Source organism: Macrotis lagotis, unplaced genomic scaffold, assembly GCF_037893015.1.
Source record: "Macrotis lagotis isolate mMagLag1 unplaced genomic scaffold, bilby.v1.9.chrom.fasta BILBYCTG002, whole genome shotgun sequence".
Lineage (NCBI taxonomy): Eukaryota > Metazoa > Chordata > Mammalia > Peramelemorphia > Peramelidae > Macrotis > Macrotis lagotis.
Genome location: NW_027421909.1, coordinates 361,899 through 433,987, shown reverse-complemented (window position 1 = coordinate 433,987; position 72,089 = coordinate 361,899). Strand labels below are relative to the sequence as shown.

The 72,089-nt window shown below is 35.3% G+C and overlaps 1 protein-coding gene and 1 pseudogene across 2 annotated transcripts; both read left to right on the top strand.

Annotated features, from left to right (window-relative positions):
* The first annotated feature begins 38,260 nt into the window (after nt 1–38,260).
* On the top strand, nt 38,261–39,456 carry LOC141503984 (transcription initiation factor TFIID subunit 9-like; annotated as a pseudogene).
* Nucleotides 39,457–44,555: 5,099 nt separating this feature from the next.
* On the top strand, nt 44,556–46,402 carry LOC141503985 (WD repeat-containing protein 1-like). 2 transcript variants are annotated; one of them, XM_074208850.1, is made up of 2 exons: nt 44,556–44,721; nt 45,139–46,402. In XM_074208850.1, exons 1-2 carry the CDS (start codon nt 44,585–44,587, stop codon nt 46,400–46,402), a joined length of 1,401 nt encoding a protein of 466 aa, XP_074064951.1. In that variant the 5' UTR covers nt 44,556–44,584. The 2 variants fall into 2 exon arrangements, with proteins under 2 accessions (XP_074064951.1, XP_074064949.1); XM_074208848.1 differs by having other exon boundaries at nt 44,556–46,402.
* Nucleotides 46,403–72,089: the final 25,687 nt, after the last annotated feature.

Below are 72,089 nucleotides of genomic sequence, written 5' to 3'. Positions count from 1 at the left end.
GCCGCCATGCATGACATGTGACACCTAGGGGTAAGACGAGGTAAACCCCAAGACGGGCAACTTCTCCTCACCCAGCCACCTAAGACAGGCCCTGAGGGTGTCGGGCGCCTAGGACGGGCAAGGTCCTGGGTTGAAGGAGATGACCTAAGACAGGGTTCCTCGCCCCCGGCTATCAGAGGCCAGTAGAAATGACACCGCTTAAGGCTAACCTCAGCACCGCTTAAGGTCACACCAAGTGATAACCTTGTAAAACAGAAAGGGGGAGATGTTGGGGGCGGGGGAAGAGGCTTGGTGGTCACTTAGCGGGGGAAACATAATCCCCTTATAAAGGAATGTTACAGAACTCGGCCCCTCATTGTTTAAGAGTTCATGGGAGGGAGGACAGAAGGGATAAAATAATCCCATTATAAAGGAATGTTACAGAACTCGGCCCCTCATTGTTTAAGAGTTCATGGGAGGGAGGACAGGGGGGATAAAAGTGTCTGCTGAGAGGTGGGGAGGGAGCGGGAATGTGATCACAGAAGAATAAAGACTCATGACCCACCTCAGGCGCTCTGTCTGGTTCTTCCCCCATCAAAGAGTGGGGGCCGGAGGTACCCCGAAGACTCACCACGCGTTGGACTGGTGAGTAAGAGGACGGACTAGCATTAAGAAGCCGGCGTTGTAAATAAAAACCCGGCAGTTCTTAATTTGATAATCATAACATTAAAAGGATAATTTAATTTTGGTAATGTTGTACATTTTAAAACATTGGTATGGCCTCGTTTGGGATTTAGATTGTTCATTTTTTAATTGGTATTTTATAGTTGAATCTATGGAATTGATTTTTGTGTGTGTGTTTTGGGAGGTTGAATGTCTGCTAGTTTATGCATTTTGTAATTATTTCTGACAAGACTTCCCTTTCTCCTTTCTTTTGAATATTTCTTATAATAAAATTGAATTGCTGTAGATTTTTGAGAATTTATTTTGTAGCCTAGGAATTTGTTGACTATTAATTGTCTCAATTAGTGTCTTTACAGAGGGCAGAGACAAGGTTGCAGAGTAAAGCAAGGGACTCCTCAAGCTTTCCTCCAAACCATTTCAAATACCTTTCTATAATGTCTTTAACCAAATTCTGGAGTCACAGAATCCACAAAAAGACTTAGTGAAATAATTTTTGAGCCCAAGACAATTTGGAAATGTTTGTTACATCTGGGTTAGACAAGGCAGTCAGCACAGCCTGGTTTAAACCAAAGTCAATGGGCTCCAGCCCTCCAGTAACAGACTATGGGGCACCTGGTTTCAGGTGGTGACAGTTTCCAGATCTCTCAGTCCAGAGATTGCCAAGTACAACTGGGAAGGTCAGTAGCAAGGTCAGTGCACACCTCAGTGCAGACCCAGTCCCAGGAACAATCCTAGGGAAACACTTAGTAGTTGTTTCCAGAGCACTCAGTCCAGGAACAGGAAGGGGGTTGTGGGATACTGCAGAGGTCTCTTTGCTATTCCTGAGTGGGGACTCTATTGGCTTCACCAATACTCATATGCAGGTCTTGGTCTAAGATCTTATTCTCTGGAAGAGGAGCAAATTACAGTATAGCTCACTGTTTGCAGTGAAGCAGGAACTCTCCTCACAGTTCCAGGGCTGAAGGGAGTACCTGTGGTCATCCAAAGATCAGAGCACAGGCCAGAAGAGGAGACATAGCCTCTTGTTAAACTTTGAAATAATTGAGAACTTGCAGTTACCTGGATGGGGGCTGGCCCTGAAAACAGCTACAAAAACCCTCAAAACCTTGGGACAGTGCATCCTCTACCCTGGAAGCAAAGACTCAACAAAGAGTTAAAATTAAGTTATAGACAGGGAAAATGAGCAAACAACAGAAGAAAACAAATGGAGGATAAAAATACATGATCTGAAAATAACAAAGGGAAAACTTCTCAATTCAAAACCTTCAAAAAATATGAATTAATCTCAGCATTTGGAAGAGCTCAAAAATGATTTCAAAAGTCAAGTAAGAGAAGTAGAGGAAAACTTGGGAAGAGAAATGCGAATGATGTGGGGAAATCATGAAAATTGAGTCTTCAGCTTAGTGAAGGATATACCAAAAAATACTAAAGAACATACCAGACATGACCAAATGGAAAAAGAGGTCCAAAATGTCAGTGAGGAAATGAATACCTTAAAATGGAAAAAAAAGTGGTCAAATGGAAAGGGAGATAAAAAGGCTCACTGAAGAAAATAATTCCTTAATAAATAGACTGGAGCAAAGGGAAGCTGATAACTTTATGAGAAATCACAAAACAATAAAACAAAACCATAAGAATAAAATTGCATTAGAAAATGTGATATATACACAATTTGAAAAATGACCTGGAAAACAGATCCAGAAGAGACAATTTGAAAGTTATTAAACTTCTTGAAAACCATGACCAGATGAGCTTAGACATATTTTTTCAAGAAAATATCAAGAAAAACTGTACTGATGTTCTAGAAGCAGCAGGTAAAAGGGAAACTGAAAGAATACGCCAATCAGTTCCTTAAGGAGCACTCCAAAGGAAAACTTTCAGCAATATTTTACTCAAATTTCAGAGCACCCAGGACAAGGAGAAAATACTGCAAGGAGTCAGAAAGACATTATTCTGGATCCAGAGTAATACAAGATTTAGCAGCTTTCAAATTAAGACTCATGCTTATTTTTGCAATATGACTATTGTAGTAGTATTTTTTTCATGAAAACACATTTTAACCTATATCAAACAAGTTGCTTTCTCAATTAGTGGGGATTGGGCTGGATGGAACAGAGAGAACTTGGAACACTAAGTTTTAAAAGGAAATGTTGAAATTTATTTATGCATAGAATTGGGGATAAATAAAATAAAATAAAATCAAGTTTGAAAAAAGGAAGAAGAAAAGCAAATTATCAGTTTGAAAAATGAAAAAGTTTACTTAATCACCAATAAAGAAGTTAAAATAACAATTCAAAACTATTTTGCCTCACTGGTATGTCAATAAAATTGACTAAGAGAAATGGAAAGATATTTACAAAAAACATACATTGCACTGAATAACAAAATATGAAATTAAAGGCTTATGTAACTCCCCATTAAAGAAAAAAATAAATTGAGCAAGGCATCACTGAACTTCTTAAGTAAAAAACAGCATGACCAGTAAATGTGCAATTGAACTATAGGAATTATTGAAGCACAATTAATTCTAATTCTATATTAATCATGTAAAAAATAGGTGTTCTTTCAAATCAGTATGTTGCTGATGCCTAAACCAAGGAAAATCAAAAAAGTGTAAGAAAATGGTAGTACCCGGACTTACTCATGATTGCGGAAGACATACCCTGAGAAAGATATTCTTTCTCCCTGCTTTTCTTTCTGGGTTCTGGTGATTGGATTTCTGTTAAGAGGTTTGTTTCATAACATATCTGGGGAAAGATCAGAAGATTTTAGAACTGAGCCTGTCTTGTCTCCACCATCTTGGCCTGAAGTCTCTAATTCATTAATTAATTTCTAAAACAATAATAGATTTATTGAATTTCGAGTCCCATCTCCAGTTTCCTTGGCAATGCTAAACCAGAGGTTCCCAACCCCTGCCCTTCAGACATAATTCATAAGCCAATTAGAAGAGCAAGAAACACCTTACCTATCAGATCTATGGAGAGGAATACCATTAATGGCCAAAGAAGAGAAAGAGAACATTATGAAAGGTAAAATGGATAATTTCAATTACAATAAACTGAAAAGCAAAACTAACACAACCAAGGTTAATACTAAAGCTGATCTTAGCAATACAGTAATTAAAGATAAATGTAAAAGCCTTGTGATGGAAAATACCATCCACATCCAGGGAAAGAACAATGAAGTCTGAATGCAGATCAAAGCATAGTATTTACACCCTTTAAATTTGGTGGGTTATTCACAGAATGACTGTTGTGGAAACATGTATCATGCCCATGCATGTATAACCTTTATCAAATCCCTTACTATCAGGGAGGTGGGAAGAAAGGGTTGGAGGGAAAAAAATTTAGAAAAATGAATTTGAAAATTATCTTTACGTGTAACTGAAAAAAATAAGCAAAAATTCAAAAAAGAAAGAAAGCAAAAATCTGGAAAACAATTATAACAGCCAGTATTTGTTTCTGAAAAAGTTCTAGATTCTAAACTATAAAAGGAACTGAAACAAATTTAGAAAAATACAAGACCATGCATTATTGATTAATGGCAAAAGAATGTGAACAGACAGTTTTCAGAGAAAGAAATTATAGTTATTTATATTCAAATAGTAAAGTGCTCTAAATAACTATTGATTAGAGTAATGCAAATTAAAGCTACTCTGTGTTACTTCCTCAAATATAGCAGATTGACAAATATGACCGAAAATGGAAACAATCAGTGTTGGAGGGAATATTGAAAATCTGGAATACTAATTGAATTTTAGTGGAAATGTGAATTGATTTAATCTTTTTCGAGAGGGATTTGAATCTATGCCCCAAAGGCAATAAAACTTTGGTGCAACAATACCAGTACTAGATCAGTATCACCAAAAGATAACAAAAAAAAAAACTGGAAGATTCCCATGTACAGAAATATTTATATCACCTTTTGGATGGTAGCATAGAATTGGAAATAGAGGAAATTCCCATCAATTGGGAAATGGCTTATGAAGTTGTGATATATGAAAGTAATAGAATGCTATTTTTCTTTATGAAATGATGAGCAGTTGGATTTCACAAAAACCTAGACTTTTCTGAAATGATCCCCAGTGAAGTAAGCAGAACCAGGAGAACATTTTGTGACTTAACAGCAACATTGTGTGATAATCGATTATCATAGACTTAGTTCTTCTCAGTATACATTGAACCAAGAAAATTTCAAAAGTTTTTTGATTGAAAGTTCCATCCACATTTAGAGAAAGAACTATGGAGTATGAATCCAAATTGTAGCATACTCTTTTTATTTATGTTTCTTTTTCTCATGTTTTCCCCTTTCATTCTGAACCTTTCACAATATAACTAATGATTATGCATATATAGACTGCATCAGAATGTTTGCTTTCATGGGATTCTGGGAAAAAATGACTGGAGGGAGGGAGAAAAATTTTACTAAGATGAATGTGGAAAACTATATGTATATAAAATTGTATAATTGGAAAAATATTTTATCAAGATAAATTTTTTTGAATTCCAGTTTCTCTCCTTTTCTCAAACTCCTCTGCCACCCAGTGGAGAATTCAAGAAAAATAAAAATTATTCATATGAAGATCTGCAAAATATATTTCTATATTAGCCATGTTGTAAAAAAAGCAAGAATAATTAAGTTAGTGTGAAGAAAGTATGCTTCAATATTCTTTTCTTCTCTCATTGGACTTGGATAGCCTTTTTCATCATAAGTCTATTGGAATTATCTTAGTTCATTGCATTGACTAGAATGGCTAAGTCAATCACAGATGATCATCATTACAATATTGCTTTTACCATGTACAATGGTCTCCTGCTTTTGTTCACTTTACTTTGCATCCATTCAAATAAATCTTCTCAGGTGTTTGTGAAATCATCCCCCTCATTATTTCTTATATCACAATAATTATATTACTTCACAATCATATACCACAGCTTATTCAACCATTCCCCAGTTGATGGACATCTGTTTAATTTCATTTTATTTGCCACCATACAACAAGATCTGCTATTAATATTTATGTGCATATAAGTCCTTTGCCCTTTTAAGAATTCTCTTTATGATACAGATATTGTCATTGTATTGTATGTCACTAAGGAAGTAACATTTTATGATTTATTGGAAATAGTTCCAAAATGTTTTCCTGAATAGTTGAATCATTTTACAATTCTACCAGTCTTGCCTTAGTGTCCCTATTTTTCCCTATCTCCTCTAGCAGTTATAATTTTTCCACAATTTATTTTCAGATAATCTGTTAAATGTGAGATATTATTTAGGAGTTGGTGTAATTTGTATTCCTTTAATCAGTACTAACTTATAATATTTTATCATGACATTAGATAGCTTTGATTTCTTCTTTTAATAAGTCTTTATTCATATTTTTGATCATTTATAGTTTTTTTGTAAATCCATCTCTGCTCCCTACATATTTGAGAAATGAAGCATGTATATGAAATATGTAATTTTTCTCACTTTTTCTCATTTATCTCATTTTTAAATTTTCCTTTTAATTTTCCTGAATTTGTTTTGTTTGTCAAAAATATTTTAATTTCATGTAATCAAATTTATGTTTTAATTTCTATGACCTTTTTATTTTTGGTTTGGTCATAAACTCTTTCCTTATTAAAAGATTAAAAGATCTGACAGGTAACTTTTTCCATGGTACCTCTTCCTTGCTTATGATGTCACCCTTTATTTCTAAATGATGTACAAGTTTTGAACTTACTGGTGATGGTCAGATAACCTCTCAAATTCTGAATCTAGGTATGGTCTGTCCATCTGTGACTTATCAGAAGAATATCACCTCAAAAGGTTAATCACAGAATACTACATGTGAATATTTGGAGTGAGTATTTCTCTAAATTTGAACATCCCATATTTCATTTGAACTATTGAAATTCTCTTTATTGATATTGCACAACACCTTCTTTGATATGAGCATACCTTGCTGGGTGGCCCTGTGTCAGTATGTCCTATATCTCACAATCAATTCTCAATTTCTTCAGAGATTGATTGTCCTTGTATTGCCTTGTGTGAACTCTCTATAAGATATATTTTAGAACAAATGTTCACCTGACACTTAAACAATGTGTACAGCCCATTGGAGTTGGGTTCTCTGCCATAGAGTTTGCCAGTTCTACTGGAGAAAAGACCTTGGTGTCCATTACTTTATCCTGCCAGATGATTTTGAGAATCTTCCTAAGACAATTCAAATGGAAGTGATTCACTTCCATGATGTAGCACTGATGGACTATCCTGGTTTCACGGGTTTACAACACCAAGGTAATCATAGTAACTCTGTAATGCTATAGCTTGTTGGTAGCCTCATGCTTTTTCTCTCCCATAATCGCCTTTTGTCTCCCAAACTGCCTCTAGCAATGTGTGCATCATCTATATATATATATATAACCCTGGAAACTATAATGCCAAAATAAGCAAGCTTATCAACTTGATAATATTTTATGAAATGATGATCTCTGCCTAATTTCTTCCAAACTACTTTACAAGATGCTTGACATTTCTTGTCAAATAGTTAATTGTTGACCCTAAAGCTTGGGATTTTGTGTTTCTCAATCACATAGATTGCTATGGTGATTAACTGCTTTGTATTATGTACTTAATCTATTGCACTCATCTTCCACTTTATTTCTTTTCCATTATCAGATTGCTTTGATGAAGATCATTTTATAATATAGCTTGAAGGCTGGCTGCCCTACATCATTTTATCCCCATTTCCTTCATCCTTGCTCATTTCTTCTTATAGATGAATTCCTTTTTCTAGCTCTACCAAATCATATTTTGGTAGCTTGATTGTTTTTTCACTGAATCAGAAAATTTATTTAGAAAGAAGGATCATTTTCATACTATTGGTCAGTTCTGTGCATGAACTAGTGATATATATATATATATATATATATATATCCAATTAATAAAAGATATCTTTATTTTTGTGAACAGTATTTCATAAATATGCTCAAATAGTTCTTGGATTTTTCTTGACAGGCAGATTCTCAAATTTTTATATCATTTGCAGCTATTTTAAATGCAATTTTTATCTCATTCTGTCTTATGAAATGTTCTTTATTCAAATACTTTAAATTATTTTTTCTTATTTTGTTTCAATATATATTTATTACATATTAAATCTTGTTAGTGATTATAGAAAGCCTAGTCTTGTGGATGATCTTTCTGAAAGGGCTGCTAGTTAATCCCTACTATAGATAGTGCAGGCTCTTCCATTTAGATAAATAATAATTAACATTTTATGAAAGAATTCATTTATTCCATTAGTGTCTTGGATTTTTAATGTTAATAAGTGTTATTTTTGACAAAAATTTTCTCTGGGGGTGGAGACAAGATGGAGGCATGAAGGCAGCATTTCCCGAGAACTCTGAACCCCAAACCCCAAATAGCATACAAAGGATGGCTCTAAGCCAAAATTCAGAGGGGCAGAACCCACAGAAAAACAAAGTTATACATTTTCCCAGTCCAAAATAATTTAGAAGTTCCACGGGAAAGGTTTTTTTCACTGGGACCAGGGTTGGAAAAAAAAGTCGAGATGAAACCCAGTCCAGCCCAGCACAGCCCAGCCCCGCGCAACCTAGAGATCACCGGCAACATCTTGAAGGGGCAGTGAGAGAAGCATGCTGTAGCTGGGTGAGTGTGGAGTGAGGAGCCCTGGCTGCAGAAACTGCAGGGAGAATCTGGAGAATGCAGCCTGTACCCCCAGAGACAGTAAGGCAATTCTGCAGAGGTTTCCCTCCTCTCCCTGGGGTAGAACTCTGCTATTTCCCTACACTCAGATATTGCCCTTTGGGCTTCCATACTAGGATAATTGGATTCCTTTCTATAGGCCCAGGGCAGAGGCAAGTACTGGGCCATCTACATATCAAAGCACAGGCTAGAGAACATAAAAACTTGGAGGAATAAAAGCCCAGTGGAGTGTCCCTCCCCCCCAAAAAAACAAAAACAACTTCAAAGCCTTGAAAGTACTGTAACTTGGTCTTGGCCTGAGGAAATGAGTAAACAACAGAAAAAGAAGAACATGATGATAGAGAATGACTTTCATCCCATGGAAGATGAAAACACATACTCAGATGATGACAAAATAGAAGCTTCCATATCCAAAACCTCCAAGAGAAAAAGAAAATGGGCTCAGACTATGGAAAAGCCCAGAAAACTCTTTTAAAAGCAATTAAGGGAGGTGCAGGAAAATGGCCTAATGGAAAAAGCAAAACAAAAGGCAAATGAGAAGAATGCCTTAAAAAGCAGAATTGGCCAGCTGGAAAAGGAAATATGAAAGCTCTCTGAAGATAATAACTTCTTCAAATACAAAATGGGACTAAAAGAAGCTGATGACTTTGCTAGAAATTAAGAAGAAATAAAACTCTTCTCATAAAGTCAAATTAGAAGAAAATGTGAAACATCTCATTGGAAAAACAACCAACCTCAAAAACAGATCCAGAAGAAATAATTTAAAAATTATTGGGCTATCTGAAAGCCAAGACCAGAATAGCCTAGTCTTCCTTTTTCAAGAAATAAAGCAGCAAAATTGCCCTGAGATCCTAGAAGATGAGGGTAAAAAAAATATCAAGAGAGTTCACTGATCACCCCCTGAAAGATATCCCAAAAGAAAAACTTCCAGGAATATTATAGGCAAATTCCACAACTCCCAAATAAAAGAGAAAATTCTAAAAGCTGCCAGAAACAAACCATTCAATTACTGAGGTGCCATAGTCTGGAGTACACAGGTTCTAGCAGCATCTGCATTAAGGGCTCTAGGGCTTGGAATATGATATTCCAGAAGGCAAAAGATTGCAGTTTACAACCAAGAATCAACTACCCAGCAAAACTGAACACGCTCTTCCAGGGGTAAAGATGGACTTTCAATGAAAAAGGGGACTTCCAAACTTTCTTATTGAGATGACTAGAGCTGAACAGAAAGTCTGATCTCCAAGTACAGGACTCTGGTGAACCATAGAGGGAATGGAAGAGAGGGACTAAATGTGAGGAAGTTGATGATGTTGAACTGTTTGTATTCCTGCATGGGAAGAAGATATTGATAATTCATAAGAACTTTCTCATTTATAAGAGCTGTTAGAAGGGGAATATATGACATGACACAGGAAGGAGAGCAATATAATGGCATGATGTGGTAAATAGATGGAGTCAATGGCCAATGGGGGAAAGTACTGGGAGGAAGGAAAAGGAGATGAAAAAGAAGCTGAGAGATTTTGCATAAGAGTCAATAAAAAGCTTTTTCAATGGACTGGAGGGTGAAAGGGAAGGCAAAATGAATGAGCCTTCATTCTCAATGAAAATGGCTCAAGGAGGACATGACATACACTCTTCAAAAGGTGTGGAAATCTATTTTGCCCTGGAGAAGGATGGGAGGAAAGGGACAGGATGAAGGAGAATGGTGGAAGGGAAGGCAGGAAGAAGTAATAGAAGAGAGGAAAGATCGAGGGAGAGGGTACTCAGATTCAACACATTTTTGGACAGGACCAGGATGAAAGGAGAGTGGGAGAATAGAATAAATGAGAGTGGGGAGAAACAGAGTGGAAGTATAGCTAATAATAGCAACTTAGGGAAAAATACTGAAGTAACTTCTCTGGTCGACTTATAATAAAGAAAACATCTTCTTGGGGAGGGAGAGGTTTTATGTTTATTCTTATGTTGACTCTTGATTGCATTCAGTTTACATCTATGCATGGCATGGAAACAATGTAGATAATGTCAGACACCCTTCTGTGGGGGGGCAGAGGGAGGTGGGGAAAATTGTAGCATTCAGAGCCTTGCAAAAAATGATGGGTACATATTATATTATAAAAAAATGATGGGTACATAAGCTGTTGTATATAATTGGAAAACAAATAAAATTTAAAAAATTAAAAGTTATAAAATTTTTTTCTCTGCATCTATTGATATAATTATACTTCTTTGTTTTAGTTATTACTGATATGATCAGTTAGTCTTGTAGATTACTTAATATTAAATCATCCCTATGTTCCTGGCAATAACTTAACCTGTTGCTGTGAAGCATTTTTCTAACCTTCATAAATATGCTCAATTAGTTCTTGGGTTTGTCTTGACAGACAGATTCTCAAAATTTTATGTTATTTGCAGTTATTTTAAATTCTATTTGTATCTCACTCTATGTTATGAAATGTTCTTTATTCAAATACCTTAAATTATTTTTTCTTATCTTATTTTGATGCAATTTTACATCAATATTCACTAGGAAAAGTGGTCTATAATTTCTTTTTCTGTATTTGCTCCCTGTGACTTAGTTTTAAAGCAATATTTATATATTAGGAGGATTGTAGTTTGACTCCTTTTTTAAAAAAATATTTTTATAGTATTCAAATTAATTCCTCTTTAAATGTTTGGGAGATTTCACTTGTAAATTTATTTGATCCTGTGGAATTTTTCTTATGGAGTCAGATTATCAGTGTTTTGTTAATTATTTTTAAAGGTAGAGTTTTTAGGTAAGCTCCAACATGCTTTCGGATGGTTTCAATAGAAAAGAGTGCCGTATTTTGTCGAAGGTTTTTGCTTAATCTTTTGGGAAATTCATGAATTCTTTTGGTTATGCTATTTGTATGGTCGATTTCACTAATAGTTCATTTGTTGTTTTGCTTATTCATTTCCTAATTGAAATAATCCTGCATTACATGTGTAAATACCACCTTATTAGAGTGGATGTGATCCTTGTGATATATTGTTATTAATCTCTTTGCTAGTTAGCATTTTATTTAAAATTCTTGCAGCAATATCCAATAGGGAAATTGGTATATACTTTTCTTTCTCTATTTTGATTCTTCTTTGTTTCATACCATAATGGTTTTGTGATAAACTTTTTGCCGATTTTTCTAACTAGTTTATATGATGTTGAGATTACTTGCTTTTTAAACATTTCTTAGAATTCATTGTGAATCAATTTGATCCTGGGTACTTTTTCATTAAAAAGTACATTTATGGCTTCCTAAATTTCTTTTTCTAAGATGGAATAATTAAATAATTTATTTATTTTATTTTTTCTCTTAATCTGGGTAATTTATATTTTTGCAGATATCAAGCTATTTCATTAAGTTTGTCAAGAGTTTTGACATATAATTGGGCAGAATTGTTTCTAACTGTTATCTTAAGTTTCTTTCATTGGACGGGAATGCACTCCTCTCATTTTTTACTTTAGTTATTTGATTTTCTTCTTCTTTACTTTTTAAAAAGTTAAATATAAAATGGTTTATTGATTTTATTGATTTTTCCATAAAATCAGATTCCATTTCTATTTATTATTTCAATTACTCCTTGCTTTCAGTTTTATTAAGGTATCTTTTGATTTTTAGGTTTTCTGATGTGGTTTTCAATTCAGGCTTTTTAAGTTGTCATTTTCACATTTCTTTAGTTGCATGCCCATACCATTTATTTGTTCACTCTCTTTTTATTGTTGTTGAACTATCATCTCCTTCATCAATAAATGTCTTTGAAGTTGTAACTCAGGCTTGTTAGAAGGGTGGAGCTAGTCCAAGAAAGTGACAGGAAGTTCAGAAGAGGCATGGTCTTTAGATGATGGTAAAGTGTACTTGTGAACATTTTGAATCTGAGCCATTAATTTCAAACTAGCAAGCATCTATTTCTTTCTTCTTAAATGTTATCATTTTCATTTGTGAGGAAGTGGAGGGACATCTTTAGGTTCAACAAAAATTGTTGAACCATCATAAATATGATATGTAAAGCTCTCCCAGTCCCAGGCACAAGGATCATCTTACAGGTAGGTGATCTTTCCTAGGATCATTTTCTGTTTGTATAAAGTGCTTATTTCAATGAAGTGTAGTGCCACGTAAATAATAATAGTTAAAATAACAACAGTAGCAGTTGGAGAAGCAGTGGCAGTGGCAGCAGTAGTAGTTCTAATAGTAGTCATACTCATTGAAGTTGTAGTCATAACCTAGGTAATAGCTGTAATCATAGTAGCAGTAGTAGAAGAGGAGGAGGAGGAGTAAGAGGGATTTAATTTATTTACCTTACCTCTCAAGTTGAATGAGATTTTCATTTATGTTGATGTTATTGTTGGGTCATTTTGAACATGTCTGACTTCATGATTCCATTCTGGGATGTCTTGTCAAAGATGCTAGAGTGATTTGTCATTTCTTTCTCTAAGTCATTTTACATAAGGTGAAACTGTGGGCAACAGGGAAAAAGGAACATGCTCAGACTCAAAACTAAGAAGTTTCTGAGCCCAGATTTGATAGCCTGTCTTCTCAATATGAATGCAAAATTGTAATAGTGTATAATCTTTCAAATTTGTTTTCATGAATGCTTTGTTAATGTTTTAAATGAAGGTTATTCTACATTTAGGATAACATTTATTTCCCAAATTCAAAATTTAGGAATTAGATATAGTCATTAGTTATTGCTCCAATTTTTGTAGCTTATACTCCATTATATAATCACTCTCTCTTTTTCTCTTTATTCTCTGTCAAAAAGGCAAATAAGAAAAATTATTACTACATTCAAGGAACTTAAACTCTCATGATGGAAACAGGAAATAAATAGGGATTTATATCTTACAAAGAGAATAGAAGAAACCTAATCCTGGAGTATTCTACTTGGGAAGAATTGGGACATGGAAGAGGCAGAATTCCATCTGAGTCTAATAAGACTCTAGGAAAATTACAACGTCAGAGTATTAAGTATTAATTATTTTGATAATAGATATACAATTGGCAATTAAATGAAAAGTAGCCATTTATCCGAGACTCTATATATAATACAATATGGTCTTCATACCTAATGAAGGGAAAGACTATTTCTGGAAAGAAAACCATAGACCAATATTCTCATAGTTACAACATTTAGAAAAATATATTCCTAAGCAAACCAGCCATGGTAACAATAATGCAGGTCTCATCCAACTTATGACATGTGGTAAATATATTCAATCATGCTATTAGTAAAAATTAAAATAAGCATAGGACTATGTTAGAGATGCAGAAAGGCTTTTGACAAAATTCAATCTTCATTTCTCTTAAATATGCTAGAAAACTTAGTGATAAATGGAACTTTATTAATCCTTAGTAATAATCTGTATCTAAATGCAAACACACTGATTAGATAATGAAGCAAATTTAGCAGCATTTCCAATAAAATCATGGTAGAAGGGTGGATGCTGAGTATTGAAACTGTTATTTCATATAGTTCTTGAAATGCTTTTCTGCATTAAGATTAGAAAGACAGGAAAAGATGGTAGTAAAAGTATAAAAAAACACATAACATTATTTTTGCAGGTGATCTGATAATAATTTAGAAAATCCTAAAGAGTCAAAGCATTCAAGTAATAGATAAATATAAGAAAGTTTCAGGATGCTAAATTGATTCTTTTAAATCATCCATATCCCTATGTTTTAAGAAATAAATCTAGCAAGAAGAAACAGAAAAAGAAACTATACTCAAAGAAGCTACAGAAGCTGTTTAATATTTGTAAGTGTATTTAGCCAGATGCAACTGGGTATGTGATAAATGTAAGTATAAAAAATTTGTGAAAATAAAGATGGATTGAATACTGAGATGGACAGCAGTAGCTCATGGATCTGTAGAGTCATTATAATTAAAATGACAACATTATTTAAATTTACTTATTCCTTACTGTACCAATCAGAATACCTTAGCTATATTTTATAGAACTCAAATAACAATAACCAATACTGTATTGAAAAAGAGGTCACATAATTCAAAGATAATAATTAAAAGAAAGTAACAAGGGGACTCCTAATATAAGATCAGAAACTATATTATAAAGAAATTATCTTTAAAATGACTTGATGCTTGAATTTTGAAATGACTCAAATGAATAAGCACTTGAGAAGTTCATCAGTGAAACAGATCAAGATACATAATAATCAGCAGCAAAAACTCAGTAAAATAGTCTTTGATAAACTGAAAGACTCAATTTACTGTGGAAATCACATCATATTGAAGAAAGTACTAGAAAAATTGATCACAGTCCCATAAAAATAGTTTTGAACAAACATCTTTCATCATATACTAAGTCAATCTCAAAATATATACATGAATTAGAAATACATGTTCACAACATAACCAAATTATAGCACCAAGAAAGAAATTACCTTTCTGTTCAGTGAAGAATGAAAGAGTTCAGGATTAATCAAGCAATACATATCATCATCAAAGGAAAATGGAAAATTGAGATTACATAAAATTAGTCAATCTACACGTATCTATAAATTACTTCCTGTTTTCCAGTCACTGTACTAAGCTATGAGCATACATACATGAAAAAGGCAAAAGATTTCCCACACTTCAAAAAGAAAAAGCAAATTCACAAGAAGAAACTGAAAAGGAGGGGCACAGTCAGGACAGGTAGTTCACAGGGGAATGATAGGAAAATCAGAGTGAAGTCCCAGGTAATATAGCCAATTGATAAATCTGATTATTTCAACTGAGTTATTTTATTACTTGAAGTTTGTCAAATTCATGACTTTTCCTTCCAGTCATTGAGACAGAGGATGATGACAAAGTGGAATGCCAAAGCTGATGAAATTTTGCAAGATGATGTGATTTTCCCCAATGCTGAGCTTCCTTGGCAATGCAGGAAAATTCAGTGCACAGAAGTGAGAAAAAGAGATGTTTGCTTTGCAGATGCAAATCCTTTGCTGGTAAAACAATAAAGGAAAATTTAAGGGGGGAGGGTTTATTTTTGCAGAATTTATTTTCTAATACATGTTGCACATTCTAAATTTATAAGGGATACATTCTAATGTCTAGGAATAAGCATAATTACCCAATAGATTGCCAAAGATATCAGAAAATGATTTTGAAAGAAAGAAATAAAAGGCTTCAAAAAGCTTTTGAAATATGTGCAAAATTTTTGAGAATAACAAAAACTAAATAAAGACAACTTTAGGAGCTGTAGATAACCAGCAATGCCACTGCACTTTCAGGGCAATTGTAATGTGAGCTGATCATTCTTGGAAACAGTTTGCTGCTATGACCACTGATGTAACTTTTTAGATGCCCTTTGACTCTGGTCTTCCTTTAATGGATCTGTAGCTCAAAGACTTTAAAGAAAGAAGAAATATATTGAGCTACACTACTCAGTACTATTCATATAGTGAGTTTCTTTTCATGATATCTAAAAATTGGAACATAAAGTAGAGATCTCTAACTGAAGCATGACTAAAGATTCTGAGGTATATGAAAGTAATGCAATGTTACTGTGTCTTAGGAAATGAAAAATAGGAAGTTTCAGAAGAATTTAGAAATAGCACTCTGATTGATGCAGAATGACTTTACCAAGGAAATAGCAAAATAATATGAACTGTGATAATAACATACATAAAAAACAAATTTTAATGATAGGACTCTTAGCAAAGCCATGATTTATAATACATCTAAAAGACAGAAGATGAAAGACTCCTGTCAATGAAGAGACACATTCAATTGCATTCATGACAAATAAGGGGGCATTCATTTTAAATTATGCATGTTTTAGGAAGAATTTTATTATTACTTGCAAGGAAGCATAAGGAATACACTGGAAGAAGCAAATTTAAATCCATGTTAAAATAAGTGATCTATTTTTAGAAATTGTCTGTAGACATTATGGTAAATCCTTTCAAATTATTGCCCTACTCAGTTGTTTCCCATGATGTCATGTTAGAGGCAAATGGAGAAATTAGAAGGACTATATAAAGACAATGGACACAGCTGTGAGTTGACTATGAATGGATACTATCTAAAAAATAAAATTAAGCTTTGACAAAGAGGAATCTACTTGGAGAAAGGGAAAGGGAGAGGTATAATGGAGTGATACATTATCTCACATAAAAGAGGAAAGAAAAAACTTTTTGCAGTGGAGGGGATGTTGAATTAAATTGTAGAGAATGCTTGAAGTTTATTCTCAACAGAATTGTCCCAGAGAGAGAAAAATACACACACTCAACTGGTATAAAAATCTATTTTATTGTATTTTTTTTGTTTTTTTTTGCAAGGCAATGGGGTTAAAAGGCTTGCCCAAGGCCACACAGCTAGGTAATTATTAAGTGTCTGAGGTCATATTTGAACTCAGTTCCTCCTGACTCCAGTGATCTATCCACCGTGCCACCTAGACTCCCCTAGAAATCTATTTTATTCTATAGGAAATTAGATGGAAAAGAGATGATTGAAGGGAGGGCAGATGAGGGCAGGTTGTAGCCAAAATCAAAAAAAAAATTAAGGAGGGTGAGGATGAAATGGGAGAGAAAATTGAATAAGCAGGGATAAATAGGATAAAGGGAAATAGAAACTCTGAAAAAATTTTGAAACAAGTTTCTCTGATAAAGGCCTTATTTCACAAATATATAGAGAACAGACAAATTTATAAATCTAAGTTCTGTTCTTCAGTTGATAAATGATCAAGAGGTATGAAGAGTCAGTTTTCAGATGAAGTAGTTGAAGTTATCAATATCCCAATGGAAAAATACTCTAAAATTGCTGTTTATTGAAGTGATGCAAATTGAAATAATTCTGGGCTATTACCTCACACCTATTTAATTGACTAACAGCAAAGAAAGGGAATGTGACCAAGGTTAGAGGGAATATGGGAAAATTAATACATTGATACATAGTTGATAGAATCGTGAATTTATTCAATCGTTCCCTTTGTCAGTTTGGAACCTTACCCAAAGTTCAAAAAAAACATACTTGTATTTTTTAGAAAATATAAGTAATTTCATTTATTTTTCAATTATATCCAATCTTACTTTCTACCTATCATTTTTGTAATGTTTTGAATTTTACAGTTTTCCCCCAATCTCCTTTCACTCCCAACACAGAAATAAGTCTGATAATCTTTACATTGTGTCCCGGCTATACATTGATCAAAATTTAATGTGTTGAGAGAAAACCCATATCCTTGAGGAAAAAATAAAATATAAGTGATAGTAAAATAGCATAGTACATAAGACAACATTTTGTTAAATTTAAGGTGATAATCTTTGGGGTTTTTTAAACTCCACAGTTCATTCTTTGTATACAGACTGTATTCTCCATGGCAGATACCCTAAAATTGTCCTTGACTATCTCATGGAAGAAATGAGCAAGTCCATCAAGGTTGGTCATCACCCCCATGTTGCTGTTATGGTGTACAATGTTCTTCTGGTTCTACTCAGCTCACTCAGCATAAGTTTATGCTAGTCATCCCAGGTTTCTCTGCATTCTCATCACGCTTGGTTTCTAATAGAACAGTAGTGTTCCATCAGGTACACAGACCATAATTTGTTCAATCATTCCCTGATGGATGAACATTCACTTGATTTTCAATTCTTTGCTACTGCAAATAGAGCTGCTATGAATATTTTATTACAAGTGGCGTTTTTAGCCTTTTTTCACGATTTCTTCAGGATATAGACACAGTAGAGATATTTCTGGATCAAAAGGTATGCAGATTTTTACTGCCCTTTGCACATAATTCCAAATTGCTTTCCAGAAAGGTTGTATCAGTCGTGCATATCTTGGGACAGAGAAATCCAACAAGAGGTCTGTATCACAAAAGATATTTAATAAAAGGATAGGGGCCTGTAGATATATAAATATTAATAGCAACTCTTTTCTGGTGCAAAGAACTGGACATTGTGCAGATACCCAAATATTGGGGAAGGAAAATCCCAATCAGAATGCTCTCAGGAAAAACTGAATGCACTTCCATGAATTGAGAAAAAGTGAAATGAGGACAACCAGGAAAACTTTGTACATATGAGATGATCACCTGTGAATGATTTAGCTATTCTCAGCATTGCACGGATTGAAGACAATTCCAAAAGAACCAGGATGAAAAATCTTATCTATTCCCAAAGAAAACTCATTTGTGGCTAAATACAAATTACAGGATACTTTCTTTACTTTCTTTTCTTGTTTTTTAACTGTATTTTCTTCTATAAAATGACTGTCTTTATTAAAATATGCCTTGAATGACTAGAGATGTATGTAAAATTTGTATCAAATCACTTGCCTTCAAAATTCAGAAGGTGATAAGGAAGGGAGTAAGAATTTGGAAGTCTCAGTTTCAAAAATGAACGTTAACATTGTTTTGACATGGAATCCTAAGCAAAAATAGAAAAAAAATCACAGAAATTGGGAAATGGTTAGAGCTCTATAATACAAATTGGCATAGGCTATGGAATCTTAGAGCACAAGATGGCATGCAGGGGAGAAACAAATATGGGAAATCCATTCAGGAAAATATCTGATGCACAAATAGTCATCCACAGCAAAGTCTGATCAGCAGTCAAATTCCAGAATCCATGTTTCCATACAATTTAATTTAATTTCCATACAAATTAATTGAAAAAATATGCTTTTTTTTCCTGCCACCTTTGAAGGGCAACACTTATTTGGAGAGAGTACTTTAGGTGTCTCTGATTAAAAAGAAATTTTAGAGTGCTATACTATTAAGTGATATGTTGCATTTTTTGTGCCTTGTTCCACATTCAGATAAGACCAAGTGATACAGAAGTTATTTCTCAAAGCAGGGAGCTATTTTTTTCACTACCATTCTCACAGAAAACAGAATATATGTATATATATCACATATATATATATATATTTCAAGAAAATATCAATAGAAAAACATTTTTACAATTGATCTACTTAATCTGGTAAACATACACCTCTTTAGGTAGTACACTATGTAACGAAAATGCATATATATCTCAAGCAGTGGAAGTAGAATGAAGAAAAAGATAGAGGGGCAGCTAGGATGCACAGTGGATAGAGCACCAGCCCTGGACTCAGGAGTACCTGAGTTCAAATCCAGCCTCAGACCCTTAATAATTTTAGCTGTGTGACCTTGGGCAAGCCACTTAACCCCACTATTTTGCAAAAATAAAAAAATAAAAAAAAGAAAATGAAAGCATGAAGAATAAGGATTAGAAGAGAAGAAAAGGAAGGAGGAGAAAGGAGGAAAAGAGAAAACCAAGCTTTCTCATTCAACTGTTATAAACAATTTCTTATGCTCATAAATGCAAAGAATTATTATTTTAAATTCTTTTATGATTCCAAAAATTGTTAGAGATCTCTTTTGGTTTGAACTCATGATGCTATTCCAGTCAGTGAAAATAATGTGATAAACATATATTACACTTTTACATGACAACAATAACAATAAATATCATTTAAAATTTTAAAAGTGTTTTTTGCCTCCCATCTCATATGATCTCCACAATCACCCTGTGTGATAGGCATTAATGTTATTACTAGTATAAATAAGGAGCTATGAAGGCAAGTAACTAAACTCATTGATTTCTATGGGGACCTAGAATATGAGATAAGAGGGACATTATATTAAAGAAACTAGGAGATGATAAGAGCTTGAAAATACAAATTGCCATAGCCAGTGGGACATTTTGAACACAAGATACTAGGCATGGCAGTAGCTATAAGAAAGAGTATATCAGATCTGAGAAAAAGAGATAAAAGAAGAACCCTTTCAACCTAGAAGAACATGAGAATTAAGAATGGCCTTGACATCACAGAATTTCATAGATGTAATGGTCTGGATAAGATAAAGAGCAGGAAGCATTTGCAAAGCTGTTTAAAGTTGATAAAGTACTTGACAAAAATGATCTAATTTTATCATTACTGTACAGCCCTGAAGGAAGTTCTATTATCACCCTCATTTCATGAAAAAAATACTGATGCAAAGAGAGCTTAAATGGTTTGCCCGGGAGTACAACTTAGGTCCCAGTGGAACTCAGGACTTTTTGACTCTGGATACTGGACTCTAAACCCTCTACCACCTAACCACATAACATGGGATCTGAGGGAGTTGCTGTTTAGTCATGTTCAGACTCTGAGTGACTTGCCCAAGAACACAAAGCTGTCATATTTCTGAGACCAATTTGGAATATAGGAAGATGATTCTTCCAGACTTCAGACAAGGCACTCTATCCACCATGGCACCTAAGGACCCAAGGAGAATGTTCTAAGAATACCAAGAAATCATCAGTAGTTTAAAAAAAAATCAGCAATAACAATTTTAATCTACTCTATGTCATGGACCAGGTAAGGTCAAGGCTGGGGTTAGCTTAGAAACTACCAACCCAAAATATTTATGATAAAAGCTTTATTTCAAAAAAATTGATATCATCTCCTTGTCCTTCATTAAAACTTAGAGTCCACAACATGCAGTCCAAGAGACAACATGAAAACAGGGTGACTTATATGAATAAAAGAAAAACAGATCAAAAACATAATTCTAAATTGTACTATTATCAGGTAACTCAATTATTGATGTTAATATGCTTCCTAATGTATGCTGTACTTTTAAAAAGTAAAGTTTTAAGGTGATAGCATTAGAATGAACTAACTTCTGTCCTTTTAAATTGCTGAATTGTTTAATAGAAACATAAATTAAAATAAAAATTACTTTCAAAATTCTTAAAAGAAACAACACCTAGAAAGACAGATTAGGATAGCACCCAAGAGAATAGATGATCAAGACTGTCACAGAGCATGGAGTACAGAATGTCTGATCTGGAAGATGCCACAGAGAATGGTGTAAGTTCTGGCAGGCCATTTAGAAGAAGAGATATCAGTGAAAGGAGAGCCCATACAACGAATGAACATCAGGAGGAAGAGAAGCAGGAATAACGAGGCATGCTAAAGATTCAAAGTCCCTCAGATTATAGAAACTAAGGAGAATTTATTAGGAGCTTTACAGCAGGGAATGCAATTGTCTCGGCTTCTGCCTAGAGTCAAAATTTGAAACCTTTTCCTGCTCTAGAAACTTTACCCGTACTATGCTTCTCCTGAATAACAAGAGGAAATTCATGCTAGATATATCCAGATGAAGTGGCACAAGTAGTCATCCTCTCCCCACCTTCCTTCACATTCTCAGGAGATGCACAAACTGACCCATAGATTCCTTCCTGAGCCCAATACTGGAACCTCCTCCTGCTCCAGAGGCTTTGCCAACATTCCTTCTCCACTCCCTCTCTTCAATAAGCTGAAGGCAGAGATTGTACCCAATTATGTTAGAAGGAAGGTAGAGAGGAAAATGAAACTGAAGGTATGTTGCTCTTTACTTTGGGTCAGCCCTGGGTGAGTTACCCCAGATATGTAGATAATTTTCTCAGGTTCCCTCCTATACTCTTTCCAAACCTGTAAAATGTGGTAGAGACTGATTAAGGTCAATCATAGAAAGAAAGATTTCAGGTAGTGAGACATGCCTGCTTTCTCCATATCCCAAACCAGAGGTCTTTCTCCTTCTACATCACTGTCAACAGATGAAATTTACAGGTCAGAAGTAGGGAGAATGAGGGATAAGGGAGTGGACATTTTTGGTTTCTGTTAAATCATCCTTTATAAGATAGTATATGTGCTACCCACATAATCCATAAGACTCAAGGCCAAGTTTCAAAATTTCTTGGGTCAGAATCCCAACAATGTCAAAGTGTTGAACAGGAAATACAGTTTATCAATTGACTGCCCCCAACAGATTATGGGTATGAGCACACCAGACCAGTGATCAGATAAGATTCTTCAAGTGCTGGAAGAGTCCATGAGGTCTAGCTTGCAATCTTGTAGGGATAGGCTACACTGAGCCATTCCCACCTGAAACCACTGCTTCAGATCAATGACATACTTATTGTAAAGACCTCTCAGAGATGGAAAGCAGATATATCAACTCCTGAAGGCACTTAAATAATATGTATCGAGATTTTGTGACTAAAGATTGTTTCCTTCATTATATCTAAATCTCTAGAGCCTAGAATGGTGCTTATTTCATGCTAGGTGTTTAATAAATCCTTACTGATTTGTTGACTTTACTTAGATAGGAATGCCTTTCTCTGGTTGGTGGCACACATTATTCTACAAATAAGCAGCCTTCTAGGAACTAAAGGAGAGAATAGCCTAATACAACAGAAACACTCAAAGCTCTTTGGAGGAAATGTATCTAAAGCCTGCACTGAGGAAGAGTATGACTACAAAATAACTTTGTCTCTTGTTCAAAGCATGAAAAAAATGAGAGAAATGTCATATATACAAAAATGTTTCAAGCTTCCTTCACTTGGCAATGAATTGGAATCTGATTGGGTGTCCATAAATTTGGAATGACTAAACAATACAAAGTATACCAATGTATTGGTGTACTATTAATGTTTAAGAACCGATGAAGTAGAGGTGGCTAGGTGGCACAGTGGATTAAAGCAACGGCCCTGGAGTCAGGAGTAGCTGGGTTCAAATACGGTCTCAGACACTTAATAATTACCTAGAAGGGCCTAAAGAGTGAGCAAACAACAGAGAATTCCCCTAGATAAAAGCTGTTAGAGTTATTCAAACAGCAAACATAGAATAAATGAATGACATTAAAACATCTATAAACAAAATTCCAAATAGAAAACAAAATTGACTTTAAGCAGTTCAAGTAGACATCCTTTAGTTGTTCAGTCATTTTTTGGTTGTGTCTGACTCTTAATAATCCCTTGCAGGTTTTTCTTGGTAAAGATACTAGATGGGTTTGATATTTGCTTTTCCACATCATTTTACAGATGAAGAAATTGAGGTAAATGAAGATAACTAACTTTCCTCAGGTCACAAAGAAACTAAGTTTCTGAGGTTACCCACGAGTTCGGGAATGGGCAAATAAGTTATGGTTCATCATTATTATTAAATACTATTTTCTATTAGAAACCATAAATGGTCGGATTCTAGAGAAGCATGGAATGGCTTATGGGATCTGATCCTGAGCGAAGGGAGTAGAACCAACAACATTGTGAGATGGACAACCTTGATGGAAGCAGCTCCCCTCAGCAGTCCAGAGAGTTAGAGCAGCTGTATTAGACTCGCTACGGACTATATTATCCCCATCCAAAGGAAGGAAAGCAAAACAAAACAAAAGAGAACACACAAGAAATAACCCTTCAGAATCTGATGAACACTTCATAAAAACTGTCTCGTATGTATCTCTTTCCTTTAATCCTAATTTCTCACACGAAAAATTACTAATCTGTAAACTTGTTTACCAAAATGGCTATGTATAATGCTCATCTGAACATTTGCTGAGGGTATGGGGTGAGAAAGCAGTGTGGAAGGAAATTTTGTAACAAAATTATACATGTGTATATGGATGAAAATTAATTAATTTTTTTTAATTTTTAAAAAATAACTGAGGTTAGTTTTGAACTCCAAACCTTGCACTGTATCTGCTATGCTGCAGAACTAACTGTAAGTTTATCAAAAGAGAGGAAAAAACAGTTTTCACAATTAATTAAAATGATTGGTTAAATGAATGACAATATCAACCAAAAATGTTAAAGAAAACTGAAAGAAAAAGAAGGAAAGAGAATTAACAGCATAGGAAAATAACTCCAAAAATATACAGTTACAGAAATATTATATGATGATTCGCAAATACCTTAGCTATAAAGTTCCAAAGGACTAATGATAAAAAATGCTATTCTGATCTGGAGAAATAGCAGATGGAGTCTGAATGCAGATCAAAGCATGCATTTGTTTCTTTTATTTTTCTTGGTCTTTTTTTCTCTATGTTCATTTACATGAGAAACATAGACATATGTTTTTCTGATTGTTCATACGTATTCTTTATAAAATTCCTTGCCATATAAATGAAATATTTGAAAAATAAATATTAAATATATCAACATGTACTTGGAAAACCTCTTAAAAATGGAAAAATTTCAAAATGTTTGGCAAGCCCCATAATCCCTAAAAAATGTCATTGTTCATTTGTTTCAGTAATCTTCATCTCTTCATGACTCCATATGGGTTTTTTTTTCTTTTGGCAGAGATACTGAAGTGACTTGCCATTTCCTTTTTCAGCTCATTTTATCGATGAAGAAATTTAGACAAACAGCTTTAAGGGAATTGCCTAAGATCCCACAATTAGTAACTGTTTGAAATCAGATTTGAACTCTGATCTTCTTGAGTTCAACTCTGACAATCGTTACACTTACCTGTCTTCCCTAGAAATTATTATGCTCTAAATAATAAGATAAAAGGTATAAAAACCAACAAGACATATTAAACAAAAGCATAATATTTATTTACATATATTAAAATATATTGTATTTCATATTAAAAACATCTCACTTGACCTGGAAAATACATCAAAGAGAGATAATAGAAGAATAAATAAACTACATACAAACCATAACCATTAGTCAAGTCAGTGATTTCCAGAAATCTTACATCTGGTTGGATATCTTAAAATCAGGATGCAAAATAGAAATAAAAATAATACATCAGTGACCTTCCAAAGGAAATGCCAAAATCAAAACTGCAGGAACATTTTAAGATAAATTCAAAGCTTCCTAATCAAATAAAACATATAGCAAGCTGGCAGAAAAAAAAGAAGTGAAATGCCAAGGGGTCAATTAGCAATACTCAAGATTGAGCTACAACTACAAGAAAAGGATGGAGATTATCCCATCTAAGAAGGAAAATATATATGAATATTGGTTTACAACCAAGAAACTCACCCAGCAAAACTATGTATAAATATACAAGGTGTATTTTGGGGTGGCAGGTGGAGATGGACAATTAAATTTTTATACAACTTCCAAAAATCCCTGATGTGAAGGATAGAATTAAACAAAAACTTTGAAATACAAGGTATTAAAATCAGAGAAAAATGTAAAGGCAAATATGAATGAGAAATTAAAAGGATCTTTTTTCAGTATATTTGTTGTTTATATATTACTTTCCCCCTAGACACTTTCATCCTTAAATATTTTTATTAACTATAATTTTAATTTATTGAATGAACCAAGAATTTTTCTAAGATAGTTTAATAAAAATATTTGCCCATTAAACTGCAAATATACTATGTGCAATTTGCTATTCCTTTCAAATGTATACCAAAATAATCATGTAAATTTCTTTCCCTCACTTCCCCACCAAAGAGATAGGTACATAAATACATATAAAAGTATATATATATATATATATATATATATATATATTTATATATATATATATAATTATTCTATATGGACTTATATTTGTCAATTTTTCTTTGGATTCAGAGAGTATCTTTCTTTATATATTTCCTATGCATTCCTTTGGGCATTCATAATAATCAAAGTAACTTATTTGTTATAGGTTATTAGTACAAAAGTGTTACTGTTACTGTATACAATTTCTCACTATTCTTATTTTGTTGGAGTCTTTTCATCTTTTTCTAAAATCATTGGGCTCATGATTTCTTACATTAAAATCGTATTCCATCGCAATGTATACAACATCTTGTCCAGCCATTCCCCTTTTGATGGGCATTCCTATATTTACAATTCTTTGTCACCACAAAAACAGTGGCTATAAACATTTTAGAACATTTCAGTTCTTTTCCTTTTTCTCAAATTATTTACAGAAATAGATCAAGGAGTTGTATTGCTGATATATAGCTACTTTGATAACTCTTTGGGGATAATTCCAAATTGCCCTCACAATGTTTAGATTGGTTTACAGTTTTGTCAACCCTGACTTCATGTCCCGGTTTTTCCAATCTTATCTAACATTTGTCATTTTCCCCTTCTATCATTTTAGATAATCTGGTATATGTATAAAATGATAGCTCAAGGATTTTGTAAAATTAACACAATAGAAAATTCTAATTACTTATGCAATGTGTAACAACTGTGGATATCATACCTTCATAAACTGGGATTCTAAGAGTATCCTGTAATATAGTTTTGCATTCTTGGTAGATATTTATACTTCTACAATATTCATTTTTAAGATTTTTGTGCAGTTGCACTTTCTATTTACATTGCTGTTTTCATTTTTATATTGTTTTCTCTACTTACTTCACTCTGCATCAGTTTACATTGACCTCTCTCAGTTTCTTCCTAGTCTTCACATACATATTTCCTTACAACTGAGTTATATTTCATTTTGCTTATGAGAGACTTCTGGCCAATATTTCAGGGAGAAACGAGACATTGCCCTAAGGTCTCCTGGCCTTCCCTCAGAACTAATATGGATCAAGCATCTTAACAGAATTTGGATCGAAAAAACCCAGGAAAATTCTGTAAGATCATCTGCCAACAAGGTCTATCTCAGGGGTGCATGGGTGAGTGGGAGGATAGAGAACAGAGAAAAAGTATGGGTACAGCAGGGAGGGACCCAGCAAACAGTCTGAGAACAGCTGTGGATGCTTTGGCTATGTGAGCTGCAGGCAGGAGAGCTCCATCAAGACTGGATGGAGAGTTCCAGAATTATACTAGACATCAATCCATTGAGCTCAGTTGGTCTGGAATACGAGGGCAGCGAGCCCTGTATTTTCAGCCAAGTCCCAGTGTTTCCAGCTGACTGTTCCCAGAAAAAATACAGTAACAACCTTCCCAGCCCCTACAGGCTCAGGTGCAGGCTGCTGATCTCTCTCAGTAGAATAGGGAGAATAACTACTTATCTCAAGGGTCGAGCCCATATTGTCCTGGGATAACCAGGATTCTGTGGCTCCCTCCCCACCCACCCCAGGCCAAGGGAGTAGGTCACTAATCAAGGTCACAGATGCTCCATAGAAAGCCTCCAACATCCCTTACAGCCTGGCGCACTTGGAGTTACTAAACCCAGGAAGCACAGCCTCTAGGGATTTTAATAACAAAAGTCTGTGAACCAACCCCTCCCCCAATACAAAAGCCAGCAGAAATGGGTGAGGGGTCCACTGAAAGCTTCCATGAAACCAAAGATCGTAAAACAAAGACTTCTAGGACTTTTGAGGAAAGTATGGAATGGATCCCAGTCTAGAAAGACTTCTTAGAAGAGATCAGAAAGGAATTAAAAATCTATTGGAAAAACTGGGAAAATAAATGCAAGAGAGTACTAACATGCAACAAGAAAAGAAATCCTTAGAAAATACAATTGGAACAAGTGTAAACATTAAATAATTTGCCCATAACTTGGCAAATGGAAAACTCCTTCAAAAATAGAATTGACCAATTGGAAAAGGAAGTGCAAAAGGTAAATGAAGAAAATTCTTCTCTAAAATAAGAATGGAATCTGTTGAAACCGGTGACTTAATGAGACAATAAAAATCTTTTAAACAAAACCAAAAAATCCAAAAAAAAATGACAAGGGAGCTTAGAATGCATTCAAGGATTCACTCTCCTGCAAAACTGAGCCTTTTCCTCCAGGGGAAATGATGGACATTTAGTGAAATAGGAGACTTCCAACTTTTCCTGATGAAAAACCCAGAACTAAACATAAAAATCTGGACTTCAAACAGGACAGTCATGAGAAACATGGAAAGGAAAAAATGGAAAAGAATAAAAAATCTGCAATCCAATAAGAATATCCTGGATATATTGCCACTTGGGAAAAAGATTCCCATAACTCTTGAGAATTGTAACTCTAATAGAGAGAATATACTTAGTCAAAAGTATTGGACACTCTTTACTTATCTTTGATTCTGACAGAATGATTTAAAAACAGTATCTCCTTAAAAGTGTTGGGGTCAGTAAAGCAATGGGATATAGGAGAAATTGAATTGGTAAATTACATTACATAAAGAGGTACAAAGGACCTATTGCAATAGAGGAGAAGAAGGCAGGAGGTGACAAATGCCTGAATCTTACTCTTATATGATTTGACCCAAAGAAGGATTAACAATCATACTCTCAGTAAAGAAACTTATCTTGCCCTTCAAATATTAAAAGGGTAAAGAGGGAGGGGAGTATGTAAATAATAACTAAGAGAAGGAAGGGAAGGAAGAAGGGACAAAGTGAAAGGAGAAACAAAGGGGAAGGGGATTGGATAAAAGGGGAAAAACACACTATTCAGAAACAAAATATTGGAGAATAGAGATAAAGCCAAAAAAAAAAAGAGAAAAATGCCAAAAGACAGAAGATAATATGGAAGGGAAAAAAAAAGACTTAGTTATTATAAATTTGAAAGGGAATGGAATGAGTTCTCCCATAAAATGCAATCAAAGAGTGGAGTAGATTAAAAACCAGAATCCTACAATAAGCTGCTTACAAGAAACTCATTTGAAGCAGAGAGATGTATAAAGAGTAAAGGTAAGGGGCAGCTACATGGCACAGTGGATAGAGCACCAACCCTGGAGTCAGGAGTACCTAAGTTCAAATCTGGCCTCAGACACTTAATAATTACCTAGCTGTGTGGCCTTGGGCAAGCCACTTAACCCCATTGCCTTGCAAAAACTAAAAAAATGTAAAGGGAAAAGACTGGAGCAAAATATATTTTGCTTCAACTGAAGTGAAAATGGGAGTGGTAGCAATCCTTCTCTCAGACTAAGCAGCTGTAAAAATAGATCTAATTAAAAGAGATAAGGAAGGAAACTATATGCTCCTAAAAGGTACCATAGAAAATGAAGCAATTTCAATATGGCTGCACCAAGTGGAATAACATCCAAATTCTTAGAGGACAAGCTGTATGAGGTACAGGAAGACATAGACAGCAAAACCATACTTGTAAGACACCTCAAAATCCCTCTCTCAGATTTAGATTAATCTAACCATAAAACAAACAAGAAGGAAGTTAATGAGATAAATAGAATATTAGAAAACCTAGTCATGATAGACCTTTGGAAAAAATTGAATGGAGATAGAAAGGACTATACTATTTTTTCAGCTGTACATGGTACAGTATAATATGCAAAATGGTTAATTTTTATTGCATTAAGTTGAAAAGTTTATCCATAAATACAATCTTTGCAAGCAAGATTAAAAAGAAATCACTATGTTGGGAAACAATTTTTTTAGAATTAGTGTTTCTGAGAAAGGATTCATTTCTAAAATATATAGAGAAAACTGAGGTAAATTTATAAGTAAACAAGACATTTGCCCATAAAAGTCAATTCTCTCTTGAAGAGCTGCCTATAGTCCTATGAACAAGTGCTCTAAATTATTATTGCTTAAGGAAATGCAAATTAAAGCAAATCTGAGATACTTCTTCACACCAGTTAGTCTGGCCAGTATGACTAAAAGTGAAAATGTGGGTATGTGGGGAAAACTAGGACATCAATGCACTTTTGGTGGAATTGTGAAGTGGTCCATTCTCTCTGAAGAACAATTTGAGACTCTGCCCAAAAGGCATTAAAATCTTAGTACATATGTTTGTATACATTATATGTATATAATCATATATACATACATGCATCTCTTGAGCTAGACATACCACTACTTTGTCTGTAATCCCAAAGATATCACAAAAAGGTTAAAAAATCCATATGTTCAAAAATATAGCTGCTCTTTTCATTATGCCAAAGAATTTGAATTTTAGGGGATTTCCAACAATTGTAGAAAAACTGAACAAATTGTTACAAATGAATGTGATGGAACATTATTATTTTTTTATTAAAGCAAAAGCAAGTTATTTTAAATACACGAAAATATAAGGTATTTCACAGCAAAAACTACTGACTTGATCTGGAAAACAGATCAAAGAGTGATAATAGAAGAATAAACAAATTATAAACAAATCATGATCAATAATAGCATAAAGCATTTTGAGAAATCTCATATCTGATCACATATCTAAAAATCTGTATACAAAATAGAAATAAAAATAATTCATCAATCAGCTTCTGAATAAAAACTCAAAACCAGCATCCCAGAAATATTTTCATATAAATCTAAAGCTTCCCAGTTGGATACAAAATATTGCAAGCTGACATAAATTAGGAAACAAAATGCCAAGGAGCCAATCAGCATTAGACAAAATTTAACTGCTACTATTATAAAAGAATGGAGATTGTAGTGTATCACACCTCAGAAGGAAAAAAAAAACAACATAAAAGTGTGTAAACAAGAAATTTACCCAGCAAAACTGTGTATATAAGGGGTTTGAGAGTTGGAAGAAACAGAGCATAAAGGGCCACGAGATGGCACAGTGGATATAGCACTGATTCTGTAGTCAGGAGAACCTGAGTTCAAATCTGCCTTCAGACACTCAATATCAATACTTTGTTGTGTGACCTTGGACAAGTCATTTAACTCTTTTGCCTTCTAAAAAAAAGAAAATAATGAACTTCCAAAAATTCCTGATGCGAAGAATAGAGTTATATAGAAACTATGAAATTCAAAGTCTTCAACAAAGAGAAAAATATAAAGGCAAATATGAATGAGAAATTATAAGGACCTGAATAAGAATACTTTTAATTGTAATGATGGTAACATCTATTGATGATTATACATCACTTCCTCCCAACCACACTCTATCATCTTTTAACAATTTTATTATTAAATTTCATTTTTAATTTATGAATTGAAACAAGCATATCTATAATGCAGTACTATTAAAAATTAAATTGTTCATTAAACTACAATTCTATTATACAAAGCTTCCTCTTCCTTTCAAATATAAAAAATTGTATTATAAAATTCTTTTTATTCTTCCCTATACCTCCTTACCCTAGAGATGGGTACACCAATAGGTGTATGTGTATGTATATGTATATACATATGTGTGTATGTATATATATGTGTGTGTGTATACATACAAAAATATAAAAGTATTCTATACATGCTTCTATATATTAGTTCTTCCTCTGAATGCCAGAGTATCTTGCTTTGTGCATTCATACATATAAAAATAATATTTATTAAGGGTCATTCTTAAAATAGTTTTGCTGGTACGGTTTAAAATGTTCTTTTAGTTCTGTTCATTTCATGCTGCCTTATTTTGTTTGCCTTTCTAGGTTTTATTTATATAACAACTTGTCCAATCATTCCCCAATTGATTGGCATGCTTGCAATTTCCCAATTCTTTGCCATCACAGAAAACTGCTATAAACATTTTAGAGTATGTGGGTCCTTATCCTTTTTCAATAATTATCTACAGAAATGGTCAAATAGTGTTATTGTTGAGGCAAAGGGTATAGATAATTTAATAACTCTTTGGGAATAACTTCAAATTACTTTGCACAGTTGTTGAATGTATTCACATTTGCATCAACACTGAATTAATATTCCAATTTTGTCATACCTCCTCTTATATTTGTCCTTTCCCTTTCTATGCTTTTGTATATTCTTGAAGATCTATAAAATGATACTTTTATGTTTTTACTTGAATTTTTCTAATCTATAATGATTTAAAACCTTTTTCAATATATATATATATATATATATATATATACATTGTTTTGTTTTTTTCAGTAAGAAATTGCTTATTCATATCCTTTGTCCACTTATCAACTGATGAATGACTCATGCTCTTAAGGATTTGAGAATGTTTTTTATTTATGTAAGGTGTGAAATCTTTATCCAATAAACTGTCTATAAAAAGCTTTTTCACAATTTTCTGCTTTCCTGCTGCTGTTGGTTATATTTGTTTTGTTTGAATGAAATCTTTCTAATTCAGTGTATTTGAAATATCTATTTTATACTTAACTTGGCTCTCTTTTTTATTTATAAATCACAATCATCTACCCCAGTTTGTTTCCCCAGTGGATGGGCCTTTCTCCAGTGAATGGGCACCTCCTTAATCTCAAAGTCGTTGCTGTATGGGATGAATTTACCCACTTAAATAAAATTTGGAGATTTCTCAAAGTATGAAGAGAAAAGTTTTATTCAATTCTCAGGAATCAGACCCCACTCTGCTTTTAAACAGGGAAAGAGAGTGAGGCCCTGAAGCAAGGAATCCTAAACAAATTTATTCTAACACTATTCTCTCTGACCCCCCCCCCATGACCAATCCTGATTAGTTAGGAATGTGCTCTTTTCAATCTAAGTTCTTAAACCAATCTAAATTAAAAGCATAGTTTGGGTGGGAATTAGAATAAATTTTGAAGAAGAGATTGAGAAAAGGAGGAGAAAGTTTTTGAGGAGGAAATTGAGATTGAGAAGAAGAAAATCAAGGGCTGGAGAGTGATATTGGGAAAGAGAGAGAGAGAGAGAGAGAGAGAAATTGATGGAATGAAATGGACACAGAGTGAGATAATTATAGATATTACAGACACTATATATAGTGTCTGTAATATCTATAATTTATATATATATATATCTATATTTATATATATATATAATGTAATATATGATTTTTTAAATATAGAGAGAAACTTGACAAATGTACAAAAAAGGCCATTATATAGATAGATAGATATAGATATAGATATAGATATAGATATAGATATAGATATAGATATAGATATAGATATAGATATAGATATAGATATGGATATGGATATGGATATGGATATAGATATAGATATAGATATAGATATAGATATAGATATAGATATAGATATAGATATAGATATAGATATAGATATAGATATAGATATAGATATAGATAGATATATAAAGATACATATATTAGATTTTTCTATGCAATAGGTTTACATGACTTGCTCAAGGCCACACAGCTAAGTAATTTTTAAGTATTTGAGGCCAGATTTGAACTCAGGTATCCCTGACTCCAGGGCCGCTGCTTTATCCATTGTGTCACCTAGCCACCCCCATAATGTATATATATATATATATATATATATATATAGATAGATATAGATATAGATATAGATATGTATATATATACACACATACATATATATTATATATATATATATGTATATATAATATATAAAGAGAGAGAGAGAGAGAGAGGGACCTGAAAAATGTAGAAAAGGCCAACTTGGTGTCATAGTGATGAGAGTATTATACATGGATATTAAATCACACATCAACTGCTGACAATCCTTGTTATTCTAGAGAAATCACTTTCAGCATAAGTTTTCCGTTTAGTAAAATTATGGGACTTGACTTGGTATTGTCTAAGGATGCCAGAGTCCTATGATCTTATAGGTGCTACAGAAAGCATATAGAGTGCTTATGCACCTGTGGTGGGAGAAGACCATAAGAGTTAAAGGGAATAGAATAAAAGAGAATAGAGAGATGGAGAAAGGACATCTAGGAAAGATGGATGTGTCCATGTGTGTCACAGACTTGTGTCCCTTGGTGTTCTGATCTTTGAAGCCTTGTTGACCTGAGGTCAAATCCTCCTTCACATTCGATATTATTATCTGAAATTGGACAATTCCCTTAGAATGCCTAAACCTTGGTTTCTTCTTTTATAATTAAATGGAGCTGGACTTAGTGACCCTTAAGGTTCTTCTGACTACCAATATATTATCATATTGTTTATAAAGAGAAAAAGAAAAGCCAAATTGTTATAAGATTGGAATGAAAATAAAGAAAAATGCTTTTGATGAGGAAAGAGTGATAGGGAGGCAGAAATATAAGAAAAACACAAAGAAAACTATTAGACTGAACAGGTAATGAGGGAAGAAACTATTGTGGGAGATTTTTGAGTACGAGACCACAGGTAAAGAAGGAAGTCATACTTGGTGCACCGGGGAGAAAAATCCAAGGGTTATACTAAATGGAGGACTATCGTTTTAATGAAGGATATTTGAATTTGAATGCTATAACAAACTAATGTGTATTACTGGAACCAATTCACATAATTTTGTTCAAACTAAGTTTTTTTTTCTCTTAATTGATTGTACAAAAATTCAGAGCTTCCAGTGTTGCACCTTCTTTATTATCTTATGGGTACCATTAATAGAATAGAAAGCACTTGTGGATTTAGGTTAGAAGGAGAAAGATATGATTAGAGTTAACAGGGTATTAGCAAGGAGGAAGAAGGAAAGAAAGGGTCACTCCAAAGGCAGGGGCATAGAATGTGGGTTTCACAGAGCTAGATCTCTGAGTACAAAGTTCCTGGAAGGATGAATTAGATGGGTTCAAATACTGACAAAGTCACATTCTTTTTTATTTTTCCAAGATGATGGGGTCAAGTGACTTGCCCAAGGTCACACCACTACAGAATCATTAAGTGTCTGAGAGCAGATTTGAATGTAGGTCCTCCTGACTCCAGAGCCAGTGTTCTGTCCACTGTGCCACCCAGTCACCCCATCAATCACATTCTTCTCAGGTTTTTGATGCTAAGTGGATCATTTAAATTATATCCTATTCCTCATTCTTGCAATGCTAGGGATTTAGTCAATCACCCAAAATAATTCCTTCTAGCTTCTAATCTCTGTCATTCTGGGATATTAAGAGTTGGGGAAAAGACCATTGATTATTCATTATAATTGAGACTTAGACAATAGTGATTTTAGGAGGACAGAGAGCCAGCATGAAGGCATTTTTTCTACAGAAGGAAAAGACAAAGAAGAAAACAGAAGAACAGAGCTGGAGAAACATGGCAGAAATGCAGGTAGAATAGTGACAGAATAAGGTTCAGAATAAGCAAGAAACAGTCCCTTGGTAATCAACAGGGCAGTGTACAAGAGACAAGAGTAACAAGAGTCTAGGGAGCCAAGAGACAGAGATAGGGGCCCAAAATTGAGAGAGAGAGAGAGAGAGAGAGAGAGAGAGAGAGAGAGAGAGAGAGAGAGAAGGGGACAATTTCAGTTGTGGGGATTGGAAGAGATGCAACTAAAGGACATGTTACAAAGAGTTAGCCAGTTATTCAATTAGTATTTATTGAGCTTGTTCTATATACCAGGCAGTATGCTATGGTCTGGGAAGACAAATAGAAAGAAACTAAACCAAAATCACTGCCCTCAGAGAAATACGACCCAGTGGTGGAAGTCATCATAGTAGAGAAAACTAAAAAGTGAGTGTGGCTCTGGAGAGGAGGGTACCCAGGATGCAGCAAAGATTAAACTATGCTGAGTCTATCCTGGTAGGAAATGTAGAACTGAATGATGTGGGTGCACTCCATAAAGGGAAGTTCTGGAAGGAACCATCCATTCAGGGAGAGATAGGATCTGATGATTCTTCTGCAAAGTGAATTCTAGGTCTGAAGATATGCTCTAGGGAAAAAGAGATTCATGGGTCTGATGGAGAAGACCAGAAGTTAGCCTAATGAGAAATGAAGAACAAAAGAATTTGGGGTCTTGTGTACCACAGTTCCAATATCGCATCAGGTTGATAAGTTATTTAATCTCTCCCAGAAAGGGTTTCTTTCTCTAAAGAATCATGTCTTTTAATTGGATGATCTGTAGTTTCTTTTCAGCTCAATATTAATGTTAATGAAGAAGAGAAAAAAACCCTTCCTTACAATTCTACAAAGAGAAGAGACAAAAACATACAAGGAATAGGCCACTGAGACAAGAAAACGAGGACAGGGCCTGGTTTGGCTAGAGCTAGTTGTCCCAGAACCAGAGCAAGTGAGACACAGAGAGAAACAGAGAAATGGAAAAAGAAAAATACATGATAATGGACAAAGAAATGAGAGAATAGACCATTGTGGAGGTTAGTGCATAACTGAGCAAAGAAACCACAGACAAGGGAAGAACACCTCTCAACTGTAGGTCAAGCCAAATAGAAGTCATACCGGGATAGAAAATTATGCAAACTGTTGGTAATTTGATTTGTAAATCCACATTGGCTGCTGACAAGCTTTGTTACATTGGAGAACCACTTAAGCAATATCACCTTCTGGTTTCCCCTCATTAAATGTATTAGGTAAGATTGATTCCGATTAATGGCAAACGGATTCGATGATTCTTGGAATTCAAGAGAGAGAAAAGGATGAGGATTTGGAATTAAACATGGAAAGAACAGAGATAGATTTAGAATGAAAAAGGAATTGAGGACTAGAAGGAGAAAGAAAGAAGCATCCAAAGGAAATAGAAGTGTGTGCAGTGGGACAAAAATGTAGATCCAAACAGCCAGATCTCCTAGCTGTCACTTCTTGGAAGTGAGAATATCGTAAATTGAAATCCTCCTTCACACTTTAATATATGACTGGGCAATTCAGTTAGAATTTCTGACTCTCTGTACCCTGTTATAGTGTAGTGGACTTGGACAAAATAGTCCCTTGGTTTCTGTCCAGCACCTTTTGATAATATTGATTATAGGGAGGAAAAGGAAAGAGTGGTTATAACTGACTGGGAATTAGAGCAAATAACAAAAGTTTCTGAGCAAGAGACAGAGAGATGATATACATGGGGTAATAAAGCACAAGACCGAGAGAAAGATGGTTGGAGCTAAAGAGAAAAAAACAGAATGGCAGCAAAATAGAGAAATAGTGAAAGATATAGAAAGAGAGACACAGAGATAAAGAGAAAGAGAAAGATCTACAAGATAATGTACAAGGGAGTGATGGAAGAGACAATCAGGTAGGACAAGAGAAAGAGATAAAAGTGACCAAAAGTGATTAAAGATGAGAAATGGAAAGGGAAGGAACATCTTGTTAGCATAAGACAAACCAGTTCATTTTCCTAATGGACAGAACACTCTATTTGGAATTAAGTATTAGAGTTCAAATCTCTGATCATGAGCCAATGATAAACTTTTTTACTTAGGAGATGCCAATTATCCACTGACAGCTTCAGCTTGCCATTTAGTAAAATGATGGGTCTGGACTGGTTGGTGTCTAATGACGCTTAAGCTCAGTGATAGTAGGAAGGCAAGAGAGAACAAAGCCAGCCTTTGTGGATTTAGGTGGAAGAAATTTAGAGTCAAATGGAATAGGGCATTATGGAGGGGAGAAATGCAGAGAAGAGTCACCTAGGCTGATCCGGCACATGACTTCTTTCCACAGTGATCTGAACTTGGGCTCCTGAGTTTCAGTCCTACTTCATATTCTTAATCACGTCTGAAACTAAGTAATTCATTTTGATTATTTAAACTTCTATTTTTTATTATAATTAAATGCATTTGGACTCTGTTGCCCTTAAGATTCCCTCCAGTTCTAAATCTCTGATTATAATGATGAAAGAGGAAAAAGAAAAGACCACTTATTTAAGGGTTTGACATATAAGGAGGAAAACATACTATAGAAGAGGAAAGCAAGGTAGGGAGATTAAGAATGAGAGAGAGAGAGAGAAAGAGGTACATATAGATTGGAGACAGAAAGCAATAAAAGCATAAGGGCACAATATGGCAGTGAGACATCCAGAGATAAATATAGGAAGAGAAAGGAGATAAAGACACAACAAGAAAGACAAACAGAACCACCTGATAGTGAGTAATGGAGTGAGTGGGAAAATATTATTTATGAAAATGTAGAGTAAAGAGAGAATACCACAGGTTTTGGAGAGAAGAATAAGGGAAGAGGAATTTGGCATGGGTTGAATGGACCAGGTTGGTGTCCAGAGAGTCATACTTGGGATTTACTCTTTATGTTTAAATCCCATCAGAGGAGGATGGGCAGCTGGCGGGGCATGGGAGGAGCAGGTTGGGGGCGGCCGCGGCCTTACACCTGGCCCCCGCCCTCAGGGAACAACAGCATGTCTGCCAGCGCCAGGTGGTAGCCACTGAGCTTCTCCAGGGGCTTGTGGGTCCGCAGCTTGGCGGGGTGGCTGGAGAGCACGGTGGTGCGCAGCTGCGGGGCAGAGGGAGCGTGAGGCGGGCGGTGGGCCGGCCCCGCGCGCTCCGGCCCCTCCGGCCCCGGTCTCACCTCGCGGGCGTAGCTGTCTCGCTGGCAGCGGAACGTCATGCTGACTAGCTCCCGGGCCCCGCGACGCGCTGAGCCGGAGCAGCCCTGAGCGGGCCCCGCGCGTCGTGCCCACACCAGGCGGGTCAGGCCCAGAGCCGGTGCGAGCAGAAGTGGGCGGGGGGCGCTCCCCTCGCTCGCTCCTCCTCGCACCCTCCAGAGACCAGAAGTGAAGCGCGGGCGGCGGAAGTCATGGAGCCGGGCAAGATGGTGAGCCCCAAGACCTCCCTGAAAGACGCACAAGTGATGGCCCAGATCCTGAAAGACATTGGCATCACGTAGTACGAGCCCAGGATCATCAACCACATGCTGGAGTTCACCTTCCGCTACGTCACCACCATCCTGGACGACACCAAGATTTACTCGAGCCACGCCAAGAAGCCGGCGGTGGATGCTGACGATGTGCGTACGGCTGGCCATCCAGTGCAGGGCCGACCAGTCCTTCACGGCTTCGCCGCCCAGGGACGTACTGTTGGACATCGACTGGCAGAAGAACCAGACGCCGCTGCCGCTCATCAAGCCCTACTCGGGCCTGCAGCTGCCACCCGACCGCTACTGCCTGACGGCGCCCAACTACCGCCTCAAGTCCCTGCCCAAGAAGGTGTCGGCCCCGGCGGGCAGGATCACGGTGCCCCGGCAGAGCGTGGGCGCCGTCGGCAGCAGGCCCGGCACCCCAACCCTGGGAGAGCCCTCCTCCGTGCCCGCCGTGGCCGTGCCCGCCGACGTGGCCATGCCGCTGTCCCTGGCCGGCCAGAGGTTCACTGTGCAGATCCCTGCCTCTCAGGGCCCGCCGTCAAGGCCGCCATGCCCGCCACCCCCACCGTGCAGAACGTCCTCATCAGTCCCTCCCTCATCGGCTCCAAGAACATCGTCATAACCACCAACATGGTCTCCTCCTGCTCCTCCTCGTCGTCCTCCTCGTCCTCCTCCTCCTCGTCGTTCCAAAGCAACGCAGCCGAGTCCTCCAACTCCTTGAAAAGGAAGCACGAAGAGGATGACGACTACAACAATTTGGAAAGAGCCGAAGGCGGACCTGGGGAACATCCAAGGCCAAACATCTCCAATTCATTCAACTATCCTCATATGACATGGATTCAAGACCCTTCACCATCATGTTCTTTGGACAACCATCCTGTTTCTCAGTATCCTTCAGCTGGAAACCCAGCTTCCAACGGAGTTATTGGTATTACTGATGCTTCCTGTGTTTCCTTTGGAAAAGAAGATTCAATTTCTTTTGCCTTCTTTCCTACCCCACACATTTTCTCATTTGAAAAACAAGCATCCCTCTTCTCAGAACTAGGTCACCATCATCCAAATGAACTTCTTCAAATGTTCCATTTCACAGGCAACCGCATCATGTTCTGAGTGCAGTGAAATTAATACGAAATCTAAGCAAAAACCACAGCAGCCCAATTTTGAAAGAGATGCTTCATGATGGTAAGTAGGTGACCCTCAGTTTTTTAAAGCAATGAATAAACATATATTCTGGCATGTATTTCCAGCCTGGGAAGGTTTCAAGTATGTCCTCAGAAATAAACATTACCTGCTATCTGAGGACCTTCCCACCTAAGTGCAAAAGAGGATTGTCATAAAAATATAAAATGTCCCTCTGTCTTGTACAACAAACATAACATCCATAGTGATAGTGACAGAAAGGAACACTTTTAAGACTTGATATTTAAACAATTTAACTGTTATTTTAAGCTATAGACTATAGAGTCTTTGTTTGCCAGTTAATAATACTGGAAAAACTGAAATATTCATGGATATATTATTACAAATGTAGGCCAGAAGGCATGAAGTTGGTTCAATAGAAGGCTGGTTCAAAGGCAACAAGGAAAGTCATTCTGTGGGATGTGACTTTAGAACTCTGTCTCCTCCCCCAGCTAGGGAGATGGAAAGTCACTGCAGGTTGAGAATCTAAATTTTACACATAAAGGAGAAGAGGATTGTTAAAAGCAAAAACTAAAACTGCACAGATCTTGTGAAATAAGTCTTTTGAGTAATATACTCCAATAACTAAAAAAGTTATTTTACAATAGTTGTCATGGCAAGGTTTATAAAATTGGAAACAGCCCCATTAACCAACAATAGAAGAATGGCTCAATAGATTATGGATACTAATATGCCAGTAGTTTGCATTTAGATTGCACTTTATAGGGCATTTTCACAGCTTAGTGACACAGGAAGTGGATTGTTACCTTATTTTACAGATGAACAAACTGGTTTACAGACATTACATGACTTACCTTTGGTCAAACTACTAGTTATTATCAGATCTGGAGTGCCAAGATCTTAAAATCCAGTATTTAATCCGTTATGAAATATGTATAGTATATTGAAACATGCAAATGGTGTATGTGAAATGTTAAGTTAAATAATACAAGGTACAACTCTCCAAAAATGTACATAGATTTACAAAGGTGGAAATGAAATATAGAAGGATGAAGATAGCATGTTCATTCTCTTCTGTATTGTTGCTTAAGTTCCTAATAAAAAAAAATTTCAAAAGTTTTAAAAAAAAATCCCATCAGAACCATTGACAAGCTCTGCTTCTTTGGAGATGTCATTTAACCACTGTCTGCTACAGTCATCTCTTCATTAAATTTATGGGACTGAATTTGTTCACTTCATTGACTTCTTCAGGGCTCTCTGGATTCCCAAAAGAGAAAGATAGGTTCACTTGTGATTACTTTTGAATAAAGATATGGAGTTAGAGGGAAGTACACCTTGAGGATAAGATGGAGCCACAGGATGGAAGCATCCACAGGAAACAGTAGTGTGTGAAATGGAAGAAATATTTAGAAGAAGCTCGGCAAGCCTCCTATTGGACTTTTCTTGGCAGTCAGATGACCTGAATTCATTTTTTCATTAATATTTAATATTCAAATATTTGACACTGGATAATTCAATTACAGTGTCTAAGTCTTATAAATGGATCAAGAATACTTAGTCCAGAGTGATGAAAATGGTTTTGATGAAGAGATCTTAACAAAATGGCACCCCTCTCTCATGTCTGGAGAGAGGGCCGGGAAACCCGAAAATACAAGCCCTTTTATGCACTTTGAAATACTATATTCCTGCCCCTTCATGCCAACCATAGGCTTGGGTCACAAACATAATTGACACAGTGGTTCCTATACATTTCCCCATCCTGCTCATTATACTAATGAGCAAGAACAGATAGATCTCCTTGAGCATGTGCAGCATGTGCAAAGGAGAAGGTCAAGACCCTAGGTTATTCTTGACCAGTTAAGCACTATAAGCACTAGTTTCTTCTAATCTTGTATTTGTCTTCTTTGGATTGGGATTAGGATAACTCTCCCAGTTTTGTGACTGGCTGGGGCCATTCCCCCTTTGTAATGGATTTCAAAGAGGCCCCCTCCATACCCTGTGAAGACCAAGAGATCTCATCATTCTTCATACTAAGCTTCTCTTTTCTGTTCCATTATAACTAAATTCAGAAACAGAGACACAGAGAGAAAGGCAGAGACAGAGAGAGAGAGAGAGAGAGAGAGAGAGAGAGAGAGAGAGAGATGAGATGAGATTATTTCATGAAAATAAATAAGGTAGTGATAGAAGAGGCTTTATGAGGGAAAATGAGAAATACTCAAGAGACCATAGGTGTGAGAGAATTGTGAAGGGTAGGTAAACCTGACCAGTGTAGGGCAAGCCTGCTAGGTGTCTTAATGGACAGAACTCTACTTTGAACTGACTGTTTGAGGTTCAGTTCCACAATAGCTGCTGACAACTTTGTGACTCTGGAGAAATTACTTAACCATTGTCATTCTCATTTTTTGGGAGGTCGTGGTGCTGGACTTGATGCTGTCTAACAATGTTGAAGCACTGTAATCTTACTGGTAGCAGAGAGAGCAAAGGAAGCCCTTGTGGTCTTGGGGTAGAAGACGAAAGTTAGATTTGGGGTGGAAGAGGGTATGAAGAGATGGCAGATATAGGGAACAGCCCCCTGGGTTTGATAGTAAATGTTCCTAAGAACTATGTTCTTATAGTTCTGATTTATGAAGTCTTCTGATCCAAGTTTATATCTTACCATTCTTTATAATTTTTTGAAACTAGACAGTTCACTTAGTGTTGAATCTCTATTTCTTTCTTTTTTATAATTAAAGGAATTTGCCTTTAAGGGCCCCTAATATTCCTTACAGCCATGAATCTATGAGGATCTTTGTAACAGAATTTTTTAAGTTTTTTTTGAAAGACAATGGGATTAAGTGGCTTGCTCAAAGCCACACAGCTAGTTAATTATTAAATGTCTGAGGCTGGATTTGCTTTCAGGTACTCCTGACTCCAGGGTCAGTGCCCTATCCGCTGTCCCACCTAGCTGACCCTGTAATAGAATTTTTTAAAAGCCACTTATTTTTGGTAGGGAATGAGAACCAGGAAAATAAAAGCTCTTAAGGAGGAAGAAAAATGAGGGGGAGTGAAAGAGAAAGACAGAGATTGAGAAAGGGCAATACATTTATAAAATCAGAAAGCGGCAGAGATAGAGAAACAGAACTAGAGATAGGGAAACAAAACAATGAAAGAGAAAAAAGGAACCAGGTACGAGAAATTTTCGATAACAGTGAGCAATAGAATAAGGAGTCCACAGAAAATGAAAAGATGCAAAGGGGCGACCTTTGCAAATATAGAATTGTGTTTGTGTCATTGTGGTCAGAACGTTGATTTTATGTACCCCCATAGCCACTGCCAAATTTGGATCCTCTGGAGAAGTCAATTACCTACTGACAGTTTCAGTTTTCTCCTCAGTAAATTTATTTGGTCGGTTTTGATGGTGTCTAAAGGTGTTCCAGCTCCACGATCTTCGAGATTCCAGAGGGATAATATGATTGTCTACCTGTTTGGAATAGAGTGATAGAATTAGAGAGAAGCAGGCATTGAAGGAAAGAAGAAGGCTGAAGCAAAGGACCACAAGAAATATAATTTTGTGGATCTGGGAAAATATGCATAACTAAAGAGTAAGGTTTCCTATTAGAGTCTTCTGGGTAATACAGATGAACTGAGTTCAAATCCTGTTTCACATTTTTAATAGGTGTTTAACCCTGTATAATTCAGAGACTGATAAAAGAGATCATTATGGAGGAAATAAGAAATAGAGATAAGACAACAAGGTGAAGGAAAGCTGCAAAGTAAAGAGACATCTTGCAGGTCTAGAACATGATAGATAGGCATCATGGTGTATAGAAAACTCTCTGTAGAATACCCTCACAGAGGGATCCATTAATTCTAAAGCTTTGATCATCATCAAAAAAGGAACAAAGAAAAGATCACTTATTAATTTTAAATTTTTATTTATTTATTTATTTTTGTATGCTATATTTTCCCCTAAACTCTCTTCCCTTCCCCCACTCCCCACAAAAAGCAGTCTAATAATCTTTACATTGTTTCCATGCTATACATTGATATGAATTGAATGTGTTGAGAGAGAAATCATATCCTTAAGAAAAATTAAAATATAAGAGATAGCAAAATTACATAATAAAATAACTTTTTTTTTTAATTAAAGGTTGTAGCGTTTGGTCTTTGTTCAAACTCCACAATTCTTTCTCTGGTTACAGATGGTATTCTCCGCAGCAGATATCCCCAAATTATCCCTGATTGCTGCACTGATGGAATGAGCAAGTCCATTAACATTGATCATCACCCCCTTGGTGCTGTTATGGTGTACAATGTTCTTCTGGTACTGCTCATCTAACTCAGCATCAATTCATACAAATCCTTCCATACTTCTCTGAATTGCCATCCCCCCTGTTTTCTAATAGCACAATAATGTTCCATAATGCACATATAACACAATTTGTTCACCCATTGCCCAGTTAATGGACATTCACTCAATCTTCAATTATTTGACACCACAAATAGAACTGCTATGAGTATTTTGGTACAAGTGATGTTTGTATCCTTTATCATCATCTCTTCTGGGTACAGTTGCAGTAGTGTTATTGCTGGAACAAAGGGTATGTACAATTTTATTGCCCTTTGGGCATAATTACAAATTGCTATCCAGAAAGTTTGTATGACACCACATCTCCAACAACATTGTATTAGAATCCCAGATTTCTCATTTCCCTTCCAACAGTGACCATTCTCCTTTCTGGTCATATTTCTCATCCTGATAGTTGTGAGATGTAACCTCAGAGCTTCTTTAATTTGCATTTCTCTAATCAATACTGATTTGGAGCAAGTTTTCGTATGACTATTGATAGCTTTGATTTCTTGATCTGTAAATTGCCTTTATATAACCTTTGACCATTTGTTATTTTGGGAATGCCTTTTTTAAAAATACATTTAACTCAATTCCTTATATATTTTAGAAATGAGTCCTTTCTCAGAAGAAATAGTTGCAGGCGAGAGCAGGAGCCGGGCAGCCTTGGGGCGGGAGCAGTGGCAGCAGGGGCAGGGGCCCACGACTCCCGACTCCTCCAGGGTGGCGGGCGAGGCGCTGTGCTCGGGCTGCGCTAACAAGTGGGCAAAGATGCCTTACGAGATCAAGAAGGTGTTCGCCAGCCTGCCACAGGTCGAGCGAGGGGTCTCCAAGATCCTCGATGGGGACCCGAAAGGCCACAATTTCCTCTACACCAATAGAAAATGCGTCATGCTGAGGAACATCGATAATCCAGCAAATGCAGACATTTATACAGAACATGCCCATCAAGTTGTGGTGGCCAAGTATGTGCCTAGTAGATTCTACATCACCCCTGGAGATGTCTCTGGAAAGCTTAGAATCTGGGATACCACACAGAAGGAACACATCCTCAAATATGAGTATCAGCCTTTTGCTGGCAAAATTAAGGATGTAGCCTGGACCAAAGATAGCAAGAGGATAGCAGTTGTTGAAGGAAGAGAGAAGTTTGGTGCAGTCTTCCTTTGGGATACTGGCTCTTCTGTGGGGGAGATAACTGGACATAACAAAGCAATCAATAGTGTTGATATTAAACAAACCAGGCCTTATCAACTTGCAACAGCCAGTGATGACAACTGTGCAGCCTTCTTTGAGGGGCCACCATTCAAATTCAAGTTCACGATTTGTGACCACGGCCGATTTGTCAGCTGTGTTAGGTTCTCTCCAGATGGTAATAGATTTGCCACGGCAAGTGCCAATGGCCAGATTTTCATCTATGATGGAAAGACTGGAGAGAAAGTTTGTGCACTAGGAGGAAGCAAGGCTCACGATGGGGGATTTTATGCTATTAGCTGGAGCCCCGACAGCAGCCATTTGCTTTCTGCTTCTGGAGACAAAACTTCTAAGATTTGGGATGTTGGTGCTAACTCAGTGGTCAGTACATTTAACATGGGCTCCAACATGTTGGATCAGCAGCTGGGATGCTTGTGGCAGAAGGACCACTTAATAAGCATTTCTCTCTCTGAATATAACAACTACCTGGACAAAAACAACCCCAACAAGCCACTCCGAGTTATCAAGGGCCACAGTAAATCAATCCAGTGCTTGACGGTTCATAAAAACAGTGGTAAATCATACATCTATTCTGGGAGCCATGATGGACACATTAATTACTGGGATTCTGAGACTGGGGAGAATGATTCCTTTGCTGGGAAAGGACACACCAATCAGGTATCCAGTATGACTGTGGATGAGGCCGATCAGCTTGTCAGCTGCAGCATGGATGATACTGTGCACTATACCAATCTTATCCAGAGGGACTACAGTGGACAGAGTGGAGTAAAGCTGGATATTCAACCAAAATGTGTAGCCATTGGGCCTGGAGGCAATGCAGTAGTTGTATGTATTGGGCAGATGGTCTTAATGAAGGATCAGAAGAAATGCTTCACTATTGATGATCCCAGCTATGAACCAGAAGTGGTAGCTGTGCACCCCTCAGGAAGCACTGCGGCTATGGGCGGAGCAGATGGGAATGTCCACCTGTACTCACTCCAGGGAACTACACTGAAACATGAAGATAAGCTTCTCAGGGCTAAGGGGCGGGTGACAGACCTGGCCTACTCCTACGACGGTGCTTTCCTAGCTGTCTGTGATGCCGGTAAAGTGGTCACAGTCTTCAGTATAGCTGACAGTTACTCGGAGAACAATGTATTTTGTGGACATCATGCAAAAATTGTCTGCATCGCCTGGTCGCCACACAATGAACATTTTGCTTCAGGGGGCATGGACATGATAGTCTATGTTTGGACCCTGAGTGACCCAGAAACTCGAGTCAAGATCCAAGATACCCATAGGTTACATCACGTCAGCAGCTTGGCTTGGCTGGGTGAACACATTCTGGTCACATCCTCCCACGATTCCTCTGTCAAAGAGTGGACAATCTCCTACTAGGGACCCCCAACCACCAAGCCCTCTCTTTGGAAAGACCGAATCAGGGACTTAGAATTACTGCAGCGGGAAATGTCCTTAATTTCTGTAATGCCTCCCTACTTGCCCTCCCTACCTTCCAGTGCCCCTAAAATGAGGGAGAAGAGGAAGGGGAGCGGGTGACAAGAATTAATCATTATCCTCCTACCTTTACAGGGTGTTCATATCTGTTAATGTATTTCGAAAGCTTTAGCCAGTAACAGTTTGCACATTTAAAAAAAAGACAAGAAGAAGCACTTAAATTATATCTGGAGCTTGGGGTAAATAAAAAAAAAGACCCAAACTTTATTGTGCTGAACATTCCAGAAGGAACGGTAACCCAGCGAGGCCTAGTTTTAAAGGCGGAGCTCTTAGTCTCAGTACTTTTAGCTGCCAGACAGACATGCACACTGGCAGTCTAACTCCAGGAGAGCAGTCTTCCTCATATTTTGCCCATCGACTTACAGAACATTCCTGTGCTAACTCAGTAGTATTTGTTATGACCCAGACTTGGCCAGGTGCTTTCTATGGCTGAGATAGCCTGCACCTAAGTTCGGCCTCAAAATTCCTTCCTCCTTCACAGATGGGGTACATACGTAAATAAATGTATTTACATTAATAAATGTTTTATGTATTTCACATCAGGTTTTATGCTTCATTTTAAAGATGCAAACGTGATTCCCCCCCTCCATGTACTTAAACTGACGCCTGTTAATAATAATGGCATCATCTTTGGATTTTTAGAAACCTTGTTATCTTTCGGACTATGCAATGTGTTGGTCCCCATTTCAATAGCTTTCCCTTGCCTTTTTCTTCAAGGGCACAAAGATGAAATCACTGTAAACTAATCTATGGTAATTTTCAGCTTTTCCCCCTCTTTTCAGTGCAGAAATTAAAGTAAGTATAAAGTTAAAAAAAAAGAAATAGTTGAAAATATTGTTTCTCAATTTACTACATTTCTTTTGATCTTGGTTGCAGTGGTTTTGTCTTGCAAAAATTTTGTAACTTAATGTAATCAAAATTATCTAATTTGTTTTTTAATGATGTTCTCTATCTCTTCCTTGTTCATAAACTGCTTCCCTTTCCATAGATCTGACAGGTAAACTATTATTTGATCTCCCAGTTTTTTTTCCTGTAACCATTTTGATCTTATCCCGGTATAGTGTGTGAGATGTTGTTCTAACCCCAATTTCTGCAATACTAACTTCCAATTTTCTCAACAGTTTTTATCAAAGAGAAAGTTTTTAATCCCCAAATGTGGACTCTTTGGTTTTATCAAATCACAGATTACTACAATCATGTCCTGAAACATCTTGTACACATAGTCTATTCCTCTGACCCACCACTCTATTTCTTAGGAAATACCAGACAGTTTTGATGACTGGCACTTTATAATATAATTTTAGGCCTGGTAGGGCTAAGGCACCTTCTTTTGTACTTTTTGCATTAAATCACTGGAAATTCTTGACTATTTATCCATATTAATTTGCTTAAAATTTTTCTAACTCATTAAAATAATTTTTTTGAATTTTGATTGGTAGCACACTAAAGAAGTAGTTTAATTTAGCTAGAATTGTCATTTTTATTATATTAACTTGTTCTATACATGAGCAGGTGATATTTGTCCAGTTATTTAAATCTAATTTAGTTAGTGTGAGACATGTTTTGAATTGTTTTCAAAAAGTTTCTGACTCTGCTTTGGCAGGTGGACTCCAAAGCATTTTATATTGTCTAAAGTTACTGTGAATGGGATTTCTTTCTAACTGTTTCTGTTGAATCCTTCTAGTAATATATGGAAATGTTGAGGATTTACAAGGGTTTATTTTACATCCTGCAACTTTCCTAAAGTTGCCAATTGTTTCTAGTAATTTGTTAGATAATTTTTTAGTATTCTCTAGGTATACCATCATGTCATATGCAAAGAGAGCTTTGTCTCTCCCTTCCCTATTCTAATTCCTTTAATATCTTTTTCTTCTTTTATTGCAGAAGCTAACATTTCTAACATAATATTTAGTAGTTGTGATGATAATGTGCATCCTTGTTTCACCACTGATCTTTTTTTAAAATTTATTTATTTATTTTTGAATTTTATAGTTTTTTTCCCCAAAACTTGCTTCCCCCACACACACACCACAGAAGGCAGTCTGTTCATCTTTACATTGTTTTCATGCTATATACATTAATCTAATTGAATGTGTTGAGGGAGAAATCATATCCTTAACAAAACAGAATATAAGAGATAGCAAGATTACATAAGAAAACATGATGGGTTTTTTTAATTATAGGTAATAGTCTTTGGTCTTTGTTCACACTCCACAATTCTTTTTCTGGATATAGATCATATTCTCCATTGCAGATACCCAGAAATTGTCCTTGATTCCTTGATTGTTGCAATTATGAGATGACCAAGTCCATTAAGGTTGATCATTAACCCAATGTTGTTGTTATGGTGTACAATGTTCTTCTGCTTCTGCTCATCTCACTCAGCATCAGTACTTTCAAATCCCTCCAGACTTCTCCAAATTCCCTTCCACCTCATTTCTAATAGAACAGTAGTGTTTGATAAGGTACATATAATACAGTTTGTACTGCCATTCCCCAATTGATGGACATTCTCTCAATTTCCAATTCTTCACTATGACAAATAGAGCTGCTATAAACATTTTTGTACAACAATAATGCATTAGTGTCCCAGATTTACCACATCCCTTCCAACACTGATCATTATTTTCTATGATCATATTGGCCAATCTGAGAGGTGTGGGGTGTTACCTCAGAGCTGCTTTAATTTGCATTCTCTAATCAGTAATGCTTTAGAGCAGTTTTTATATGACTATGAATCTCTTTGATTTCCTCATCTGTAAATTGCCTCTGCATATCTTTTGACCATTTGTCAAATGGGGAATGACTTATTTTTTTTTTATAAATGTGACTAAGTTCTCTATGTATTTTAGAAATGAGAGCTTTGTCAGAAATGCTAGTTGGACAAATTGTTTCCCAGTTTACTACATTTCTTTTGATCTTGGTTATAGTGGTTTTGTCTGTGCAAAAGGTTTTTAATTTAATGTAATTGAAATTATCTAGTTTGTTTTTAATGATATTCACCTTCTCTTCCTTGGTCATAAACTGCATCCCTTTCCCTCGATCTGATAGCTAACTCTTCCTTGATCTCCTAGTTTGCTTATAATATAGTCTTTTGTGTCTGAGCCCTGTATCAATTTTGATCTTATCTTTGTAAGGTGTGAGGTGTTGGACTCTCTCAGCCTCACTACCTTCTGATGTTCCCATAAATTTTTATTGAAGAGTGTTTTTAATCCCTAAAGCTGGACTCTTTGTTACCCCTGATCTTATTGGGAATGCCTCTAGCTTATCACCAATGCATATATTGCTTGTTGATGGTTTCAGATAGATACTGCTTATTATTCTTAGAAACAATCCATTTATTCCTAAGCTTTCTAGTATTTTTAGTAGGATAGAGTGTTGGATTGTTTCAAAGGGTTTTTCAGCCTTGCAAAATTTATTGAAATAATCATGTGATTTCTGACAGGTTTGTTATTGGTATCATTAATTGTATCAGTTCTCATCATATTGAACCTATCGTGCATTCTGCAGATAAATCCTACTTGGTCATAGTCTATTATACTAGTGATAAATTGCTGTAATAGCTTTTCAATGATTTTCTTTAAGGTTTTTGCATCTGCTTTAATTAGGAAGATAGGTCTGTAATTTTCTTTTTCTATTTTGACTTTTCCTGGTTTTGGTATCAGCACCACACTGGTGTCATAGAAAGAGTTAGGAAGAGTTTCATCTTCACCTGTTTTTCCAAAGAATTTATATAGAATTGGAACCAATTGTTTCTTAAATGTTTGGTAGAATTCACTTGTGAATCCACCTGAGCCTGGAGATTCTTTCTTAGGGAGTTCATTGATGGCTTGTTGAATTTATTTTTCTGTGATAGGGTTATTTACATATTTAATTGCTCTTCATTTAACCCGGGCAACTCATATTTTTGTATATATTCATTCATTTCACTTAAGATTATCAAAATTATTGGCATACCATTGCTCAAAATAATTCTGAATTATTACTTTGCTTTCATCCTCATTGGCGGTGAGTTCACCTTTTTCATTTATGATACTTGCAATTTAGTTTTCTTTCTTGGTTTAAATCAAATTGTTGTATAAAACAGAGCTTTATGTATTGTATATATTGTATAAAATAAAGTTTTATCAATATCATTGTTTTTTCATAAAACTAACATGATTTTATTTATTAGAACCATAACTTTCTTACTTTCAATTTTATTAATTCTTCTTATAATTTTTAAAATTTCTATTTTCATATTTAATTGGGGGTTTTAATTTGTTCTTTCTCTATTTTTTTAGTTTTATTCTTAGTTCATTGACTTCCTCTTTCTCTAATTTATTCATGCAAGCATTTAAAGATATAATATGTCCCCTGCTGACTGTTTTGGCTGTATCCTATCAGTTTTGGCATATTGTTTCATTATTGTCATTATCTATGATGAAATCATTAATTCTTTTCTATAATTATTTGTTTGATCCACTCATTCTTTGAAATGAGATTATTTAGTTTCCACATAGTTTTAGATCTATCTCTCCCTGACCCATTTTTTTCAGATTTTTCAAGGTAATGGGTTTAAGTGGCTTGCCCAAGGCTACATGGTTAGGTAATTATTAAGTGTCAAAGGCTGCATTTGAACCCAGGTCCTCCTGACTCCAAGGCCAGTGCCCTATCCACTGTGTCACCTAGCCGCCCCTTACCTCATCCATTTTTGCATGTGACATTTATTGCAGTATGATGTCAGAAGTTCATATATTTGCCTTTCTGCATTTGATTAGATTTTTATGCTGTAGTACCTGATCAATTTTTGTGTCTCATGTAATGCAGGAAAAAAAATGTGTTTTTTCTACCCCCATTCAATGTTCTTGAAAGGTTTATCTTGCCTAAGTTTTCTAACATTCGATTTACCTCATTAACTTCTTTCTTTTTTATGGTTATATTTATCTAAATCTGAGAGTGGGAGGTTGAGGTCTCCCACAAGAAGAGTTTTGCTCTCTATATCTTCCTGTAATTCATTCAGGTTCTCCTCCAAGTATTTGGATGCTATACCACTTGGTGCATTCATATGTACTATTGAAATTGCTACAATGTCTGTGGTATCTTTGTGAAGGATATAGTTTCCATCCTTTTCTCTTTCAATGAGATCTATTTTAGCAGCTGTTTGTCAATTTTAGATTTTGTCCTGGAGACTCTGGAGGTCAGTGAATAGTGGAGTTCAAAGTTTAGATTTGATCATTTGCATAGCTGGAGGAGAAAGGAGTATAGGATGGGGAAAATGGAAACAGGAGAAGCAAAAAACATGACTCCTTCAACAGTACAGGTATGAAGTGATGAGGAACTACCTCAGAGTGGTAACAGACTCAAAGGACAGAGGTGGCACATGTGAGAGATGTTAAGAAAGCAAAATGGACAAGCTATAGTGACAGATAATGAATCCTTTGGTTTTCCTACCAAATATTTCCCCTTTTCTCCATTGACTCATCTCCTTTGTTTTCTTCTTTTTTTATTTAATATTTATTTATTCTCGTTTTGTATAAATAATGTTTTTTATACATTAATAAAATATCCTTGATTAAGAGTAAGCAAAATACCCCATCTCCCAAAATATATAGACTTGTTTGACCGATAATGTAAAGGGGAGAGAAAAAAATCAAATTTAAAATTAATAAAAATAAAAGTAATAATTGTAGGTATGGCCAGGTGGTGCAGTGGATGGAACACTGGCCCTGGAGTCAGGAGCACCCAAGCCCATATCCGGGACCATACACCCAACAATCACCCAGCTGTGTGACATGCAAGGCACCCCAACCCCAATGCACTGCAAACCCCCCCCCAAAAAAAAGAAAAGAATGACCCAAAGTAACATAAAATAATAATATTAGGGGTGATTGGGTATAATGTTGCTTATGCATTGGTATTCTGAGTGCCTGTAAGGTTATAAAATCCAAATTTGTTGCTTAGGAAGTTGTATTTTCTTCTTTTCATTGAAGTTAACCTTTCTTAGCAGCCTAATAGTTGCAGGCTAAACCAGGTAGAATGTAACAGACAGGCCTCAAACTTTCTGTCCATCAGGGTTTTATCTAGCTCAAGCATATGAAGACTTCCCCTGGGGAATGTGCAGATGGGAATAACTTACATTTTCTGAAGTTGCATTCCCTTTCCACTAGGTTGATTTGGGTTTTAGATAGTTATATTCCTTTTCCAGTTGGTTGATTTTATTTTTTGAAGAGTTACATTCTTTTTTCAGTTGGTTATTTTTACTTTTAAAGGAGTTCATTTCTTTTGTCTAATTTATCATAACTGCCCTATATTTCTCAATTTTTTTTATTTTCTATCTTCCTCTCTTCTTCAATTTTAATTTTTTTTAAATTCTTCTATGAAGTTTTGGATTTGAATCCAATACAGAGATTCCTTTGAGCCTTCCCATGTAGGTAATTTTTAACTTGTTTCTTATTAAAGGGTGGCATGTTTATCATCTCTATGTAGTAGCTTTGTATGATTACTGCTCTTTTAGCTGTTTTGGTAATTTTGACATATATTATATATACATATATATATACATATATATATATATATGTTTTTGTGTGTGTGTGTGTGTGTGTGTGTGTGTGTGTGTGGTATATAGGGAGTATAATGAGCACAGACTAAAGATTTTTGGGAGGGTTTTTTGTTTTGTTTTTTTGCTGGGGCTGGGGTCTGATCCCTGGCGTATTGTTGGCCAAGATGTTGACTACACAACCTAGGCACTGCCTTTGCAGAGGTTTGTTTCCTTCTTTACCTTCAGTCTCTGCCTATGCAGTGATTTATTCCCAACCCAGTGTTGTCTTTTGCCCCCTGTGTTCCCAGAGTTAAGACTTTGTTCAGGGTTGGAACACTTCCTGCTGAATACCTATCTAGTTGCTGGGTCTTGTGATGTTGTCAAGCTGCTGGGACCTGAACTGTATGGTGGCTAAAAGCCTCCCTGCTGGCTTTCAATTCTCTCCTACCTAGCTAGGCTTTTTTCCCCTTCCCCTGAAAGTTACAGGTCTTCACTTAAGATACTCCAAGATTTCTACAGTTGAAGATTTGTTTAGATCTTTCTTATCTTTGCTTTGCTTTTCTTTACTATGAAAAGACCAGGAATAAATTTTAAATAATCCAGTCTCAGAAAAAGAAAATAGATCTTTTTTCTTAAAGAAGTACCAAAAATACCCCTGTAATCAATAGATTCACAGGAAAATTTTTTCCAAGTATAAAAGAACAGATAATACCCACACTTCACAAATTATTCTGTAAATATTTTCTATGTGAGAGAAATAATTCTCTTTCTACATTAACAAGGGAAAGAGTAAATTCCAAAAGAAAATTATAAGCCTATACAAATTTTTTAGGGTTTTTTTTTTGCAAGCTAAATGGGGTTAAGTGGCTTGTCCAAGGCCACACAGCTAGGTAATTATTAAGGGCTGAGACTGGATTTGAACCCCTGTACTCCTGACTCCAGAGCCAGTGCTTTATCCAATATGCCACATAGCTGCCCCTAAGCCAATACAATTAATGAATATCAACTCTGAAATTTTAAATACAATCCTATCAGAGTACAGTGGTTGATACAGGAAATCAATTAGGATCATCTGGTATATATATCAGGGATGCAAGAATGGTTTGATATTTTAAAAAAATGAATATAATTTAATTATATTATACCCCCAAAAGCACAAATTATGCAATGATCTCAACAGAATGAAAATCTTTCACAAAGTATAACAATCTATTATGCTAAATATTCTAATATCATAAAAGGAATCTAAAACTGAAAACAGTTATCTTTTTCAAATACAATATGTTACATTGAGTACAGTATTAAAGTAAAGATTCCCACTTTTCCCATTATTATTCAATATAGCAATGGAAATATTCGTGATAGCAATAAGATAAGATGAAGAAGCTAAAAGAATGAAGAGGTAAAGAGGAATTCAAGTGTCCCTGTTTACTGATGATTTGATGTTTTAATTAGAAAGCTCCAAGTAATTTTTAAAGATAAAAAGTGAGACAATTAATAGTCTACAAAGCTGTACACTGCAAAATGAATTCTCAAAAATCAACAACAATATTATAACAACCATAGAGGAGAAAAAAGAACAGAAAGGGAAATAATGTGAGAAGTTCAAAATGCATAAAATATCAGGCATATAACCTTCCAAAACACCCAAAAAATGACTTAAATAGATGCAAGTGTACAATTATAATTTAAAAAATGAACAATCTAAATCCCTGGAGGAATACTCAGTACTCACAGCCATGCCATGGCAATAACATCAAAATGACAATAATATCAAAATTCAATTATAATTTTAATGCTATAGCAGCCAAATTACAGAGCTTGATAAAACAACAAAATTGCGGAAAATAAGATATGTAGAATATCAAATGAAATCATGAAGACAAAAGTTAATAAAACGACATAAAAGAATGTTTACCTCAAACTATGCTTCAAAAGATCTCTCATGCAATTCTACTTAAAATCCAAGAGCAAGAGATAAAAATAGAAATTCCATTTAAAGTAACTATAGGCAACATAAAATACTTGGGAGTCTACCTCCCAAGACAAACCCAGAGACTGTATAAACACAATTGCAAGTCACTTTTAACACAAATAAAGTTAAATCTAAACAACTGGAAAAATGTCAACTATCCTTGCTTGTTGAGTTAATATATTAAAAATGTCAAATATATCTAAATTCAATTATTTATTTAGTGCTATACCAATCAAACTACCCAATAACTACTTTACCGATGTAGAAAATATAGTTACAAATTTATTTGGAGCAAAAAAGTTCAAGAATGTAGAGGGAACTGATGAAAAAAAATTTAAAGGAAGGAAAGTAGCCACAATGTACCAGATGTGAAACTAAATTATAAAGCAGTGGTCCTTAGAACTTTCTTGTATTGGTTAAGAAGTAAAATAAATGAACCAATCGATTAGCATAGGTACAAAAGAAAACATAGTAAATGATTATACTAATCTCTTGTTTGACAAACACAAAGATATTAGCTTCTGGAATAAGAAGTCACTACTGAGAAAAACTGTTGCTAAAACTGAAAAATACCATGACAAAAAAAAGGCATAGACCTACATCTCATACTGTCTTCTAACATAAGGTCAAAATGGGTACAGGATTTAGACATAAAGGGGGAAAACCATAGACCAATTCATAGCTCAAGAAATACTCTGTCAGATCTATGGAAAGGGGAGAAATTTATGACCATACAAGAAATAGAGTACATTATAAATTGTAAAATGATCGATTTTGACTACATTAAATTAAAAAAGGCTTTTGCACTAATTAAACCAATGCTGTAAAAAAGGAAAACAGAAAACTGGGAAATAATTTTCTCTATCAAGGTTCTGATAAAGGTCTTGTTTCTAAAATATATAGAGAAAAAGAGTAAAATTATAATATTACAAGTCATACCCTGACTGATAATTGGTCAAGGGATATGAACAGGCAGTTTTCAAATGAAGAAATTAAAGCTACTTATAATGCTATGAAAAAATGTTCCAAAGCATCATTTATTAGAGAAATGAAAATTAAAACAACTCTGAGGTACCACCTCAAACCCTATCAGATTGGCTAAGATGACAAAAAAGAAAATTGATTAATGTTGGAGAGGATTTGGAAAAACTAGAACACTAAAGCATTTTTGCTGGAGTTGTGAACTGATTAAACCTTTCTGGTGTTTCTGGGGAGCAATTTGGAACTATGCCCAAAGTTCAATAAAACTGTCTATAACTTTGATCTAGTTCTATATCCCAAAGATATTGTCCTAAAAAAGGGGAAAAGTCCCACATGCACAAAAATATTTATTGGAGTTTTTTTTTGGTAGTGACAAAGAATTGGAGAATCAGGGAATTCCCACTAATTGGGGAATGACTGAACACGTTATGCCAAAGGAATTTGAAATCATGAGGGATCAGACTTTACAAAAGCCTGAAAAGACATCCATGAACTGATATTGAGTGAAGTGAGCAGATCCAGCAGATCTTAGCATATATTGACAGCAACATTGTGAGATGGATCAACTGTGTTAGATGCAGTTCCTCTCAACAATCCAATGATCAAAGACATCCCTTAGGGACCCATTATGATAAATGGCATCCCCATATGTTTTTGTCTTTTATTACTTCCACAAGTTTTTTTTTTCCCCAGAGTTCTGATATCCTTTTTCACAACATGATTGATACAGAAATGTGATAAGCAGGAATGTACATGTATAACTTTTATCAGGTTATTCCCTGCCCATGGTGATTGCAGAGAAAAAGGAGAATGTGTAGAAAAATGTGGAATGCAAAAACTTGCATGTGCATGAATGCTGAAAACTATCTTTGTTTGCAATTGGGAAAGAAATAAAATTTTTAAAAAAGTAGAGGAGTCATAATCCAATTGATCAATGGTCAAAGGATATGAACAGGCAGGTGTTCAAACCTATATAAAATAATGTGAGAATATTGCTAAATATTATTAATGAAATACATATAAAATAACTTTGAGAAATTACCTTATATCCATCAGATTGCTTAAAGTTATACAGCTTTTCAACAGGAGAATGGCTAACGCAATCTGTAGTATATGACTGTGATGGAATATTGTAATAGAGTTAAGAAATGATAAGCTGGATGACTTAGAAATATAAGGAAAGACTGAAACTAGGAAGAGAAAGAACTAACAAATAGAAATATACATAGTATATAAAAAATGCACAGTGTTGGGGAAGCTAGGTGGTGAAGTGGATAGAGCACCAGCCCTGCAGTCAGGAGTACCTGACTTCAAATCTGGCCTCAGACACTTTATAATTACCTAGTTGTGTGGCCTTAGGCAAGCCACTTAACCCCATTTGCCATGCAAAATCCTAAAAAAAAGCACAGTGTAGCAAAAAAGAAAATGTTGAAGGACACACAGAAAAACTAGATTCCCTTGAAAAGTATAAGTAAGGGCGGCTAGGTGGTACAGTGTATAGAGCACTGGCTCTGTAGTACAGTGTATGGAGCACCAGTACCTGGGTACCCCATTTGCCTCGCAAAATCCTTAAAAAAAAAAACCTACAAGTAGAATTTACTACATGGGCTATTGCAAAATGTATTTTTATGTTTCATATACAACCCAATCCTATATTCTCTTTTTTTTTGTGGAAATAGTTTTGTATTTAACTACAAAATGAATAAAAATAAAACAAAATCAAAATTAAAGATAAAAATTGGAGACATTAACAATATACAATAAGAACCTCAGTTCATTTTCCAATCAGTCCAAAATCAAATTTTCTGAAAGTACAGAGCTGAAAATGCACCTTCCTTTAATCACTTCCAGGATCAAAAATAAAATCCTTCGGTGTTCTCATCTTCTTAAACTTTACAGCCCTTGTTGTCCTTCACCACTTCCAGCACAAAATGATTTAATAGCATTGACCACTTTGATGTTTCATGAACAAGAATCTTCTTGTTTCACCTCTACCCATTTACTCTGATTGTCCCCCCCCCCCCCCAAATCTGGGATTCTCTGCCTGTTCATCTCTGCCTCCGGGTTTTCCTGTGTTCCATCAAGTAACACCTAAATTACCACCATATACAGGAAGCAGTTTCTGTTCCCCTTTAATTATAGTGCCCTCCCACTCATGATTATACCTTCTTGCTATAGATGTGCTTTTTTGCTCTTGTTTACAAATATTCTTCCCCATTATATTGTGAACTCTTGGAAAGGCAGGGAATACCTTTTGCCTTTTTTTAACACCAGGAATTACTACAGTGTATGACACATGAGAGGTGTTTAATAAATGCATACTGACCAACATAAGCCAGAGGAGTTATATTTAAATCCTATTATTTAATACAATGATTATAGCAGGAACTTCAATCACATTTTAGAATTGCATGTTGCAAGGTTAATGCATTACATTTATTTTTGAGAAAATTTAACACTGGTAGATTCTCACTTCAAGGGTATAGTGCTTAAAATGTTTGGCAACTGTCTTTCTTTTTAAAAATGATATAAACACAACTATATCAAGATTTACCATTTATTTTAAAATCCATAGTTAATTAATTTCCATAGTATAATAATTTTAAATTTTGCTCAATTCTTGTGTCTATAGTAATATCTGGTTGAAATTCAATTAAAATTTAAAAAATAACATTGAATTTAAATTGATTTAATCTTAACCCTATAAGTGAAGTGTCATTTCAGATATGTGATTGATTATTTTCCTGTTTCTCCTCAGTTCAAAAATTGTTTATTAAACCAAAGGTTCTTTCAACTTTGACTAACAGAATACCACCATGATGATTCTTTTTTTGACTGTTTTATCCTTGCAGCCTTCAGAACATTGTTTAATTTTTGTTATTCTACAAAAATCTAGAAAACCATTTAAATCAACTTCATGTTTATAATTTCATTTAAATGATTCTATTTTCTTTCACCTTGACATAATCAAATCTGTTCTTCACAAGTCCAATTAGAGAATTCTAATCAATCAAAATAGTTAAAAATGGTTTCATTATTCCTTTTGTTTGAGAACAGATGTAAATTCATCTATGGAATTATATGTCCAAACACCATGTTCCTGGTAAGAGCATAAAGTTTATTGTATTATTAAATTAATCATCTTTATTCTTATTTCACTTAAATCTACTTGAAATTCATGCTTTTTAGCATCAGTCCTCAAAATTGCATATTAACCTCTGCTCAGTTTGAGTGTTGATTTGGTGACTACAATTTAAATGAATTTAATGAAGGTTCTTCAAGAATGCCAACTAATAAAGTAAAATCTTTCAAGAAAGTAATGTCAATAAATTTCATATCTGGAGTCAGGAAGATCTAAGCCAAAATTTGAACTTGGATACTTACAAATTTGTCACCCTGAGTAAGTTCGTTAACTAAGTTTGTCTCATTTTCCTCATCTGTAACTGACTAGAAAAGAAAATGTCAAATCTCTTCAGCATCTTTGACAAGAAAACCTGACAGTGAGTCATGAATAATAAAAAATGACAGAAATGAATGAAAAACAATAATAGCAACATTCTCTTTATATAACATAATTGGAAAATAAATGAACAAAATTATTTTTGTAATTCTGGATAATACTACCATATACCTCAAAAAAGACCAAATCATATCATTTCAATTTAAAGATTTCAGTGTCCATTCTTTAGCAGTAACTTTTAGTTTGGTTAGATTTTTCCTAAAGTTGATTGATGATAAATGTAATTGATTTCATTTAGAGATTTTATAAGTTTTCTTTTTGAATTGAAACTTGAGGAGATGCCCTCCAACTGGAGAATGACTAAATGAGTTTTGGTATATGAAGATCATAGAATATTATTTTTCTGTAAGAAATCATGAGTGGCCTGATTTCAGAAGAGCATTGAAAGGCTTGCATGAACTGATGCTGGCTGAATTGAGAAGAACAGAACAGTACACAGACCAAAAGCAACATTGTGAGATGACCAACTGTGATCTACTCAGCTACTCTCAGTTAAGTGATCAAGGACAATCCTTAGAGACAATCCATGGCAAAATGTCATCAAAATCCAGAGGAAAGTACTATAGATTCTGAATGTAGAGCAATTTGTACTACATACACTTTTTTGGCTTTTCATTTTTTACATTCTTTTTCATTTCATATTATTACAATAATCTTGAAATTGAAGGAATTATATTTGGGAAGAAAGAGACAAAACTCTCACTCTTTGCAGATGACATGATGGTATACCTAGAGAATCCTAAAAAAATCAATTAAAAAAACTACTATGGGGCAGCTAGGTGGCCTAGTAGATAAAGCACCAGCCCTGGAGTCAGGAGTACCTGGGTTCAAATCCGGGCTCAGACACTTAATAATTACCTAGATATGTGGCCTTGGGCAAGCCACTTAACCGAATTTTCATTGCAAAAATAAAAAAAAATTCTATAACAATTAGCAACTTTACAAAAGTCTCAGAATATAAAATATAAAATAAACCCTCTTGAATACTCAACATTCCTGCATATTTTTGTACCCTGAAAGTGAGTCAGAGATCAGACTACAAAATGCAAGAGTGGAATTTATTTCTAGTGGCTAGGCGGGGAGCTACATTTGCTCAAAACACACAGCCCCAAGTGTTCAGAGGATAAGGTTTTTGTAGTATTTTGAGGGGTGGGGGTGTCATGAATAAGCATGGTACAGAAGCAAAGATAGCAGTTAGATATATTTCTTTGTCAGACTATTACACACGTGTGACATAATATAGATAGGAGGTCAATTTTAGACAGAAGGGGTTCAGGGTCTGCCTTAGGTCTAAAATGTCTCTTATGTTACAGGGCAGCCACGTATCAGGGAGACTTAGGTCAGGTGTACTTTGCTATTTCACAGCTCCAGCTGCATCTGGGAAGGGGGGAGGCAGTTTAGGAGGGAGTAATAATATACAAAAACAGCAAAATGAGTAGGTTAACAATAACATTTAATTCATAACATAAAATTCAAAACAGTACAAGAATGATAGATAAAAGCTACTATTGTATATAATTGGAAAACAAATCTAATATTTACAATAAAAAAAGAAATATTACACTTAGATTTAGGGACTAATCTTATTTACCCACTGTGGCTTGAAAACAAAGGCAATAAACACCAAAGGTATTAACCCTAACAAACAAGAGGTAAAACCAGAGATTGCTGAGTTTCCAAATAAAACAATTGAGTTGAAAAAGTGGTAGCCTGATCTTATTCCTAGACCTCTTTTAAAAACAAGACTGTCCATGTCCATGTAAAAACAAAACATGTCTTTTGCTGTCCTTCCCATGTATAAATGAAAAGGCATTGACTGCTATGATGAACAGGAATGGAAAAATTGACACTGGACACCACAGTGTAAAAGGGAGTAAAAGGAGAAATGAGAAATAACAGAGTGTAGGGTTTGGTAGCACAGAAGAGTCAGTAAGGACAACAGCTGCAAATGGTCTTGTCCAAGAGTAACAGAAATAGATATTTTAAAACCTCATAAAGCCTGTGGAGAATGTCCTTTTAATTGCTTTTCTTTTATTACACTCTAAATGTTTGACAAGGGCTTTGCACTTTTTCTTCCAGTGGCCTTGTTTCTTGAAGTAATGACAATCACTGCTACTTGGTTCTCAGAATAGCTACTAGTGACAGGTAGATTTTGGATAGGAACTGATATCTGCTTAAGTCGCATGGAATATACTTTAATATTTCTTTGTTCTTAATTTCTGGTTTTCCTGGAGATCTTCTAGCAGAGCTGCTAAGTTCTGTGCTAGTTCAGCAGCTAGTTCGACTATGACCTGGGGTTGCTTAGTTTGTTATTATGACTGGATAGTTTTAATATTTTGTGACAGAAAAAGTTGAAGATCCTTAACGTAATTAGAAAGAAACTGTGTTTGTCCTCTTGCTTCCTGATCATGTGGTAGATAATTTTCATTAAAAGTCTCTACTAGATGACCAAAAAAATCAAAATATTGATTCATCTTGTCTTTGAATAACAGTTTGGAGTTTTGAAAATTCACTGGTTAGTGAAAAGCAAATGGGATAGCCTTTATTAAAGCATCCCCTAAAGCAATATAGTGCTTTGCTGATCAATGTAAGCTATCCAATCTGTCTCCTGAAAGTCCTCAAAAGTAGTTTTAATGTTGGCCATTCTGAACCAGTTCTTTGCCTCTCCTCTTCAACTAAGGTTATAGTTAAGCTTTAACTTTATGGGACATCTGGGTGATAGGATTACAGAATAATTTTAAATTGATCACAAAAGGCTTCTGGATCTTGAGGTGGTGGGTGCCATGACTTAAATTTATACTATGAGATAATATTAAGCTTAATATCAGATGTAAACTGTCCTTTTTCATGCAAAGTTATAAAGTCCGAGGGCATGGTTTAGCTTTCACCTTAAAAAGATAGATGTCAATAGGTTCATTATTTTGACTTATCTGGAGATGGTAAAACCTCATTAGAAACAGAATCTCTATGGGCAAGATAAGGAGGAGAGGTAGCAGAGACATATGAAAGAGATGGAATAGAAAAGCAGGAGCAAGGAACAATGAGATACATTGAAGAATAGGAAGAGGAGATGGAAAGAAGAGAAGAGAAGACTGAAGAGGAGGAAAGGGAAGAAATGGTGGCATAAGGAGAAGATGAAATAGGAGGTTAAGAAGAGTAAATAAGGAGAAATTGAATATAAAATAAACAGATTTATAAGGAGATGAAATAGGATCACAAGAAGAAGAAATTGAAGAACAAAGAGTAGAGGTAATGGACTAATTAATATTGGGTATTGGGGATAAGGAGCTGGAACAAAAGAGGAAGAAGAAATTGGAAGACAAAGAGGAGGGAGTATTACTGGGGTAAGGATGAGGGGAAATGGAGGAATAAGAGAGGGAGTAGAACAAAGAGGGGGAGAAAGTAAATGAGAAAAGAAAGGAGAAGCAGAAGGACACAGAAGAAAGGAAATTGAATAAAAGTGAGTAGAAGAAGAAAGAGTGAGTGTGAGTAAGGATGGTTTTGAGCAGGGGGAGGGGACAAAGAGGCAGAAGGATCCTTAAGACCAGGGAGCATAGGATAAATGGGAACAGATGGCTTTGAGTTTTTATTGGTATGTAGAATAAGACTCAGATTTGCAAATGGGATGGATCTACTAAAAGCAGAATATTGAGGAGGACTAAAAGGCATTGAAGATGTTGAATAAAGGGGAGGAACAGAAACTGAAGATGGAGATTTTGAAGAAGGGAAAATTGTGAGGTTTGGAAGCTCTGGTGGCTCAGTAGGGGAAGATGCTTAAAAAAAGACCAGAGGAGAAAAAGAAACTGAAGCAGAAGCAGAAGACAGTTTTTGAGAAAACGGGGCGGGGCGGGGGGGTTGAAGGAGGAGAAACCTGTTTATGAGCTTAAGTGAAGAAACTTAGCTTTCTTTTGTCTTTGTAGTATCTCACTAAACCAATGGTGGAAACATTCCCATTCCTTTCCGGGTGTCTTATTGATTTTTAAAATTAATTTTGATTTCAGCTAGTTCAATTTAACTTTCAAAAGAAACCCTTCTGGACCAATGCAATTTAAAGTTATCATTTGTTACTTTATGCCAATACTTAAAAATGCATAGTCATTACAGTCATAATGCTTAGTCATATAAAAAAACAGGTGTGCTTTCTCCCTGCTCTCTAATCCTAGGTTTAGATTGTTCCATGATCAGACACAAAATCAAGTAATCAGCAATAACTACATACAAAATCCAAAAACCAAAAGACACATTAAGTATGAAACAAACAAAAAGAAGACCATACAATAGACACTGGACATAAGGCAGCGGTGCCAGAAAAATTCCTTGTACTTCGCCAATAGGTTCCAGAAGATTAACCACTAGGCCACTTAGCCAAAGAAATACTTCACTTAGATCTAGGAATATGTCCTCATCATCCACTGACCACTTAAAAATACAGGCAATTCTTACCAATCTGTGGTAATTCCCCAAACCAAAGGTAAAAAACTCCCACTGTAACTTCAGCATCAAAGAAATCAATAGAAAACTAGAATAATTTGAATTGAAACGTAACAAATTTCAGACAAGCTTTTTTACTGTGGCAAACTCAAAAACCTGTCCAGGTTTTCTAGGGATCCCTTTTTGTGGTGTTGTCCAGGGGAAGAGGTTATTCCATTGTCAAGTTAAAATTGTCCACATCCACATATGTTAAAGTATTAGTTTAATGGAGGTGATGATCAACCTTGATGGACATGCTCATTCGTTCAGTGCAACAACTAGGGACATGTTTGGGTTATCTGCAAGGGGCAATACCGTCTGTGTCCAGAGAAAGAATTGTGGACTCTGAACAGAGACCAAAGACTACTACCTTCAAATTAGAAAAAAACTCATTATCTTATTATGTAATTTTGCTATCTCATACTTTATTTTTCTTCCTTAAGGATATGATTTCTCTGTCATCACCATCTACTGAGATGGATGTATAACATTGAACCAATATAAAGACTAACAGAATGCCTTCTGTGGGGAGTGTGGGGAAGGAAGCAAGAATCAGGGAAAATATTTAAAACAAAATAAATAAAATCTTTCAAAACATAAACTATTGCTTCAGAATAAAAGCGACAATTTAAAAGTTACAGATCTCTTTTCTTCCAATGAGAGTAAACCAAACATTCCTTCTTTTTTTCTTGGGCTTCATCCAACTAAAAATATAGGTGGGAAATATTTTCATAGTAGACATCAGGGATCATCAAATTGTTCTGTAATCTGAGAAAGCTTCATAGAACTCCATTCTTGGAATTTCAATCTCCTGTTCTTTTGGTTAGAAATGATGTTAGATTTTACCCATGAGGTTATCTACAGAAACCAACATTCAGTCAGAGCAAAAGGTAATCAATTCATCACATAGACTTTATTTTTTGGTTTTTGCTAAGCAATGGTGTTAAGTGGCTTACCCAAGGCAACACAGCTAGGTAATTATTAAGTGTCTGAGACCAGATTTGGACCCAGGTACTCCTGACTCCAGGGTCGGTGCTCTATCCACTGCACCACCTAACCGCCCCCCATCACATAGACTTTTGAGGATTGATCATGGACCACATGAATTGCAAATAGATTTCAGACATATAACAATAAAGATAATTAATTTTAAAAAAATAATAAACTTAATACTCTTACAAGAAATATATTAACAGGAAATTATATTCCACAGATGAATTTATGTCTTTTCTCAAAATGAAGGAATGATGAAATCATTTTTAACTATTTTGATCTATTAGAATTTTCTAATTGGTCTCATAAAGAACAGACTTGATTATGGATAAGTGGAAGAAAATAAAATTATTTAAATGAAATTGAAATGTTTTAAATTATTTTGTAGAATTTTGTTGAATAATAAAGAATTAAACAATGTTCCAATGAGAGCAAGTATAAAATAGGATAACAAACTCATTACTATGACATTCTGTTAGCCAAAGCCTTAAGAACTTTTAGTTTAATGAACAATTTTTAATCGGAGGAGAAATAGTTTCATCATTGTTCACAGAGATGATATAAAGACATTTCATTTATTAGATTAAAATTCAATCATTTGAAATTCAACATTAATTTTAAAATTCTAATTGAATTTCAATCATAGCTTGATTATAGACACAAGACAAGCAACATTTAAGAAAAGCATTTTGAGGAAATTAACTGACTCAATAAAATTCACAGTAAAATTTAATGTCTATATAGTTATTAAAATTATTATTTTCAAATTGTGGGCTAGAATCCTTTACCTCAGTAAAAGTCTTAATAAAACCATGTGTTTGTTTGAGTGCACGTACAATATTTAAAAAAAAAATGGTTGCCAAACATTTTAACCCGCATACCATCGGGCTGTGAATCTATCAGTTAAGGTTTATTTGAAAAAACAGCAACAATCCATAATCATGTAACAGACAATTCAAAAATGTGATTGAAGCTCCTGCTGTAAATATAGTTTGAAATAATATAATTGGGATTTAGATAGAACTCGCCGAACTCCAGGAAATCAGTATGCATTTATTAATCCCTTACTATGTGGGAAACACTATAGTAATCCTTGGTGATATAAAGAAAGGAAAAAAGATAATCCCTGTCTTTGTGGAGTTCATTCATTCTAATCCTGACTGCCTTGGTTGTGTTGTTTTTTTTTTTAATTTTATGTAGTTTAATTTTTTTTTATTTTCAATTTTTTAATTTAATGTAGTTTTCATCACCTGTTCTTCAATTTATAATGTTCTCTGTCTCTTGTTTGGTCAAAACTTTTCCCCTCTCTGCAATTACATCAGATAGATTATGACTTCTCCTAACTGACTCTTTCTAAAGCTTGTAAGGTTGTATGTATTCAGACTTTGTCTTGGTATAGGGTGTGAGATGTTGGTCTATGCCTAATATATGCCATTTCCTACTTCCCCCAGAAGTTTTTGAAACTTAGTGAGTTCTTATCCCAGAAACCAGTCTTTGGGTTTATCAAATAATAGATTACTATAGCCATTTACTACTTTTTTTTTTTACCTAATCTATTCCACTGATCCATCACTGTGTTTCTTAGCTAGTACCAAAGAATTTTGATAACTGCCAATATATAATACCATGTTAGATTTGGTACAGGCAAGCCACCATTCTTTGCCTTTTTTTAATTAATCCCCTCGAAATTCCAGACCTTCTTTTTTTTAGTTTTTTTTTTGCAAGGCAAATGGGTTAAGTGGCATGCCCAAGGCCAAACATCTAGGTAATTATTAAGTGTCTGAGACCGGATTTGAACCCAAGTACTCCTGACTCAAAGGCTGGTGCTTTATCCACTGTGCCACCCAGCCGCCCCTTTTTTATTTTTTTTATTTTATTTTTTTTTCAGAACTTTTGTTGCTCCAATTGAATTGTGTTACTATTTTTCTAGCCCTGTAAAATAGCTTTTCAACAGTTTGTTTGATATGGCAAAGAATAAGTAATTCTTTTATGTAGAATTGTTATTTAATTATGTTATTGTAGTCTAACCAAGTGTAACTGACACTTTTCAAATTGCTTAGATCTGCCTATTCCTAGTGCATCTTCAGTCATCCTGAATCATTTCTGGCCTCTGGACCCAGGTGGCTCTGGAAGAGAAAGTGAGCCCTGTGTTTTAGTACAGCACCCCTCTATCAAATCCAGTTTGTGAGCTTGTCATCACCTCCCCATATTAAGATCTTTGAAAATGAAGGATCAACATCAGCAGCAACAGCATCAGCCCCATATTGGTGTCATAAAAGAAATTTAGCAGAATATTTCTACAACCCTTTTCCAAATGATTTGCAAAATAGTGATGAAAGTGTTCTTTAAATGTTTCCTAGAATTCACTTGAAAATTAATCTCACCCTGGAAATTTTTTCTTAAGAAACATATTGATGACTACTACAATTTCTTTTTTCTAAAATGAAGTTATTTAAGTAGTTCATTTCCTCTTCTGTTAATCTTGGCGGTTAATATTTTTCTTAACATTCATCCATTTAACTTATGTCATCAGATTACATCTTACAATTAGGAAAGCTGATCTAAATTATTACTCTAATTTTCTCTGTATTTGTGGTGAGTTCATCCTTCTCATTTTGGAGACTGGCAATTTGATATTCTTATTCCTTTTTTTAAAAATCTGATTAAATAAAGATTTCTCATTTGTATTGACTTTTTCATAAAACCAACTAAGTTTTAGTAGCTCAATATTATTCTTACTTTCAATTTTATTAATTTCTCCTTTGATTTTCAGAATTCCTAATTTGATATTTAATTGAAGATTTTTAATTTATTCTTTTTCTATCGTTTTTAGTTGAACACCCAGTTCATTGATTTCCTCTTTCTCTAATTATTTTTTCCATGTAGGCACCTAGGTGCACAGTGGCTAGAGCGTGGATCTTGGAGTCAGGAAGACAGGAGTTTGAATCTGACCTCAGATACTAGCTGTGTCTTACTAATTGTGTGATGTTAAGCAAGTCACTTCACCCTTATTGTATTGGGAACTATCTCCAGTTGTAATGATTCATATCTGGCCACTGAATTCAGATGACTCCAGAGGAGAAAGTGACTCAAATTCAAACTGAGTGACTCACATTGAGACCGGTGACTCAAATTCAATTCATATAAATATCATATCCCTGATATCAAGGCCATCTTTGAAAATGAAGAAACATCATCATTTATTAACCACATACTATGTATCAAACTCTAAAGTGAACCCTGAAGATGCAAAACACCAAACGGCAACCAATGACTTTGCAAAATTCATAATCTAGTGGCAGTGGTTCTGTTTAATGAGGTTCATAAAAGTGGATATAATCACTAGTGGGAAGGCACCAGAATTAAGGAAGAATGGGAAATGTTTCCTATATAATCTGATATTTTATTTGGTCTTTTTTTGGAATTCAATGCAGTATGGAGGCAGAGATGAAGAGGGCAGAGAAACCAGTCATGAAGGGAAACCAGAGAAAATGGACAGAGGTGAGAGAAGTTTCTTATTTGTGAAATAATGAGTCCAATGTTACTGAAAAAAATTAGTGCTGGGAGTTGGAGGAGAGGACAAGGGCTTTAAGATTTAAGAAGACTGAAAAGAGTCAGAATATTGAGATCTTTGAACATTAAAAGATTTCATTTTTCATTCATTAGATTTATCGAGAGTGTGTATGGCGAGAGAATGAACAGAGGTGGCCTGATCAGTCCTCTACTTGAGGAAAATAACATTGTGAGCTGAGTGGAGAATACTTTTGATTAAATCCAGATTTTTTTTTGTGTATTTTTAATGTCCTCAACTTTAATACTTTTATTTTGATCCATTTTGAACTTAAATACAAAATGAAGAAAGACAAAAAGTACACTTCCATGTTCAAAGTATAAGAAAGGATTCAATATAAGATGATACTTTTGGATTTTTTGGATTTCAAAAAATCCTTTGAAATAAGAAATCCATGTGTTTTCTTTTTTTTTCTTTTTGTTTTTAGGTTTTTGAAAGGTAAATGGGATTATGTGGCTTGCCCAAGGCCACACAGCTAGGTAATTATTAAGTGTTTGAGACCAGATTTGAACCCAGGTACTCCTGACTCCAGGGCCCGTGCTTTATACACGTCGCCACCTAACCGCCCCCCTCCATGTGTTTTCAAAGTAATTCAGGGTTTCTATGTTTCCTTCTAGGTTTCCTATTATTCTCTTCCGGTAACTTTTAATTTTTTGTGATTTTCCTTTCTTTTCCCCACCCTAGAGAAGTCTATAATGAAACACATGTAGCTATACAAAAACATATATGCATGCATATCTATAAATCATATAATTATAAGCAAGAGATCCCAGGCCAACCTTACTTGGTTCATTGTTTGGTCCCTCACTGACTCAGAGGGAATGTAAGTAGTAATTGCTCCTGTTTTGTCCAGAGACATTAAGGATTTACTCCTTCCAGATTGATTTATTTTGACTACATAAAAGAGCCTATTATGAGAAGCATTTCTTTCTCCTTACCCACTTTAATCACAGAATAGGCTTTGCCTCACTCAAAACTAAGAACCCCTAAAGATCTTTTTATTTTTAGGTTTTAGAAGGCAAATGCTGTTAAGTGGCTTGCCCAAGGCCACACAGCTAGGTAATTATTAAGTTTCCTGGGATCGGATTTGAACTCAGGTACTCCTGACTTTCGCTCTTTCCACTGGACCTCCTAACCACCATTTTAAGATCTTATCTTAAAAAGACCAATGTCTCCCACTTCATCCAGTGTCATCTCCAGTCAAATCCATATCTGGCCACTAGATCAGATGATTCTGGAGGAGAAAGTAAGGACTCAATGCTATCTATTTCATCTTCACATTATTTTCCTATTTATGATTCTGAGAGACATGTCCCATGTTCTTTTCTTGTGATACCTCTCCTTATGAAACTTTTTTGACCATATCATGGTTTAATATATCGGTCTAAGCCCAATACCTACCAGATAGTTTTCCAGTTTTCTCAATGTTTTCTTTCAAGTAATGAATTCCTATTCCCCAAACTTAAATCTACATTTACCAAACACAGATGTATTAATGTCTTGCTCCTGGGTAGTGTATGTCTAGGCTGTTGCACTAATACACCTCTCCATGTTTTAGTTAGTGCCAGATCATTCTGCTGTCTGTTTCTAAATGTTGGATATTACAAACCATTCTCATTGTATATCATAATTTCTTGTGTATTTCTTTCCTTTGTGTTTTTTTCCATTACCCTTCTAGCATAATTACCCTATCCATCCTCACTTCAATTTAATTCTAAGGGCAGATATGTGGTACAATGGATAGAGCACTAGGCTTGAATTCAAGAGGCCTGAAGTTTGAATCTTACCTCAGACACTTGACTGTTACTAATTGTGTGACCTTGGGAAGTCACTTAATACTGAGCATTCCAATTCGTATCTAGTCAGTGGACCCAGATGGCTCTGGAGGTGAAAATTAAACCAATGACTAAACATAGATTTAGTCTCTCAAATTCAGTTCTTGTTTTTGTCATGGCATCATCTACCTAATGTTGTGGTCTTCAAAAATGAAAGATAAGCATGTCATTTACTTCTGCCCTCGTCCTTGCCTCCTATTCCTTATCCACCTCAGAGAGTATTGCCCTTATCCTCTTATGCTCTATTCACTGCAGCACCTTAGCTTCCCCTATGAATGAGTTTTATCAGGAAGTACATATATCTTGAGTCCATGTTTTAAAGACAATATGTACTGTTACTCTTTATTCATGTTACTTGGAACATTGCTATCTATGGCTGTGGCCAGTTATGTTAAGCTAACTCAGTATTCTAAGTATTTGACATATTCTAAGTATTTGACATATACCAGCTAATAAAATTTCTTCAAAGTTTGTAGTAGGACAGTAGCATAACCATGATACCCCAGGACAACTCTGATGCATGTATGAGTATCACAGCATGTGAGTTGTTTGCATGATAGAATTCCTACAGATGTTTTGCCATAATCTTTTTTTTAGGTATTTGCATGCCAAATGGGGTTAAGTGGCTTGCGTCTGACCTGGTGATTTTTAGAAGCCTTGGATTTTATAACTTAAACTTTGATGAAAATTCTTGCAAACTTCACATTTTATCAAAATGCATAATTTGGTTCCAGGGATTTACTTATTATATAATTTACTTGCATATATATTTTACATATAGTGTTTGTATACATAAGAAGACAAAGAATTAAATTTAGGCCAATGAGTGTCAATTGAATGTATCGAATGTTTATTAAAAGAAACTTGACATTTGGGGAATACTCAGTTTTTCTCTTAAAACACCACTCATCCCTTTCATTTCACTTGTAGAACATATAGAGAAAGGAGAGCATAGGGCAATGGGTCCATTGTTGAACAGCAGAGACCCAATAACTGAGCTGTAAACCAGCCTAAACCCCCATCTACCTGGGTAATCTCAGGCAAGATGCATCATCTGCCTTGGCATCAGGCTTATACTTGATGAACTGAGTGGGTTTGATCACATTACCTGGGACTTCCCTTCCAGCTTGGATCTTTAGTTTGGAATGGACTATGGTTTAATTTAATTTTCACCTCCAGAGCCATCTGGGTCCACTGACTAGATACGAATTGGAATGCTCAGTATTAAGTGACTTCCCAAGGTCACACAATTAGTAACAATCAAGTTTGGAATGGAGCTAGACAGTGTAGTGGTTAGAGCACCAGTCCTGGAGTCAGGAGTACCTAGCTGAGTTTAAGTCTGGCCTCAGACATTTAATAATTACCTAGCTGTATGGCTTTGGGCAAGCCACTTAACTCCACTGCCTTGCAAAAAAAACAAAAAACAAAAAAAAAAAACAAACCTATATTTAGACCTTGGACAAAATCACTCTTAGACCCCTACCAGACCTAGACCAATGATATTTAGAATTATATAAGACAAACAATTTTACATTCTTGAGTCTCAGTTTCCTCTTCTAGAAAAAGGTAGGGAAGGGATTCAAGATTTGTGAGATCCCATTGATTCCTACATTTAGGAATTTGATTCTGTGACTATTTAGGGGCTTTCATCAATTGCTGAAAGGGGAGGGAATCAAGACTGCAGGTGGAGACCATAGATTTGAGA

Excerpts from the sequence above, each read along its gene's own strand:
- LOC141503985 (XM_074208848.1), top strand. The coding sequence starts at position 44,585 with ATGCCTTACGAGATCAAGAAGGTGTTCGCCAGCCTGCCACAGGTCGAG.